We start from the raw sequence: 72,089 nt of genomic DNA on the forward strand, positions 1-72,089 counted from the left end.
AAAGAAGAAATGGGCTCAGAATTATCCCAAGCCCAACTTATCTCCCAAACCAAAACCCAAATCCATAACCCACTTCTCATGTAGCCGTCAGATTGGATCCATATCATCATCCAACGGTCGCCTCCTCTTCGTGCATCAAAGTCTGAATTTCCTGACCAACACTACAACACCTAACTCCATCTCACGCCGTTAGTTTCGTTGTATCTCTTCATCCGACGGTCGCTGAAGGCTATGTTCCATCTTATCGTTGGATGCATTTCAGATGTATCGATCAAACGCCTATCACTCGCCTAACATCGAAATCTGATGAGCCCGCCTCACACCCGAGCAACCTAACCCTATACCCATCGCCAAACACTCCCCTCCTTCTTTCCATCGACTTCTTTCTCCCTCACCCTTTGCAACCACCATACTCTGCAACCACCATCACCACCACCTTCTCCCCTGTCATCTCCACCAAACGCCGCCAACAACTCTCTCCACCAAACCGTATCTACCCACATCACCCCCATACCCTACATACATCTCTAGCCACCTATTTTACCCATTTCCCCTCTAATTTTCCCCTGAAACCCTAGGTGGGAAATTAGTAAAATAGGTGAGGCTATAAGACTGAATTGGAGCAGGAGAAGGACTGAGAGAAGGCAAAGAAGGATGGGTCGACGTCAATTTGAAGATTAGGTGAGTTAATTTCACTGTTTGAATTTGGGTATTTTTCTATAAACGCTAATTGTATAATTTAGGGATTTGGGTATAAATAGACTGTGGTGTTGTTGTAAAAGTTATGCCTGGATTAGCCAGTGTGTCCAGAACCAAGTTCTGTTAATGATCATTTTTGTGTTGTTAATGTTGTGTTCATGTTTAGTGTAATATCCTGTTGTGTTCTGTGTGTGATGTTTGTTCCTGTGATGTTTTGTATCCATCTGTCATGTTATGTTTGTGTTAATTAGCATGTTTGTAATGTCTCTTCACATGATCATGTATTTTCCCTGTTTAAACCTCAGAGAAGACCTTTGAACCATGATGGTTAGCTATTAGGATGGTTTTTGTTGAACTCAAAATAGCTTAGGCTAGTTAGATTCCTAAAAGCCCAACTGACTTGTGATTAGTGGTGCTGTAAGAAGACCACTAATGCTAGGGGTCAGTGGTGGCTCTAAGGGGTTAATCAGCTACATTAGTTAGTAAGCCACTGCCTAGTTAGTCTGTGATTGGTTGTGCCTTAAACAGACAGCCAATACTAGGGGTTAGCTAAGGCTGTAAGGTTAGTTAACTAACCATATGATAAAAACTTGACCTAGGCAAACTAGCTAGGTGAAGGGAATTCTCATCCATCTCCTTACACTTCCCATCCACAATTTATTTCCCATGTTCTGTTTTGGTTAAGTTTTTCTTTTTCTTTGCCACTGCCTTTGGCTCACTGCCACTGAATTTTTCTTTGTTTCTTTGGTTCTTTAGTTCACCGCCTGTCACTAGCTCAGACTATCTAGGAAACTTCAATACACCCCAAGTCTCTGTGGAATGATCCCTTGCTTACTTTCTATACTAAAACTTGGCCTTGTATACTTGCAAGAGTTTTTGTGTGTTTTCTAACCACACCAAGTTTTTGGCGCCGCTGCCGGGGACTTGGATGCCGTGTTTTTGAAGTTTTTCTTGTTGTTCTTTGCATGCTCATACCTGCTGTGTAGTTCTGATAAGCATCTTAGTGTACTCATCTTGCATATTGCATCTGTAGCTGTAACTTAGTACCACCTCTAGTGCATCTGCATCATTTGCATAATCTCTTCTCCTTTGCTTCAACTGCATCATTCTGGGAACTGAACCTCTTCTCTGAGTTGCCAGGTGCTTGTGGTGCTGCTGTTGCAGCCTGTTGCTGCTGAATTGCTCCTGTTGCTGAAGCTGTTGCCCCTGCTGTTGTTGCTGTGACCTTGCTGTGAGGCTGAGAACAAACCTCTGGTGCTGATGTGCTGCTGTGAAGCCCAAATAGAGCTGAGCTGCTTCTCCTGCTGCTGCTCCTGATCCTGCTGCTGTGCCTCAGCTGTTGCTGCTGTGCAAAGGCAAGCTGCTGCTACCCCCTGCTGGTCCTGCTGTTGCTATGATCCAAAGCCCAACTGGGCTGATTCCAAGCAGCTGAAAAAGAACAAAGCCCAACTGGGCTTGGCAACTGAAATACCCAACTGGGCCTCAGAAAAGCCAAAGCTTAGGATGATCTAAAGCCCAACTGGGCTTTTGCAACCAAACTGAGCAGCTGGGCTGTGCTTCAAAGGTAAGCCTAAACCCATTAAGAGAACCCAACCTGTGGGCTTCCATTTTTAATTTGTGGGCTTGTAATAATTTTTTCCATTTTTTTTGTTGGGCTTGTAATTTAAGTTAACTTTTGGGTTTGTATTTGAGCTTAACTGTGGGATTGTCCCTATCAAAATTTTGGGTTTCAAAAACTCAACAAACAACCTAAACAAGGTTAACTGAACCTACCAACTCAGCTGGGCTTCATTAGTTTCTGGGCTTACTAAAGTCGTCAGTGGGCCGTGTACCCAAACTCTAGGCCGAAAGTTGGGCTCTGTTTCACAACAGTTCTCCAAACCCATTGCCTCACCAAAGCACAACCAAAACAGTAGGCTTATCCCCATAAAAACCAAATGTTTCCCAAATGTTTTTCATTCCCATAAAAACCAAATTTTGGGCTTTGTAACATAGTTACTTAGCTTTTGAGCCCAATCATGTCTAGATCTTGGTCTACAGTTGGGGAATACAACAAATCCCTTAGAGAACTTGCGTGTGGACATACTTCACGTTATGAACCTCCCATAGACCATGATGTCAATAGTCATAGGAATTATTATGGACATTTTCAAAGTCCCGAGCCTCAATACATGAACCCTAATGACTATTCACACATGCATCATTCGCCACAACGTGAAAATGAACATTTTGCTAATACCTCACTCACACAATCATCTCTTGTGGATCAATTAGAAGCTCGAATCGCAGCTTTAGAAATGCAATCACATGAGGAATCTGTCACATCTAATTTTCTTAGGCAACCTGAAATCTATGCATGTCCCGCATGTGGTAGTTTAGACCACCCTGTTGAGAATTGTCATATTTTGCATAATTTTAGGCAATCTAGAGAAAATCCAAGGTATGAAATGCCCATAAATTGTGAGAATGGTAGTCATTGGGAACATAATCAATCCTTTGAGGGTTGCGATCAATCTTTTATAAACCCTAATGACCATGCACACATGTACCAATCACCACAATTTGAACATGAAGAATTTTGTACTCCCATGAATTTAGACTCCACCACAGAAGCTTTCAGACTCAGTGAGCAAAACTTCGATAGATCTACATCACGAATTCAGGCATATTTAGATCAGATTTTGCTTCACCTACAAAAGGAGGAAATTCATGAGGAAATGTATGTTGTCCCTAATGAAGTGTCTAGTCCCATTCATGTAAATGATGTTGAATATGAACCTAATTTAGAGGAACATGAATCGACTAACGACACCACCACTTTTAATGAGGACCAATATGCATGCTACCATGATGATTATGATTATGATGATGTGTTAGAAGAACATGAAAATATTGTGGAACCTGTTGGTTCAATAACATATGGCTTCTCGCCCTCGACCTTCATGAATGTTGTTTTTTCTAATACTCATTGTAATTCATATGATTTTGATATTGACATGGGATTCGTACAATTATTCTGTGAAGATGAGCATGACATAGGAATAGTTGAATCTTCTGTAGACACTAATGTTATTATGCATGAAAATATAAGTGATGTGTCTGATTCTCTACCTAGGTCACATTGTGATATTTCCATTGAATTGCCGATGCATGAGGACAAATCTGTTGATGATGTTGATGATTCTGAGTGTGAACTTGCTAATTTGATTGATGATTGTGAGCATGATGTGACATGTGTAGATGATTTAGGAGATTTTGATTTGATTGATAATGACGCACCTATTCTCCTACATGAGTCACAATCTGATGGCCTTCCACCCAACCTAGATTTGGTTTGTACCAATATTGTAAAACCAATTTTTCTGAGAATGCCTAATCTAGGTTTGGAAATGTGTGCTTCCCAAGTCCTCTTGGACTATTTTGCTTCTAAGTATAATACATTTGAGGAACCACAGTTGGAAATTGCATGTTTGCCCGTCCCTAGCAAAGTTCATTTCGAGCTAGACCTTTTGCATGATGAACCCCCGAAACTGCGATTTTGTTTTCAAAATTATATCTTCTGTAAAATCCAGGTTTGGGGGTAGCTCATTTTGTTTCACAGCTTCACTTGCATGCCTACCATATTATTATTGTGTGAAGCTGTTGAAACCTCTACACTTTGTCTTTTGGGTTGATCCTCAACTCTTTAGATTGTTAGTGTATGGTGAATTTTTGTATATAATCCAGTAGATAAAATTTCTTAAAACCTTTTTGTTCCTTTTGTATATATTTTGCTAATCCAATATGATCTCGGCTGAAATATGTTGGATTTTTTTTCCTTGAATAACGGAGTTCTAATATTGCTTTCGCCGAAATCGGGTATTTTCTTTCCTTTTTCTCTACTCAACATGATCCTCTTCATATATTGTTTTATATTCTTTCCATATTTTGAAACATTGAGGACAATGTTTAGTTTAGGTTTGGGGGTGAAAAGTAGATACTTCGATAATATGCCATAATTGAAAACAAAACTCCTTCTTCTTTTGAAAAAATTGAAAAATTCCAAAAAAATTGACAAATCAAAATTCAAAAAAATTAAAAAATTGAAAAAAAAAAATCATAAAAAATGGAGCTCATTTACCTTGAAATGTTGACTCTTGTGCAAAATGTATTTTTATTAGGAGTCTTAGTCTAGATATTTAGGCACCCTGATTCTAGCACAATTCACATAGTGATAAGAAATTTGCACGCGCACGATCTACCAATACATGTATGGCCTCGATCTTCAAGGTGTTGGATAGGAAGTTACGATTGCCAATCACTTTAGAATACTGAACGAAACTTGACTAGCTTGTTCTTTGGTTGGTTGGGATAGAAGGTGGAGGTTACATTAAGAAAGACAACCATCGAATTTAACTGGGTGCATCAAAAAGGGCTACCTCTTGCAAAGTGTCATGTAATTTTTGTTTCCTTTTGTATATGTATCAAAAGTGTTTCCTGTTCTCAAAAAAAAAAAAAAAAAAAAAAAGAAGAAAAAAAAATATCAGAAAAATACAAAAAAATCAAGTACTTATCAATTCCATCATCTCTTGTTCCAAAAATAAAAAGAGAATAGTCAATGTAAATAAGAGTCATGTAAAGAGTCATCTTTTGTTGTTTCATTGTAATAAGCAAGGAGGGTGTATGCCATTGATGTACAACGCGAGTAATTGTGAAATACCTCCAACTCATTCACAATTCTCGTAAAGTCCGGACAGCTAGCTAGATTTCGACCTCAGTTCTTAGCCTGAGAAACTATCTCTTGGTGATTAGTAGTCATAACTTCAGATCTTTCTTTACACATGTGTAGATACACTTTACACTCTTATCACATGTCTTTTTTTTGTTATCAGTGCTAGGATTGTGCCTTCGATAGCTAGATTGACATCTCCATTTTGCTGTGAGCTTAAACTGTTTTGCACATGTCACATTTGATGGAATCTGAGCTTATATTTTGACCTAGAACTTTGTAGGTACGTTCTAAGCAAACCTTCACGAGACTTCAACTCGTCCACTAGGGACACTTAGTGGTTTAAAAGGCTTAGTGCATATGCTAAATGCATTCGAGAGACCAGCGACAGTGGTATAGGTAGGATTTCCTTAGTTTTGTTTTACTTGAGGACAAGTAAAATTCAGGTTTGGGGGTATTTGATGAGTCCTAAAAAGTGCATATTTCTATATATTTTTCTTGGCATTTAACTCATCTTTTGTGCATTAATTCTACATTTTATCCCATATTCTGTATTTTCATTGTTTTCAAGAATAAATATTTTTCTTACTTAATTTTGCATTTTTAGGTAATAAATAAAGTCTGGATAACTTGCGGAGCGGAAAAGAGCTGAAGAGTGGTGAAAAGCCGGGAGGAATTACACAAGGAAGCCGCGAAGAATGTTGTGCACAAGACCAAAAGGCTAGAAGTGGGCTTGAAGAGGAAGAAATTGTTCTTAAAGAAGAAATGGGCTCAGAATTATCCCAAGCCCAACTTATCTCCCAAACCAAAACCCAAATCCATAACCCACTTCTCATGTAGCCGTCAGATTGGATCCATATCATCATCCAACGGTCGCCTCCTCTTCGTGCATCAAAGTCTGAATTTCCTGACCAACACTACAACACCTAACTCCATCTCACGCCGTTAGTTTCGTTGTATCTCTTCATCCGACGGTCGCTGAAGGCTATGTTCCATCTTATCGTTGGATGCATTTCAGATGTATCGATCAAACGCCTATCACTCGCCTAACATCGAAATCTGATGAGCCCGCCTCACACCCGAGCAACCTAACCCTATACCCATCGCCAAACACTCCCCTCCTTCTTTCCATCGACTTCTTTCTCCCTCACCCTTGCAACCACCATACTCTGCAACCACCATCACCACCACCTTCTCCCCTGTCATCTCCACCAAACGCCGCCAACAACTCTCTCCACCAAACCGTATCTACCCACATCACCCCCATACCCTACATACATCTCTAGCCACCTATTTTACCCATTTCCCCTCTAATTTTCCCCTGAAACCCTAGGTGGGAAATTAGTAAAATAGGTGAGGCTATAAGACTGAATTGGAGCAGGAGAAGGACTGAGAGAAGGCAAAGAAGGATGGGTCGACGTCAATTTGAAGATTAGGTGAGTTAATTTCACTGTTTGAATTTGGGTATTTTTCTATAAACCCTAATTGTATAATTTAGGGATTTGGGTATAAATAGACTGTGGTGTTGTTGTAAAAGTTATGCCTGGATTAGCCAGTGTGTCCAGAACCAAGTTCTGTTAATGATCATTTTTGTGTTTAATGTTGTGTTCATGTTTAGTGTAATATCCTGTTGTGTTCTGTGTGTGATGTTTGTTCCTGTGATGTTTTGTATCCATCTGTCATGTTATGTTTGTGTTAATTAGCATGTTTGTAATGTCTCTTCATGATCATGTATTTTCCCTGTTTAAACCTCAGAGAAGACCTTTGAACCATGATGGTTAGCTATTAGGATGGTTTTTGTTGAACTCAAAATAGCTTAGGCTAGTTAGATTCCTAAAAGCCCAACTGATTGTGATTAGTGGTGCTGTAAGAAGACCACTAATGCTAGGGGTCAGTGGTGGCTCTAAGGGTTAATCAGCTACATTAGTTAGTAAGCCACTGCCTAGTTAGTCTGTGATTGGTTGTGCCTTAAACAGACAGCCAATACTAGGGGTTAGCTAAGGCTGTAAGGTTAGTTAACTAACCATATGATAAAAACTTGACCTAGGCAAACTAGCTAGGTGAAGGGAATTCTCATCCATCTCCTTACACTTCCCATCCACAATTTCTTTCCCATGTTCTGTTTTGGTTAAGTTTTTCTTTTTCTTTGCCACTGCCTTTGGCTCACTGCCACTGAATTTTTCTTTGTTTCTTTGGTTCTTTAGTTCACCGCCTGTCACTAGCTCAGACTATCTAGGAAACTTCAATACACCCCAAGTCTCTGTGGAATGATCCCTTGCTTACTTTCTATACTAAAACTTGGCCTTGTATACTTGCAAGAGTTTTTGTGTGTTTTCTAACCACACCAAGTTTTTGGCGCCGCTGCCGGGGACTTGGCTGCCGTGTTTTTGAAGTTTTTCTTGCTGTTCTTTGCATGCTCATACCTGCTGTGTAGTTCTGATAAGCATCTTAGTGTACTCATCTTGCATATTGCATCTGTAGCTGTAACTTAGTACCACCTCTAGTGCATCTGCATCATTTGCATAATCTCTTCTCCTTTGCTTCAACTGCATCATTCTGGGAACTGAACCTCTTCTCTGAGTTGCCAGGTGCTTGTGGTGCTGCTGTTGCAGCCTGTTGCTGCTGAATTGCTCCTGTTGCTGAAGCTGTTGCCCCTGCTGTTGTTGCTGTGACCTTGCTGTGAGGCTGAGAACAAACCTCTGGTGCTGATGTGCTGCTGTGAAGCCCAAATAGAGCTGAGCTGCTTCTCCTGCTGCTGCTCCTGATCCTGCTGCTGTGCCTCAGCTGTTGCTGCTGTGCAAAGGCAAGCTGCTGCTACCCCCTGCTGGTCCTGCTGTTGCTATGATCCAAAGCCCAACTGGGCTGATTCCAAGCAGCTGAAAAAGAACAAAGCCCAACTGGGCTTTGCAACTGAAATACCCAACTGGGCCTCAGAAAAGCCAAAGCTTAGGATGATCTAAAGCCCAACTGGGCTTTTGCAACCAAACTGAGCAGCTGGGCTGTGCTTCAAAGGTAAGCCTAAACCCATTAAGAGAACCCAACCTGTGGGCTTCCATTTTTAATTTGTGGGCTTGTAATAATTTTTTCCATTTTTTTTGTTGGGCTTGTAATTTAAGTTAACTTTTGGGTTTGTATTTGAGCTTAACTGTGGGATTGTCCCTATCAAAATTTTGGGTTTCAAAAACCCAACAAACAACCTAAACAAGGTTAACTGAACCTACCAACTCAGCTGGGCTTCATTAGTTTCTGGGCTTACTAAAGTCGTTAGTGGGCCGTGTACCCAAACTCTAGGCCGAAAGTTGGGCTCTGTTTCACAACAGTTCTCCAAACCCATTGCCTCACCAAAGCACAACCAAAACAGTAGGCTTATCCCCATAAAAACCAAATGTTTCCCAAATGTTTTTCATATCCCATAAAAACCAAATTTTGGGCTTTGTAACATAGTTACTTAGCTTTTGAGCCCAATCATGTCTAGATCTTGGTCTACAGTTGGGGAATACAACAAATCCCTTAGAGAACTTGCGTGTGGACATACTTCACGTTATGAACCTCCCATAGACCATGATGTCAATAGTCATAGGAATTATTATGGACATTTTCAAAGTCCCGAGCCTCAATACATGAACCCTAATGACTATTCACACATGCATCATTCGCCACAACGTGAAAATGAACATTTGCTAATACCCACTCACACAATCATCTCTTGTGGGTGGATCAATTAGAAGCTCGAATCGCAGCTTTAGAAATGCAATCACATGAGGAATCTGTCACATCTAATTTTCTTAGGCAACCTGAAATCTATGCATGTCCCGCATGTGGTAGTTTAGACCACCCTGTTGAGAATTGTCATATTTTGCATAATTTTAGGCAATCTAGAGAAAATCCAAGGTATGAAATGCCCATAAATTGTGAGAATGGTAGTCATTGGGACCATAATCAATCCTTTGAGGGTTGCGATCAATCTTTTATAAACCCTAATGACCATGCACACATGTACCAATCACCACAATTTGAACATGAAGAATTTTGTACTCCCATGAATTTAGACTCCACCACAGAAGCTTTCAGACTCAGTGAGCAAAACTTCGATAGATCTACATCACGAATTCAGGCATATTTAGATCAGATTTTGCTTCACCTACAAAAGGAGGAAATTCATGAGGAAATGTATGTTGTCCCTAATGAAGTGTCTAGTCCCATTCATGTAAATGATGTTGAATATGAACCTAATTTAGAGGAACATGAATCGACTAACGACACCACCACTTTTAATGAGGACCAATATGCATGCTACCATGATGATGATTATGATGATTATGATGATGTGTTAGAAGAACATGAAAATATTGTGGAACCTGTTGGTTCAATAACATATGGCTTCTCGCCCTCGACCTTCATGAATGTTGTTTTTTCTAATACTCATTGTAATTCATATGATTTTGATATTGACATGGGATTCGTACAATTATTCTGTGAAGATGAGCATGACATAGGAATAGTTGAATCTTCTGTAGACACTAATGTTATTATGCATGAAAATATAAGTGATGTGTCTGATTCTCTACCTAGGTCACATTGTGATATTTCCATTGAATTGCCGATGCATGAGGACAAATCTGTTGATGATGTTGATGATTCTGAGTGTGAACTTGCTAATTTGATTGATGATTGTGAGCATGATGTGACATGTGTAGATGATTTAGGAGATTTTGATTTGATTGATAATGACGCACCTATTCTCCTACATGAGTCACAATCTGATGGCCTTCCACCCAACCTAGATTTGGTTTGTACCAATATTGTAAAACCAATTTTTCTGAGAATGCCTAATCTAGGTTTGGAACTGTGTGCTTCCCAAGTCCTCTTGGACCATTTTGCATTCTAAATATAATACTTTGAGGAACCACAGTTGGAAATTGCATGTTTGCCCGTCCCTAGCAAAGTTCATTTCGAGCTAGACCTTTTGCATGATGAACCCCCAAACTGCGATTTTGTTTTCAAAATTATATCTTCTGTAAAATCCAGGTTTGGGGGTAGCTCATTTTGTTTCACAGCTTCACTTGCATGCCTACCATATTATTATTGTGTGAAGCTGTTGAAACCTCTACACTTTGTCTTTTGGGTTGATCCTCAACTCTTTAGATTGTTAGTGTATGGTGAATTTTTGTATATAATCCAGTAGATAAAATTTCTTAAAAACCTTTTTGTTCCTTTTGTATATATTTTGCTAATCCAATATGATCTCGGCTGAAATATGTTGGATTTTTTTTCCTTGAATAACGGAGTTCTAATATTGCTTTCGCCGAAATCGGGTATTTTCTTTCCTTTTTCTCTACTCAACATGATCCTCTTCATATATTGTTTTATAATTCTTTCCATATTTTGAAACATTGAGGACAATGTTTAGTTTAGGTTTGGGGGTGAAAAGTAGATACTTCGATAATATGCCATAATTGAAAACAAAACTCCTTCTTCTTTTTGAAAAAATTGAAAAATTCCAAAAAAATTGACAAATCAAAATTCAAAAAAATTAAAAAATTGAAAAAAAAAATCATAAAAAATGGAGCTCATTTACCTTGAAATGTTGACTCTTGTGCAAAAATGTATTTTTATTAGGAGTCTTAGTCTAGATATTTAGGCACCCTGATTCTAGCACAATTCACATAGTGATAAGAAATTTGCACGCGCACGATCTACCAATACATGTATGGCCTCGATCTTCAAGGTGTTGGATAGGAAGTTACGATTGCCAATCACTTTAGAATACTGAACGAAACTTGACTAGCTTGTTCTTTGGTTGGTTGGGATAGAAGGTGGAGGTTACATTAAGAAAGACAACCATCGAATTTAACTGGGTGCATCAAAAAGGGCTACCTCTTGCAAAGTGTCATGTAATTTTTGTTTCCTTTTGTATATGTATCAAAAGTGTTTCCTTGTTCTCAAAAAAAAAAAAAAAAAAAAAAAAGAGAGAAAAAAAAATATCAGAAAAATACAAAAAATCAAGTACTTATCAATTCCATCATCTCTTGTTCCAAAAATAAAAAGAGAATAGTCAATGTAAATAAGAGTCATGTAAAGAGTCATCTTTTGTTGTTTCATTGTAATAAGCAAGGAGGGTGTATGCCATTGATGTACAACGCGAGTAATTGTGAAATACCTCCAACTCATTCACAATTCTCGTAAAGTCCGGACAGCTAGCTAGATTTCGACCTCAGTTCTTAGCCTGAGAAACTATCTCTTGGTGATTAGTAGTCATAACTTCAGATCTTTCTTTACACATGTGTAGATACACTTTACACTCTTATCACATGTCTTTTTTTGTTATCAGTGCTAGGATTGTGCCTTCGATAGCTAGATTGACATCTCCATTTTGCTGTGAGCTTAAACTGTTTTGCACATGTCACATTTGATGGAATCTGAGCTTATATTTTGACCTAGAACTTTGTAGGTACGTTCTAAGCAAACCTTCACGAGACTTCAACTCGTCCACTAGGGACACTTAGTGGTTTAAAAGGCTTAGTGCATATGCTAAATGCATTCGAGAGACCAGCGACAGTGGTATAGGTAGGATTTCCTTAGTTTTGTTTTACTTGAGGACAAGTAAAATTCAGGTTTGGGGGTATTTGATGAGTCCTAAAAAGTGCATATTTCTATATATTTTTCTTGGCATTTAACTCATCTTTTGTGCATTAATTCTACATTTTATCCCATATTCTGTATTTTCATTGTTTTCAAGAATAAATATTTTTCTTACTTAATTTTGCATTTTTAGGTAATAAATAAAGTCTGGATAACTTGCGGAGCGGAAAAGAGCTGAAGAGTGGTGAAAAGCCGGGAGGAATTACACAAGGAAGCCGCGAAGAATGTTGTGCACAAGACCAAAAGGCTAGAAGTGGGCTTGAAGAGGAAGAAATTGTTCTTAAAGAAGAAATGGGCTCAGAATTATCCCAAGCCCAACTTATCTCCCAAACCAAAACCCAAATCCATAACCCACTTCTCATGTAGCCGTCAGATTGGATCCATATCATCATCCAACGGTCGCCTCCTCTTCGTGCATCAAAGTCTGAATTTCCTGACCAACACTACAACACCTAACTCCATCTCACGCCGTTAGTTTCGTTGTATCTCTTCATCCGACGGTCGCTGAAGGCTATGTTCCATCTTATCGTTGGATGCATTTCAGATGTATCGATCAAACGCCTATCACTCGCCTAACATCGAAATCTGATGAGCCCGCCTCACACCCGAGCAACCTAACCCTATACCCATCGCCAAACACTCCCCTCCTTCTTTCCATCGACTTCTTTCTCCCTCACCCTTTGCAACCACCATACTCTGCAACCACCATCACCACCACCTTCTCCCCTGTCATCTCCACCAAACGCCGCCAACAACTCTCTCCACCAAACCGTATCTACCACATCACCCCCATACCCTACATACATCTCTAGCCACCTATTTTACCCATTTCCCCTCTAATTTTCCCCTGAAACCCTAGGTGGGAAATTAGTAAAATAGGTGAGGCTATAAGACTGAATTGGAGCAGGAGAAGGACTGAGAGAAGGCAAAGAAGGATGGGTCGACGTCAATTTGAAGATTAGGTGAGTTAATTTCACTGTTTGAATTTGGGTATTTTTCTATAAACCCTAATTGTATAATTTAGGGATTTGGGTATAAATAGACTGTGGTGTTGTTGTAAAAGTTATGCCTGGATTAGCCAGTGTGTCCAGAACCAAGTTCTGTTAATGATCATTTTTGTGCTGTTAATGTTGTGTTCATGTTTAGTGTAATATCCTGTTGTGTTCTGTGTGATGTTTGTTCCTGTGATGTTTTGTATCCATCTGTCATGTTATGTTTGTGTTAATTAGCATGTTTGTAATGTCTCTTCACATGATCATGTATTTTCCCTGTTTAAACCTCAGAGAAGACCTTTGAACCATGATGGTTAGCTATTAGGATGGTTTTTGTTGAACTCAAAATAGCTTAGGCTAGTTAGATTCCTAAAAGCCCAACTGACTTGTGATTAGTGGTGCTGTAAGAAGACCACTAATGCTAGGGGTCAGTGGTGGCTCTAAGGGGTTAATCAGCTACATTAGTTAGTAAGCCACTGCCTAGTTAGTCTGTGATTGGTTGTGCCTTAAACAGACAGCCAATACTAGGGGTTAGCTAAGGCTGTAAGGTTAGTTAACTAACCATATGATAAAAACTTGACCTAGGCAAACTAGCTAGGTGAAGGGAATTCTCATCCATCTCCTTACACTTCCCATCCACAATTTCTTTCCCATGTTCTGTTTTGGTTAAGTTTTTCTTTTTCTTTGCCACTGCCTTTGGCTCACTGCCACTGAATTTTTCTTTGTTTCTTTGGTTCTTTAGTTCACCGCCTGTCACTAGCTCAGACTATCTAGGAAACTTCAATACACCCCAAGTCTCTGTGGAATGATCCCTTGCTTACTTTCTATACTAAAACTTGGCCTTGTATACTTGCAAGAGTTTTTGTGTGTTTTCTAACCACACCAAAATGGTTAGTGATTTCTGCTAACTAGTAGTTATATGGATGTTTAACTAGTAGTTACACAAGCTATATGGATCTGTAACCACTAGTTACACAAGATATATGGATGTGTAACTGCTAGTTACACATCCTGGGATATAAATTTTATGTTCCATATATTGCAGGTTCTTATCAAAAGGTATATCATGCATATTGAAATGACTAGATAACATTGGTTGGCAGTTTCTTTATGGACAGCTTGTTCTCAGTAAAGGACCATCATTCGGTTTGAATGATGATCTAGCTAAAGAAGCGAGTAAATCAGGTCAATTCTTTATCCTAAAACTCTCTCCCTCGACTCTTCCATGAAAAGGAAAAAAAACTATTCAATGCACTCAAATTATTTTCGAAGTTTTTCTTTGTGAGTATCTTAGGCACAGAAGAAAAAGATAGCAGAAGAGGTTGCTTCGGTGCTTAGTATTGGTGTTGATCTTAATACAAGTTTGTTTGTTTTTTGTTTCAGATCGTAACAAAATAAATATGAGAGAGTTTGGAATATAATACTTTTGAGTTTCCGTTCAGCTCTGAAAAGATGGTAACTATATTGCGCGTTGGGGCAGAGTATGCTGGAGTTCCTATACAGAACTGCGTGCTTATTGCTGGAGGCCAATCTGGTGTATCTGAATCTTAATGCATAGTCATGCCATGTATCGTTCTGTAGAGCAGGTCTGTGATTTATTATATACGTCAACGTACATTATACGTTTATTGTACAATTCATGATTTGATCATATTTGCAGAGTGTTATAACTTGGCAAGATAAATGGACTTGTAGCTACTAGTTATATGTGCTAATTAGATATGTAACTTATATATACACATGCTAATTAGATGTGTAGCTACTAGTTACACATGCTAATTAGATGTGTAACATATAGATACACATGCTAATTGGATAGGATATAAAGTCTATGTTATATGCATAATGATCGTTTGCTAGAAAGTGGTGGTGACAGTCGTCATAGGTAATTATTTGATTTCAGTTTATGCTACAGTTAAGATTCGGTTTCATTAAAAGCCATATTTGATTTAAACGAAGAAGATTTAGTTGCTATTATACCTATAAATGCTTGTTTAACTATGAAATATCATTAACTAAAGACATAATTGAAGAATCTGGATTAGCTGAATCATTAGGACTTTCAGTTGTCTTAATGTATGAGAAACGTATTGGTGAAGCTTTTAATTGGGCTGTTTATTTTCCCGTTTACATATGTGTTTGAAGTCTTTATTGTTTAACCACCTTGTCAAGGATGTGATAGTTCATGAATTGACCTCATCTTTCGACGTTAACTTCGTATTGCAGATAGGAAAATTTGAGCTTCATATCATGGAGGAAGAGTTTGATGATCCTCAGATTGTAGTTATGCTTGGTGAAAACGGGACAGGTAAGACGACATTTCTTTGCTTGCTGGTACACCTTTTTAGATCCCTCTCTTGTTGTTTTTAGTTTCAAATTCTATGTCTAGACTGCGCATTTATTACGCAAGTAGGATGCATGTGTAACTTCTAGTTACACATGTTATATGCTTGTGTAACTCCTAATTACACAAGTAGGATGCATGTGTAACTCTGAATTATACTAGATAGATGCATTAGTATCTTCTAATTACACATGCTAAAATGAACAAACCTTGTAAAAAAATTATGCATGCCAGTTACACATGCTAATTGGATGTGTAACTATAAATTACACATGCTAATTGGATGTGTAACTATAAATTACACATGCTAATTGAATGTGTAACTGTTAGTTACACATGCTATGTGGATGTGTATCTGTTGCATATGCTTATACTTTGGTGTGTTTGACGAGCACTTGTTTTGAGTTTGCAAAAAAATTGAATTCTTGCAGCAAAGTTGTTTCTTAAGCTCTGGTTTTTAATTACTTGATTTCACATCTCCTTATGATAGAATGTGATTTCGTGTAGGTGAAACTGAATATACATTGTTGTATGTACTGTTCATTTTAATCTTATAAATATTGATTGCTTGTTGTTATATTTCAGGTTTCAGATAACTTCATAAAAGCTAATTGCTTAAATGTGATAATGGTCTTGCTGGAATTGGAGTTGACGCTGAATACACAAATCAGATGCATGTGTAACTCTCAATTACACTAGATAGATGCATATGTAACTCTCAATTACAATAGACAGAAGCGTGTGTAACTTCTAATTATACATGCTAAGAAATTATTGTAAATGAATATTAAAGTAATACATGTATTTTTTGTATGCGTTCTTTTTGATTTCCATTTTTTTTTTGATGTGTAACTTTGCATTACACATGGCATAAGGAACTGTAACTTCTGGATACACATGCCATATGCATGTGTAACTTCTGTTTACACATTCACACTGTACTTTAATAATTTTGGGCCTAGATTTAATAATTTTGGGCTTAAATTTAAATTTTATTTAATTTGGGGCTTGACAATATATAAAAGGGCATGGATGACTTTTAATAACTTGGGCCTAGATTTAAACTTCTTTTAATTAAGGGCCTCATATTTTGGGTTACCCATGGATCGGACCTTAGCATAATTTTCCCCCGAACTATTAAAAGACCTTGATACCCTTATGCATATTGTCAAGCCCATAATTAAATAAAATTTAAATCTAGTCCCAAAATTATTAAAATATCATGTGATGATATTCCCACCACCTCCAACCACCGCCAACCACCACCGCATCCGACCACCACCGTCAACCACCTCCAACCACCATCTCCTTCGAACACCACCTCCAACCACCTCCAACCACCACCGCCTCCGACCACCACCTCCTCCGACAACCACCGCCAACCACCACTGCCTCTGACGACCACCACCACCACCTCCGACCACATGCATATTGCAAGTGTATCTGGAAGTTACACATGCATAAATATTACACATTCATGTTGTGTATCTGGAAGTGTGTAACTAAAAGTTACACATGCATACCGCATGTGTATCCAAAAATTACACATGCATAAAAGTTACACATGCATATGACTTGTGTATCCACAAGTTACATGTGCATATAAAAAAATACAGAAAAATACATGTATTGCGTTGACATTCATTTACAATAATTTCCCTGTTTATCTATTAATTAGCTGTTATTTAATACAATAAACGAGTTGGAACACTAGATATGTAAAACAAAATCCTAGAAATGAGCCACGAAATCCTCTAATCGATATTGTTCCTTCCCTTCTTGTCTTCCTCGTTACAAAATGCTTCCATATCTGCAACAAAATAAGCATCCATGAGATTAAATTGGATGAACAAGAAGAATGAAATAATATTATAGAACAATTACAAGGAGAATAACAAGTATCACAAATCACAAATCACAAAAAGGAACTTGATAACTCACTACAAAAATGTTAACTTTTAGCCACGATCTTCTTGCCACGGGTTCATCTAACTCGTGGCTATTGATGGAATATTGCCACGACTTAAATTCAGCCGTAGCAGTATGTCACTAATTTGCCACGGCAGGAGGAAAATTTGCTATGGTTGACAGTAGATCCATCTTTTTTATGCTATGAACGTGGTAGTGACTTTCTAGTCACGTGTTAGTTGGTCGTAGCAATTGGTAGGCTTTTTCCACGTCAATCCTAAAGTAGCAATGGGTAATTTATGAGGGAACTGCCAAATTCTTGAGCGCCAAAAATTCCCGCGCCGAATGAAAATTTGGCCCATGATGGAAACCTACCCACTATCCCTTCTACTCGGAGTTAGCCTCCACTATGATCGACCCCTCAAAACTTGAAAAAAAAAACTGAACCTACAACTTCCTTTCCTTTCCCCTGAAAGAAAAAACCCTAAGTCCAATACTTCATCTTTTACTCCATTGTTCTAGAAAATCCTTCCCACCTTGTTTTCCTCCGTTCTAATCTTCTCTTTAAACCGCAAACACTATTAATTCTTGAATACAATTTCATCAATTAGTTGTCAACCAAAAAAGGGTCGATCATAGTTGATTTAAGAGAATGTATTTGAGGGTTTGAAAACCTTATTGAGGAGAGAAAATGGTTTTTAGTGGAGTTTGAATCTAATTGGAGTTGAATCGAGCAATTGATTTTGAAGTCTTTCTTAGGGTGAGAAAATCGCATTTGCTAGTGGTTTGATTGAATCAAGTCATATTAGTTTCCAGAGGTATTTGTTTCTAAGGATTTCAATTTTATACTGATTTTGTTAGAAATTACAATACAATTGATCTGCTCAGGTAATAGTCATGTAAACTTATCTTTAATTAATTTTTTTTGGTACCAGTACAACATCTAGTAGAAATTGAGATTTTAGGAATCTAATCCGAGACTGGTAGGTCATTTTTCAAGATTTCGAGGATTGTACTGTGAGGTTGCAGAGTATTAATGATTCAATATTTTTTGGTTGTTGTTTTAAGGAATGAAATTAAAATCAATCTTCATTGGCAGGTGTATTTGAAAATGCTAGCCCATACAAATACTAGAACGGGTGGTGGTGGTGCATACGGCTCTTCGTTCCTCTTGGTTGCTACGGACGAAGACTTCATTATATGATATCCACAGTTACCTCGGAGAAGATCAATTCTTAAAGAAATACCTTCATGTACATTCTTTGACTAATTATCTCTTCAAAGTTGTAATTCTTTGACTAATGATCTCTTCAAAGTTGTCAAGGATGGAGTTATTTTATGGTAATTTTTCTATCTAGCCATTTTCATAGGTTAACTTTAGAGTTTTAGAGATATATGTTTTTTTTCGCAATGGACCAATGGTCAATTGTGAATGCACTGGTCGCACTGATCAAGTAAGTTCAGTTGTAGTTGTGGGATTTAAGTACATTGATTTTTAGCTCGGCTGGAATTAAATCCGTTGTTCCTTTAATTTCCTGGTACAAATGTCTTACATCTAAAGTTTGATTTTTATCCAAACTTTGAAGTTTGAAAACTCTAATTAAAGTACTTGCATTGATATTAGATTGTTTCGATTATGGTAATGGTGGACATTGTGATTTTGTTATTGTGCATATAACAAAGTGTATATAATCTTTGAAGTTGATTGGTATAACTGTAGATCTTTAAGTCTTCGAGCTCTTACTCTTGAAATCATATATGGTTTATGAGTGCTTGTAATGGAATATGTTTCTTTTATGTTTTTCTTAAGGTCTATGCTTAATTTCCAGATTGATTTATTTGTCATCCCCTTTGGATGTTTAAACTGAGTTTTTTTTTGTTTTTTTTTTTTTGATCAATCAACTGGGGAGTTGGTTTCTTATTGTAGGATGAGATAAGGATTGTGCTGGGCGTACAATATGTCTCTTTCCAGAATTAACTATGCGGAGCAAATGTTTTAAGGTACTATAGTATAGTGTCTATCATTTTTTGTTTTTGGATGCTACCTTATTAACGTATTATGTGAAAGTTATATGCAAGTTTTGGCGCTTGCACATCCTTTTTGGTTGGGTTGACAGTTTTGTTACATTATTGTTGCTAGTGCCTTTTCATGCCTTGTGAATTGTGATTGAACTTGCATTCCAATTTTTCCATGAAATTGAAATCTTATTAGAGTAACCACCACTAGCACTAAAACAGATGACAGCTATGAAAAGAGTGGTGCTGACATTCACTTTATTACAGACAGGTAAGTCTTCCTTAAGAGTTGCAGGATGGAAATTGATGAAACAGAATATGCTCACACAAAAAGGTTTTTGTTTTAATCTGTTACAACAAGGTGGTGGACCAATAGCTTTCAGTTGAACTTAGCATGTTGATCACTGGTATGTTAATGCTTGTAGTTAAGAGATTGATTTATTATCTTGTTGTCGTATTAACTTTCCATTGATGTGCAGCTGTATCTATTTTATGCTCCAGGTTTCACTAATTGATATGAATACTAAGAGATCGATTTATTTATCTTGTTGTCGTATTAAGTTTCCGTTGATGTGGAACCGTATTTATGCTCCAGGTTTCACTAAGTGGTATAAATTGAAGGCTGTAGTGACGTATATATTGAAGGTTGTGGTGAAGATACATGTTGATTTACATTGGAAGTGAAGGAATGTCATGTCATCCCATTGTTATTCATTTTAATTTTAATTTTTTAATTTTAAATTAAATTGATAGTTGGAAATCTCAACATTAGAACTTGAAATCATAATTCATTTAGCTCTTCTTTGCGTTGTTTGAATGTAATCAATTATGACCTTGTAATAATCGTTTGAATGAATGGATAATGGTGTTGCTTTGTTGGAAATACTTGTGTTAAATAAATTCATTTTTCAGGTCTATTTGAAACAGTCAAGTAAGAACCCACTAGAATGGACATTTGTCAAACATATCTATAGCAAATTTCCGACCGACCTATAGCCACGGCTGATTTATTTCTATGGATAATTAACAAAAACGTGTGAATCTCCTCCCTTAATTAGCCACGACTAAATGCGTAGCAAAAAGACTTGTACCAATTGACACGGCATCAAACCCGTGGCTGACATCGTGGCAAAAACTATTAGCCCACTGGACTATTAGTCACGAAGGGTCAGCCGTGGCAATGTATTTTTTGCCATAGATTTTTGATTTATACCCACGGATTCTTATCGTGGCTAAAGATGAATATTTTTGTAGTGACTTATCTTATCATGTGAGTTACACATGCACATAACTAGTGTAACTTGGAGTTACACATGCGTCTCATTGGTGTAACTAGGAGTTACACATGCGTTTGACTGGTACAAATGAGAGTGACATATTCCTAACCTTTATATCCCATCAATTATCATGTGTAACTAGAAACTAAACATCTCATTAGTATGTGTAACTAATTAATATGTGTAATTACTAGTTACACATGCATCTAACTTATCTAATTAAGAGTTACACATGTGCCAATGGGGGAATACCAATAGAGGAAATATGAAATAATGCTAATGGCAATTGTTACCTATTCAGAGCATAATCAACACCTACAATATCTGCTCCATTGAAGTTGAATCCGTTGGGTCCATAACCTGCAGCTTCGGCTCTCTCTTTGTCATGGTCGACATCGAGCATTGTGTCATAAAGTCCTGGGGTAAAACAAAAAAATATTAAGAAGAAACTGTAAGCAAAAAACACATAGTGAACTTGTACCCCCTTTCTCAAGGGACGAAAAGGAAAAGACGTAACACACAAAACTAAATCTGTAAAAACATAATCTACCCGCCTCCTGTTTTTACGAACAATGGGTACTGAATCATACCTCATTGTAGTAAGTTGAGTTAACCCACAAATTGATTGATGGCACCAAAAATCTGACTCGCGCACATTAACACTCCAATCTGCGAGGTCTACTTAATGAATGAGATCAAATGACACGAACAGTTCATGGAAATCAAACTCAAGCTTAAAATGTGTAATTTGGAGTTACACATGCATAGTGCAGTTACACATGTCATATCAGGGTATTTTGCGTTTATTCTCATACTAATTATCGAAGTTGCAGTTAGATGAACATCTAAAACGAATATTTGGTCTGATTTGTTCCCTTCAGTATACCCATTGAACACTTTGTAGCAAAACAAATCATGGTCTACACCATGACCTAAATGACTCCAAAACATAGGCTTGTCCTCACTAAAATCCTGTTAAGAAAAGCATAGTTCACATTTGAATTAGCAATTTATATAGAAAGAACGGTTCAAACTAGCAATTTATAGAAAACTGACGCACTTCAATGTGGCAAGTTCAAAGAAGAAAGCAACTCAACAAAATAAAAAGATGAAACAACCATTAGATTTTAACATTTCAGATCAATATAAAGCTAAAGTTTTTAGCACTTCTAAGGTATTTAGTGAACCTGGAGTGATCCATTAGGTGTATTAACCTTCCTCTACTTCCTTTTTAAGTTCATATGATTCAGTATTGAGATTCTTTGGTGCTGCATCTAGCTAATAGTTCCACATCTAAAAAAGGTCAGATATAGACACTTCATAATGAATATTAGCATGTGTAACTAGGAGTTACACACGCATTTTTCTAGTGTAACCGGGAGTTACACATGCATCTGTGTAGTGTAACCGGGAGTTACACATGCATTTATATGTGTAGTGTATTTGGCATGTAGATACTAACTATATAATATTTCAGCTACTGATGAAAAATTTACACATATGTCTACCTTTTAGAATTGAGAATTACACATGCATATAGCATGTGTAATTAAGAGTTGCATTTTCAAATCTCTTGCAGTAAGTAAGAGATTGTCTGCATCATAAGCATTTGTTATTCTTTCATACAGGAAGGCATGGCAAAATAAAAAGTTTCTCTTGCATGTTCTGAAAGCTGGCACCATAAATCAACTAGATAACTATTATGTACCTTAACAAGGTTGGAATATTTAAATCTAGACATCACAAACTAAACTTCCTTCAACTCAGGTGCATCTCGTTCTTCTTTATTATTCCCAAAACTAAGAAGTTTGACTGCAATAATTTGATTACAACCTACAACAACAACAACAGTTGATAAATAACAAATTAGAACACACACATAACAAACAATACTCGTATTTACATTTAATAACTTTCAATTTAACCATCCTGCACATGGAGTTACTTATAATTATTCAACATACAATGCGCATCATAACTCCAACACCACCACTAGCTCCAAAACATGTTCCTATACCACCACCGCCACTTATTAACCACATGAGATCCTTCATAAAAATAATTTCACGAACACAAAGATTAAAAAAATGTTACTCAAGATGAACACGTTGGGTTTCATGGTGCTTAGCAGGTACACATGTAATGGCTTGTGAAAGGGCAATTACACCTGCATATGGCTTGTGTAATCTCCAGTTACACATCCATATGCTTGTGTACTCAGAGCATATAAATTATCTTCATCAGCGCTAGAAACAGAGACATCACATAGAGCTACTCAATAAATGAGATAAAATGACACTTACAAACATATGATGTATCTCAGCTGCAGCTTTCTCCTCCTCACCTGCAACATTACATCCAATCCACAAATAGCACAACCACATCTCCATCTATAACTCACAGTAACATATCCATTCAAATCCAATGCTAGCCTGCATTTTTGTCTCAGTTACCATCATATCTTCACTCCCTTCTTCTGCAAAATTCATTTACAACCAACCATATCACCACCACTAATTTCCAATAAATAATACTAGTGTAACAAATTCGATTTCGTTGACAGAGATACATCAAACTACATAGAATCAGAAGTAAAGTACACAAGATTAAGCAATTCAATCAAAGTTTATAAAATTCATAACAAATACATGGGTGATAGAGATGATGATTCGCTGATTTCGAATCTGAACACCGATTTTCAGTCAAGTTTTGAGATAAACAGATCGATTGATATTCAGTAAGGAAACCTAGAAAAAAAATTTATAATATCTTTCAATATTTTCATCTTAAAAAGCTAAAAAAAGATTAAACTGTAATAGATCTGAACTTTGATCATGAGTTCATAGATAAAATTCAGTTGAAATCATAACTTCGAAGATTTCGAGAGAAAAAAATTCAAAATCAATAACATATAACTTCAATTGAATTAAGAGATAATGAAAAGTGAAGCTTATCTGCACGTCGATTTGATTCCGTAGATGAATCTTCAGATGCAGGATTAATCTTCTTTGGCTAATTATCGCATTAAACAAATCATCTTTATCTTCCATAAGATCTATCTTTTGATCAGATGCAATCGATCTTTGACATAACTGAATTTAAAGAGGCATAGAAGGAGAAGATGCAACCGATCGTTGTTGCAATCGAAGATTTGGATGAAGACGGAGAAAAATGAATCTCAGAAACCCTAGAAACTATGTTTCTACAGTAGAGAGAGATAAAGATGAGAGAGAAAGAAAATAGAGAAATGAAAAGAATCTTCTAATATTCCTCTTGTTTTTATAGAAAAGGGTAATGTTGCCATAATTAAAATTCATAATAATTAATTATGGTCTAGATCTGAAGAAAATTTGATATTTTGGGTCTGCAATATCAATTTCTAAAAGTATGGAGTTGACAATGTATGATCCATTTAGTGGGCTTCTATATATTGAACCCATATAGTAGGGGTTCTAGTATTTTTCACTTTTCCCTATAAATAATGTACCCTATAATTTATCCGGATCAGTGTCGGGACATCAAAATCAAATCGAGATACAAGTACCTTCTGTAGCGTGTAAGAGATAGGGATGGCCATTTGCCCCACCCAAACCCATCCCCGTGGGTACCCGCCCCGTTTAGGTAGGGTTTTACCTGCACAAATGGGGATGGGGTCGGGTATGGGTAACACCCAAAACCTAAGCTACGGGGATGGGACGGGGATGGGATTCAAGGTCCCCGCCGCATGCCCATCCCGTTGCTTCCATATTGTTAGAGTTTCGACTTTTATGCAAGAATTTGTATCGAATTTTATACTTCTATCATTTAGTCGAGCTTTCTTACATTTATTATATTCTTGATCGTTCTTGTATATTCATCACTTTCGTTTCTTTGTTGTGATCAGACACATTCTTTGATCGTTCTTGTATCGAAAGGACAAAGTAGAAAAACTAAGAAGTAATTTAAAGATTTTTTTGTTCATCTTAAGATGAATTTCGGAATTTAAAAGTTTAGAAGCATTATTCTTATGTTATTATTTTTGCTTGCTTCATATTTAAGTTTTGATTATAAATAAATTTATGTATTAACTCCGTGTTACGGGTAATTCATGTAAAACCCGCCCCAAATGGATATTCCTCATACCCGCCTCGTCCCAATTCATGTGGATAACGGGACGGATATGGGTATTTTTTTACGAACGGGGCAGTGACTGGGATTGGCAATACCCCATACCCGTTGTATGACCATCCCTGGTAAGAGAAGATGTACCTCTGCAAATAGCTACACGTGTCAGTTATCTTTTTTCGAATTCAAACCCAAACCGCCATTTCCTTTAATAAGTCAGCTCATAAATTCCCGTTTCACTCTCTTCACTGATCTCCAGATCTTCAATGGCGATTTTCAACGACTCTTTACCTCCACCTCATGAATTAGTCGGTCTATTGCCAGTTAAACTCACCAATTCCAATTACAAAACCTGGAGATCTTTGTTTCTTCCAATCTTAAGACGATATCACGTCCTTGATTTAATAGATGGTTCTTCCATTTGTCCTCCTCAGTTTCTCTTTGATAACGATTCTTCAGAAAAACAGATTTCTAATCCAGATTTTCAAAAATGGATCGATCGTGACGGATCTCTTTTAATTTGGTTAAATTCGACTATTTCAGATTCAATTCTTCCTCATGTTTGTGAAAGTAAATCATCCAGAGATCTCTGGATTAATCTAGAAAATCGATTTCGCACACTGAGTGTTTGTGAGAATCACCAAGTCACAGTTGTTAGTGAAGAAGAAGAACCTACTACTCCTGCGTATTCTCATGTTTCTAGTAATACTACAAATTACACTACCAGCAAAAACAACAAGAACAAGAGAAGGTTATCAGACTGTGTTAAAGTTGCTGTGATGGTTAGACCGTTGATTGATAAAGAGGTTTTATTAAGTTGTGTGGATTGTGTTAGTGTTATTCCTGGAGGAGAAAATGGACCTCCACAGGTGGAGATTGGATCCAAGAGTTTCGTGTTCGATCATGTATATGAAATTACTGCGCCAGCTACTTCTTGTTCCATATATGATGATTGTGTTGCTCCCTTGGTTGATGACCTCTTCCACGGTTGCAATTCAACAGTTCTTGCATATGGTCAGGTACGTCTTTGTTGACGACCTCATTTTTATTTATGTAATGGTTCTGTTCCAATACTTGTAGTGGGTGTAGGTGCATCTGTTGCCACTCTAGTCATGGTACTCCACTAGTATGCCTCTTGACATTCAGGATTGCAAATGGTGCGCTACATTTTTACTTTTATCTTTTATGAGGCGAAAGGTTGAAAGCTTGTTGAAAAACGAAAAAAAGAAAAAGTATTCTTTAAATACACCCAGAACATGTAAAGGGATTCCTTTAAATGCTTCCTCTCTTGATGCCCACAACACTACTGTTTGATGTCAAGCAGAACCTCATCCAGTAGTTTAGCACGGCCCCCCAAATGTTCTTCTATTCCTCCTGATCATCACCTTCCAAATAGACCAAGTTATTACCTATGCGAGAAAACTCCATATATAACCACTTAAATATTTCTGTCATTTAATGGGCTCATGGACCAAGTTATTGCCGTTCACTACTCCATAGGGAGAGACATGCAAACGACATTTGGTGGAACATCTCTGCGCCGAATGAGCTCCTGTTTTGAGAAATGTTGGAGGTTGATCTTCTACTTTTAGCATCTCTGAGTTGCAGAGCTTGCCTGAGAATGTATCAGCTTCCTGCATTTGAACTTCATCTGTGTTTACGTTTAGAGAAGGAGCGTCTCCAACTTCCTCCAGCAACTCTAGCTTTTATTGACCATTCACATTTAGATTAGCTCTAAGTTTTAGCTCCCAAGAGTTGTCATGATTCACCGTCTTTGCTATACTGAAGTTCTTTGAGGTAGACTTCTGATACAATACCTTGCATATCTGCCGAGACTACCTCCTTTAACCACCTGTCATGCCAAAATAAAACCTGATCACCACTATTTAGGGGGAATTTTACTCTTACATGTTATTCCATGAACAAGTGATTATTCATAATCCCCTTCCACAATCCTCTCCCTTGAGATAAGTTGTCAGTTAGCATGAGTATAACAGGTCTTGATTTCGTCTCATTTTCCTTGGTAACTTCAATATCGGCTCACGTATAAAAGTTAGTTGATATATACCGGCTTATGCGTTGAAGGCAGCCATGAGAATTCCTGATCTCCTTATCTTTTCTTGACGGAGACATATTGATGACAGATTTAGCCTTCGATGGATCACGTTCAATTCCTCTATCGCTGATGAGCAACCTAGCAGCTTTCCAAATTCTGTTCACTTTCTGCTGTTGTTATCTCTAACTCTACTAATGTACAATTTGATTGGTTTCTGTATTGGTGTAGAGTGGATCAGGCAAGACGTATACCATGGGAACTAATTACAGTGGAGACACAAATGATGGTGGGATTATCCCGAAAGTGATGGATGCCATCTTTGCTAAGGTTAAAGAGACAAAAGAAACTCATAAATTTTTAATCAGGATTTCTTTTGTTGAGGTAAGGTATTCTTCACCTTCTATTTACACTACAATATAAAGTATTTGGATGAATGGGTAACTTTGAGTTATGGCAGTATGTGCAAATGTTTTAAATCAGCTGTCTTGACTTGTTCACAGATTCTTAAAGAAGAAGTTTTTGATTTGCTACGCTCAAACTCATCAGTTTCTAGATCTCCTTTAAAAATTCGAGAAACGGCGAACGGGGGCATTACACTTGAAGGTGTTACAGAGAAGAAAGTTGGAACAAAAGGGAAGATGGCAACATGTTTACACATGGGTTCAAAGGCACGGGCAACTGGAAGTACAAATATGAATAGTCAATCAATGTGTGTATGCTTATTCATTGACTTCTGATAAATGCGCAACCTTAATGTTTTTTGTTAGTGTAGGTAATTATTGTATATCATGGCGCTCGTCTTTGAAACAGTTTAATAAGCTTTTGCTGCATTTCATCTGTAAATCTGTTGAATAGTCGCTCTCATGCCATCTTTACAATCTCACTGGAGCAAAGTAGAATCACATGAGTCACCAAAGATGATGCTGGAGATAATATGTTATCTGCAAAACTTCATTTGGTGGACCTTGCTGGTTCAGAGCGTGTGAAAAGAACGGGAACAGATGGGTTGCGTTTGAAAGAAGGTGATTAAAATATATAAATCTGTACATTAAATATCTACGGTTTCTTGAGCTGTTTACTCACGAAGTATGATTTCTGTAGGCATTCACCTAAATAGAGGATTATTGTCTCTTGGAAAGGTGATAAGATCTTTGGGAGAGAAAACGAGGAAAGAAGGAGGGCATGTTCCTTACAGCGACAGCAAATTAACACGTATGCTTCAGGCAAGGGGATATTCATACATGCTTTTTGGTTTCTAAGCTATAACTTATTTTAAGAACTCAATAATTTTTTAATGAGTATGCTACGGTGAAAATTACGGGTCCTCCCTTTTACTTGGTGTTGATTTTGCAGGACTCTCTTGGCGTTAATGGCAAGACAGTGATGATTGGTAAGTATTGATTTTTGTAGTTCTCGAGTTTGGTTGTTGTTAGAGAGACTCAATGTTTATTATTTTAATTATTTTTTATTTTCTGATTACAGCTTGTGTGAGTCCCGCAAACATAAATGCCGACATAACATTGAACACTTTGGAGTATGCCAATCGTGCTCGAATCATCCAGAACAAGGCATTTGTAAGGATGTCTACAGGGTTGCAAACTCCACTCCAAGCCTGTAGAGGTACATACGTTACTAATTGGGTAATAGTTTGTTGGAATTATTGTATTCCTAATAATCTAAGAGCTTAAAGTCGTGTTTAGTGCAGCTCAATCTTCTGCAGCAAGGAAGAGAGTTATATCAGTCAATTCATCTAATCCAATAATGCTTGAAAGCGTTGATGTACCTGAGCCAAGTACTCCCAAACCGCTTTCGGATGTGACCAACTATACTGATGAAACTGAAGCAATTCTCTCTCCACTAAGCAAATTTTTTGCTCGTAGTTCCAACTTGAAGGTTTATTGAATAACTTGCAACCTACACAGCGTTTCGGTTAATCTCTTCAAACTAATGATTTTATTTACTCCATTTTGCTATCACTGATATGCAGACCACCTTTATTCAAGAATATCTTGCTTGCTTGAACACTGCTAGCAAGTAAGTTTAGCTGCTATGCGCGAACTTGATCTCTTTCTATCTTGTACTTAATGTTTAATTTACTTACGTGTAGTTGAGCGTTTTATTTATTTGTTTACTTGTTTCGTTGCAGCGAGCAGCTGATGGAGCTAAAGGTACTATTTAGGAATCTAAAACGCAGAAGTTGAATATGAATTTGTTTGCTGCATATTATTTATTTTTCGTTTTCCTTTACTTGTGTTTCAGGGCATTGGAAAGAGAAGAGCAGTCCACATAGTCGCACTAAGAGAAGCGAGCCCCATACAATCGGTTAGAAACACTTTGATATTTTGATATAGTTTCAGATGGGACATCTTAATATCAAATTCGGAAAACTGAAATGAATTTCCCTGGGTTTCCTTATGCAGCTTTCCGATTTGGAAGACATAGGCCTTTCCTCAAAGCAGGTATAGAATATAGTTCACTAAAGTTCCTATTTCAAGTCTTTTTTCTTATTCATTAGTCTTGAGTTGAAAAGAAGAAGAAAGTAATAACTGGAAAAGAAATCGCTTCAGGTGAATGACATAATCGGAAGTACTGCAAGAGGATTATTTGACTAAAAAGTAGTATGAGAAGCAACCTTTAGTTATTGGGTAATACAACATGGCTTGGTGCTTGGTTTTTATGATACTTGAAGATTTATACGCAAAACAAAGTAGCTTGCGAGTCTGAATGTAACTGCGTTCACCAGCATTGAACAGAACGGAGAGAAAAGTATGATATATATTACAAGAAGTGTGGCTGCTCAGCTAAGTAAAGAGAAACAGTTGTATCTACAAATCAATACAAGTAATTAAGAACAACTTAACATCACAGTTCCCTTCTCCTGCTTTACCTTGCTATTGGAATATGTAGTGAAGCATTTCCTCTGTCTTTCTCTGGTGTGTTCCAAGATAATGTAATGCATTTTGGAAAGTAGAAACTGGCAATTAATATAGTGCATCATAGTGCAAGAAAAAATAAATTTTGCCCCTGTGAATTTTCCATTCCCGCTCAGCTGCATCTATCTTTGATGTCACTTTAGGCCTGCAATTTCTCATAGGGTTTCTGTCTTGTACCGTGTTTAATACTCCTCGATTCTGAAAAAAAATGATAGCATCTTTTTTTCCCAAAAAATGATAATAATATGCAAAGAGTATTGTGGTATTCACTCTTCTAGGATGAAAGGCAACCATCGGTGGGTGAAAGCATGGCACATTTGTATTTTTATTTCTTTCTTTCTCCACAATTAGAAAAGATGGCATGGTGTTATAAAGAGAACTGTGCCTACATTTAAAAAAACTTGAACCTACAAAGGCTACGAGAATAATCAGCAACAGTGATCATGAGCATTTTAAGTTCCAACATTAAAAGTACATCGTCCTCTGTAGGTAGTCATTTTGGGCTCTCTCACGTAAAAGAGAACAGAACAGTGAAGTAGAAACATCTACAGTATTTCATTGACAGGAGCTGCTGCTTATGCTGTTTATCAACATGTGTTCTTTCGAGAAATATAACCTTGGCTAGAAGCGCACCCACACATTTCAATCCATACTGGAAGAGGCTGCATATAACAAATCAATAAAGAATATTAATGGATTATAACACAAACACTAAGGATATTAACATGTTATCCAAGTCATCCAGAACTAGATCTAAAGATCCAGGAATCTGCAAGCTCATTAACCTGTATGTTTTCTTCGGTTTGGCAGTGTTGTTTCTTTGCTTTGTTTGTAGCATCATACATACAAGTGAGGAGCCAATCCACATTCTTAAGGTCGGGCTTAAGGATTTAACCTACATTTTCACTATAATGATAAGGACTTTTTTTTAATACCAGTGGCAACTCACTGTTTAGTCTTAGGTATTTGGTATCTGTTCTCAAATTCTGCAAGTCCTACTCAGGAGACAACTTATACTGCTAACTTGGCATATCTTAGGTACTATTTAGTCTTAGGCATCAATAAGCAGCAGAGTTCACTGTCATCAAAATCCAATGATTTCTCCAGTTGTTTACACTCGCAATTGCTGCTACTGCTGCTTCTTCAACACAGCCATTTGCTTCAGCAACAACTGCATTGCTGTAATCCCAATTTCAAGTTTTGAGACATCAGAAATTAACACTCTGATCAGCTGATTGATTACCCCATTCTGGTTTATAGTTCAATGCAAGAATTCTAAGCTAAAACCAGAATAAGTATTACCTTCAACATCCTTTGGTTCAGACTGCAGCAGTTCCATCATCAAAAACATCCAACTTTACGCCAATTCACCATCCACTGCTATCGGTTCCATCCTCATTTTGATTCAGCATCCTGCAAAACTCACAAATTAACTTATCAAAACCCAAACCCTAAAACAGCATGTAGCATAAATTCTTCTCTGCATTAACATGTCTTAGTCTTCTTCCTCTCAATATCTCTACACTACAATCATCAAATTTATTATAGTTAACAGAGACCCGCATCCTTTTCCACCAAGAAGGTGTACAAGTGTATATGGTTTGTGAAAACCCACCAGTATCTTAAGGGGAAAAAACCCATGAAACAAAAACCGTAAAAAAACAACAACATGAGACTGGAGTGAGATCCACATTCCATTACTTTACCCTTAGTTTCTTCTCATTAATTATTGTTATAAAAACACAGATTGTTTGTTAATTGGACGAGCTGTCCTTTTCAACATTTGTACAAGTATGTCACTCAAGTCGGATCCTGCAACCGCTTCAACACTTTGTAAACTCTGTGGTTTGAAAAACACCACACCACCAAGCAAGCTGTCGAAAGAGCTGTCATAAACAAAACAAAATAATGTAGACAAGTTTAACAAAAGCACAATATTTAATGACGCATGAACAAACTACACTTCCAACCTAAGTCGAAAGCAGACAAACAATTAGAAACAAATTCCAAGATGATTTATCATGTTTAGAATTTACCTCTTCTAGAAGTTGAACCACTCAGGCCTGATTTGTCTTTGTGCGTAGTTGGCAAAAAGAACTAGCAAAGCAACAAAGAGCCGAGTCAAGCCATGCAGTTGGCAAAATGAAGCAGCGAATCAGTCCAGGGTGGAACCAGCCGAAGTAATCATTTAAGATACCTCAATCAGTGAACGCTTCGTCTATGCTGTTTCACTAACACATTTTTTTGAACCCTCGTCGTTTGCATTATTTTGGTGTCCGCCTACGAAATCGTTTACACTGGTTATGTCTTGAACCCACCCAAATTTAACCATGGCAGCCAAGATAGTGGTAGCTTCGTTCAGATTGCCAGCTCCATGACATTTACAGATTAGATTCCTACACTTATCAAGTGTGGGCTTAAGTCCTTGTTCTCCCATTTCATTAAGCAAACTGAGTGCTTTAGAGAATTCTTCCTTCTCAGAGACTGCATCTATTAGTGCATCATAAGTTGTGCTGGTAACTGGCATTCCCTTTTGAAGGATCTCATCTCGCAACTCAAAGGCGTCTAATAAGTTTCCTTCCTTGCAATGAGCATCAACCATTAAACCGTAGGTAAGTTCATCTGGCTTGATTCCATTCTTTTTCATCTCATCAAATAGTGCAAATACCTCTTGTGTATTCCCAGTTTTAATGTAGCCGTGCATAAGTGAAGTATAAGTTACGGTGTTTGGCATCAGCTTATTTTCCTGCATTATCAAGAAGATCTCTCTAGCCTTTTTCATTTTTCCAGCCTTGCAGAAGCAATCCATCACCGTCGTGTAAGTAACATTGTTAGCCATGATCTTCTGAAATGCCATATCTGCTAGCAACCGCTGGGCTTCTTCGAGGTCTCCAAGTTTACAAAACCCATCAATTAAAATATTGAAAGCGAGTGTAGTAGCAAAGCCCTTACCCACCATTTCCTGAAACAAATTCAGAGCTTTTTCCATGTTTCCTTCCTTGCAGCAACCATCCAAAAGAGCACTGTAAACAAATCTATCAGGCAAGACTCCTCTTGACGGCATCTCACTGAACAATCTGAACCCCTCCATTATATTACCTGATTTGCAGTATCCATCTATTATTGCAGCATATGTGAAGCCGTTTAGTATCAGACCCTTACCAGGAATGCTGTCAAACAATTCTCTAGCTCTTTCAATATATCCTGACTTACACAAACCATCGATCATGGAACTATATGTAACAATATTGGGATCGACTCCTTTCCTGCACATCTCGTCATGAAGCTCAAACGCTTTACCAATCTCAGCTTGCTTACAGAACCCAGATATGAGAACACTGTAGGTATAGACATCAGGAACCAAACCCTTCTCCTGGAATTCAGAGAATACACGCATAGCCTCCTGCATCTCTCCATTCCTCGCGAGACCATGGATGAGGACACTATAAGCTTTCACATCAGGAAGAATACCTCTATCTATCATAGTACGAAATACCAAGATGGCCTCTTGAACTTGTCCCACTTTGAAGTACCCATCAACCAGGGCAGTGTAAATAACATCATTTGGAAACAAACCATGATTAAGCATCTCCGTAAAATAGCTGCCTGCCTTTTCCATTTCCCCTGCCTTGCTATGCCCATGTATGAAAGCTCCATACGTATATGCATTCGGCTTTAACCCTTTCGCTACCATCTCCACTAAGTAAGGCTTCGCTTCTTCCATCCTCCCATCTTTACAGAAGCCAATGATAAGAGAATTGTAGCAGAAAACATCGGGTGCAACTCTTTTCTCACTCATTCCCTCTAATACCTTAATAGCATCTTGAAACCTATGTTCCCTGCAATGACCTGCAATCAGATTTGTATAGATGACAGCATTCGGCTTCAAACCCCTTCTAACCATGTCATCCAAAACTCTACTTGCTTGAGAGAAATCCCCAGAGTGGCATAAACCATTGATTAATACACTGTAAGTAACTACTGTAGGTAGTAAGTTCTTCCGAGTCATCTCATCAAGCACTTCAAAAGCCATACTTGAATTACGCTCTCGACAATAACCCTCAATCAACATATTGTAGGTGTGAGACTCAGATTCCCATCCCAAGTGATCCATCTCGCTCAAGATTTCGCGTGCCTTTTCCACTCTACCTCTCTTACACAAACCACCAACCAGCATATTATAAGTTATACGATTCAGTTGAATTCCACTAGCAACCATCTCCTTCTTCACCCTGAAAGCTTCATCTACATTACCTTCTTTCATGAACCCATCAATCAAAGTCGAGTACGCAACATGATTAGGCTTCAAACCCATCTCCACCATTTCTCCCAGAATCAATTTAGCATCACTAGACCTTCTCTCTCTACACAACCCATTGATAAGTGCAGTAAAGGTATACCCGTCGGGAACCAAACCCTTTTGAGCCATTAAACGTTTCAACTCAAAAGCTTCATCTAGTGCTCCAATCTTACAAAAACCTCCAATAACAACATTATACGTTACTGAATTAGGATTACAACCTTTCCCTTCCATTTCAACAAGTACTTTCTTGGCTTCATTTACTTTACCCACTTTACAAAGCGCTCCAATAACATTAGAATAAGTATAAACATCAAACAACATTTTCATTTCCAACATTTTATCATATACCTTCCAAAACAAACTTAACTTGTTTACTTTCACCAAATCCTTCATTAATGAATTACAACACCTTAAACTAGGAAAATAAAATGCATTCTCAATACCTAAAATTACTTCCACAGATTCTTCCAACTTACCCATTTTGTTGTATGTATCTATCAATATATCAATAACCATATTTTTACCATCACCAGCGGAAGTGGCGCCACCACTGACTTCTTGGAAAGAGCTAACAATAGAATGCAAATTCTCCAAAGGGGATAAATGGGTTTGTATCATTCGTTCTAATAAACCATTAGCTGGTCCAAATAACTTGGAATTACACAAATAAATCACCAAAATGGAAAAGGAATTCAATTTCTGAGGAATACCTAATCTTTGCTCAGACCAATAAAAGAAATGTAAGAGACGTCCAGCAGAATTATTACTAATACTAACCTGATGATGAAGTATTGACTGAATGATATCTGGGTTCAACTTGTTGGATATATCTGATGATTCCATTAGGTACTGCCAGTTATCATGTTTAAGAAGATTGGATACTTCTTCAACGGAAGAAGATTCTTCCAAGGGTCTTTGCACTAAGCTACAGAATCCCATGGATCTTCTAAAGATCCCATTTTGTTGTACGAAGATGAGAAGCTTCTTCTGAGACAACAATTTTAACATCTCTATACAGAAAATCAGACTCACCTCTATCTTTTCAGTGTTGGAAAGCTCGAGATGAAATGGAGTAAGAGACTTATTTTATTTTTGTAATGTCAATGTGGAATTCGAACTGGTGAGTGGTGACTTCAACGTAGCTTTATCAGTCTGAAACCGAGCCCAATATCTGAGCTCGAGTCTAACTAGTGACAATTATTTTGGCATATTGAATGAAGACAAAAAAGATTGTTGAATAGCAAAATCAGATAACCCCTTAACCCAAAAAATTTTAATGGCAAATATGCCCTTTACGTATTAGTGTTAATAATCTTGATTAGTGATTAAATATTTTGTTTAGTGATTAAGATAATTTTCAGAATTATAAGAGTTGTTTAGATGAAAAATTTGAGGAAAAAAAAATCAAAGTTTTGGTTTGGTTAAGAAGGACAGAAAGAGAAGGAGAAAGTGAGAAAATTCTAATTCTTGATTCAATGGAGGATGAGGAGGGTCATCATTCATCTAAAAAACCTAGGAAAATACACATCAACTACAACAATGATCCAGAAATGGCTGATTTCTTAGATTATGAGAATGATTTTACACCCACTCAAACTCAAGCTCAAACTCAAACACAAACTCAAGATGATGATTTTTATGAGCCAAATCCTGATGATGAATACATTGATGAGGAACCCAATTCTTCTAATACAAAGGTACACTTATATCCTATACTTAATCTCACTTCTATAGCTCTCAATTATCAAAAGTTAGGTTTTATGAATCATGGTTCGGCGAAACAGGTTGAGGTTCGGCTCACATCTATGAGCCGAATCTACCATTGATGAACGGTTCGGCTTACTGAATCTGTTTACTGCATGCGCCGAACCTATAATTTCCAATTCCAACCCTTTTGCTAGACACTAGTTCGGCTTATATGAAAGTTTCATAGTAAGCCGAACAACATCCTGAATAGCTCGGAATAGAATCACTACTAATTCGGCTTACATATCCAAAATCGTATGTGCCGAACATAATTTTTTAATTTCTGGGTTGAAATATTGTTACTGGTTCGGCACATATGGAGAATATCGTATCAGCCGAAACCTCTTATGTTCAAGGTTCGGCACATAATTTGATTATAGTATGAGCCGAACATAAATTTGTAAATTTTTGGGTTAAAATATTGTTCGAGGTTCGGCACATATTGAGGATATCGTATAAGCTGAAACCTCTTATGTCCAAGGTTCGGCACATAATATGATTATCTTCTGAGCCGAACATAAATTTGTAAGTTTTTGGGTTAAAATATTGTTCGAGGTTCGGCACATATTGAGGATATCGTACAAGCCGAAACCTCTTATGTCCAAGGTTCGGCACATAATATGATTATCTTCTGAGCCGAACATGCATTTGTTAATTTTTGGGTTAAAATATTGTTTGTGGTTCTTCCACGGTCATTGGTGTTTTGGAATCAATTTTGTCCTTCATTTTTTTCAACATCTCCCTACTGGCGGCATTGGTCCTGACACAAGTATGAAAGTTATAAGACTAATTCGGCGCAAGTATGAATCATGTCTTGAAATTTTTATTAGCTTACACAGAGAGTGGATCGGCTCATACCACAAAATAATTATACGCCGATCCTAAATATTCGGCTCAAAACCTATATTGTCGAGTAAGCCGAACCCTGTATTCGGCTCACAACCGATATTGTCGAATAAGTCGAACCTATGATTATGAACTCAAACATGTATTCGGCGCAACATGATATCATATAAATAAGCCGATCCTACACACTTGTAAAATTTATGAAATTTTAACAATGATATTCGGCGCAGCCTTAATACTATCGAATAAGCCGAATCTAGACTTATGAATTGAAACATTTATTCGGCGCAAAACTAATACTACAATACAAGCCGATCCTAAGCACATGCAAAAATTCTGAAATTCAAACAACATTTATTCGGCACAAAACTAATACTACCATACAAGCCGATCCTAAGCACATGCAAAATTTCTGAATTTCAAACAACATTTATTCGGCACAAAACTAATACTACCATACAAGCCGATCCTAAGCACATGCAAAATTTCTGAATTTCAAACAACATTTATTCGGCACAAAACTAATACTACCATACAAGCCGATCCTACGCACATGCAAAATTTCTGAAATTCACAAAACATATTCGGCACAAAACTAACACCATCGAATAAGCCGATCCTAAATATAAGTCTCTGTTTTACTAAGTTCGGCTCAAAACAGATTTCAGATATACGCCGAGCCGTTCATATGCACTTTCAGAGTTCAGTTTCAAGAACAGCTCGGCGCACATCAAACACTTGTTTTACGCCGAACCATACCCTGTAACCGCCGCAGAACACATGATTTTGACGAATTAAATCGACCAAAACAATCAAAAACATCAAATATGAGATGGGTTTGTAGAACTAACCTTCTTATTTTCATTTCCGGCGTTGGTTCTTTTTCAATCTCTTCTTCCGATTGATTTTGTGGTTGATTTTGAGTTTGTTCTTCACTCTCTAAATCTTCTTCTTCATGAATAGGTTGTTCAATCGATCGATTTGAACGAGATACTGCCTTACGACGATCCATTATATAGTTTCACAAATCGACAATTAAATTTCCGGGATGAAAAAAAAAAGAAAGGGAAGGGTGGAGTTCGGCTGTGGAGAGGAAAAAGAAGAAGGTGAATGAAACTGATTTTAGGTGTAGTTGATTATAGGTTTTGTATTAGGGTTAGGGATAGATTAGTAGTAATTTAATGGATTTAAGGGCATATAGGTAATTGAACCACCACATAGAGTACCCCTTATAAGGTCACCCAAGTTAGGACTAGTCCTTTGTATGCCTTGAAAGTTTTAGGCATGCCCAAAATTGGTGTTCATTATTTTTGAACCGTGTCTCTGCTATGCTGGGTTCAGTGCTGGGCTCAGGGCATATAGAATTACAGATTCATCTTCCCATCCAGGGGGTTGTGGTTCCTATTTGAAACCTGTTTTGAGGCATACTGATTATTTTTTAGGCATACCAAATGGTGACAAAATAGGATCACTAGATAAAAAAGACTATCACCCCTTATCCACCCATTTTTAATAATGGCAAGTATACTCTTATTTAATTAGTTATAAAAATAATAATTAAATGTTAATGATTATAATTTATTAGTAATGTTAATTCATTGATTAAGTTAAGTTGCTAATGTTATATTAGTAGAGAAATCAAATTTTTTGAGAGGAGGAAGAAGAAAAAAAGAAAACTAAGTTTTTGCGATTATTGTGATTCAAAATGGGTGATTCCAAATGATGAAGGAGTATCTTTTTTTTTTCTTTTCTTTTGCTTTTATTCTTCAAAAAAACTGAATGTTTACAAAAATTTTCGGAATCCAACATTAGGTTCGACTGCTATTTTGGAAGCAGAACTTGACACGAAGAACAATTAGGCTCCTAGTCTACAGTCGAACCTTAGAGTTTTGTAAATATATGTGTGGTTCGGCTGAATCGTATTACTATACATTTCAGCCGAACCTCATGGATTAATGAAAATGACGAGTTATGAGACATCAAAAGTAGGGACAAATATTCAATTACCACTACGAATTATGGGCCACACCATCTTGCCATCTGAAGGCCTGGGGGAAGTCATACAACCAAGCATGTGGGCGACACAAGGGAGTAGAGACGGTGAATCGTGGCATCATTACAACCATATTTTATGGTTTCTCTTCCCATTTCAAGATGCAAGGTCAGTTCTTACGGAGAAATGTTGGCAATTGAAGACCTGAAATAACAGCACCAATGGCAATTGATGGATCTGAAACTCTTCTTAGAAACATCAACAAATTTGTGGGGGTTTGGCGCCGGATTGAGACTCAAGTTCAGTTCAGTGGACGAGAGAAGCGAAGAGATGAGGACTGAATAAGATGAAGTATATTGTTGAGGGTACTGTTATATATAAGATGGAGTTCGATCTCTCTTCTCGTAGTCAGATGCATCAAGGGGTGTTAATGGAGATGGGAATGAAGGCGAGACCGATTACTTTGATTTGGTATGAGCTGAATTTGAAGATTACGGTAGCAGCATCAATTGAATTTTGGGGTTTTTGAAATTAAATGTATGAGCAACAGTCTGTTGGGTTTTGGACTCAAACTGTGGGTGTTCGATAGCAGTCAGGAGGGATTGTTGCTGTGGGTGGTCTTGTGTTCAGGGTGGGTTTATGCTCAGAGGGATGCAAGTCTGATGCTTGAGAAAATGCCGCTATGAAATCAAACAGGTAAAGCTGGTGTTGGGGTCAGGTTTAACAAGGAAGTGGAGGTACTACGGCTGGAGTTGGATTTAGAAATAGATGGAAGTTTTTGACTTGGTAGCAAACAATCATTTGAGGTGCTGATGTTGGTCGGATTTAGGCAAGATTTTGGTAATGTTTAGAGAATGGAAAATATTCACGGACTCACAATAGAACCTGAATTTTGGAGCTGAAATCATATGGTTAGGGAGTTAGGAAATGGATTGACTCTAGTCATAGCCTGAATTTGGAAGTCATGATATGTGCTTTGGTTGGGTTTCAACTGGGATTTGTTTGGTCCAGTGTGGAGTCACCGCAACACCTTTAGATATCAGTTGACACAGACTCAAGAGAGGAGTCGAGTACAAGCAGTCAACAACTGATTTCAGCTATCTTGGGCAGAAATACAAGGAAGAGATTGCAACTAATCAGGATGAAATCCCAAAAAATCAGTTGGAGATGAAATTGGCCGAAATCAAGGAATGGGTCTTCTGGAAAGATGGATAGTGATTGAATCAGGTCTTTTACGCATTGAAAGAGGGATGATTTGGCGCATCAGTTGTGTATAAAGAAGGAAGAACGAGCAACCAAGGGGGTAAGCTGGAATATCACAATCTGTTCTTTAGTTTTCTAATTAGTTCAGTATTTAGTTCTCTTGTATGTTGGAGTTTTCTACTGAATATTTTTCTATGGCTATCTACACAACAATGAGAAGCTAAACCCCTCTCTGCCAAGACTAGAGGGGAAGCTTAATGGGTTCAAGTATTCTTTACAGTGATCATAAATAAATTTCAAGTTTTAATCCATTTTTTTGTCTCTGTTTGATTGCAATTTTGTGTTGGTAGTGTCTATAAACTTCTTAGATTCATTGTGATTTCCGGATACATTGAATGCTAGGGAATCCTTGTGACATTTCTCAATCGAGCTTTATGTTAGAAATATAATCCATCGTCATGAAATGGTATTTGTTTTAGTTACATTAGGATTCTAATTTGCTGTATCTGCCGGATAGAATGAATCGTTATTCATTTCTATTTGAGTTATAATTTGATCACACACATACTTGAATACATTAGGTGAAACCTCAAGTCTTGGTAGGTATTAAATTCATTTATTTCTTTCATTTACAATTATCGTTTGCTACGTTTCACAACTCAATTACAAATCAACTTTATATTATTTCTTTGCTTAATAATTCTTCTGAGCACCAACAATCTCTGTGGTTCGAACGACTATACTACAATTCTTTATCTTTGATACTCTGAATAGAGTGACCAAATTTTGGCGCCGCGGGCCGGGGATTGTTTAGTGTTCCTTAGAATTAAGTTCTGCATCGGTTTATTTTTAGTTTTGTTTTAGAGTTTGCTAATTTTTGTTGCTTCATTATAGGGAGTAAGATAGCTCTAAAGACTTGGCGATGTTAGGAGCTGCTACGGGTGCAGGGAACAAGTGTTGTTGCTTCAGTTGTAATTAGGCTGAAATATTGCCGAAATCACAGCCATTTGGGTAACATTGTATCTGTTTCTTGTTTCTTTTGTGTATGCAATATTCTAGGTCAGATCATTTTAATCGACTGCGTAACTATCACCGTTTAGCTAATAGGGTATTAGAGAATCACCCTAGTCATCCAATGGCGGATGAAGCTGAGAGATTAGCGGCTGAGGCTGAAGCTGCTATATTAGCTGCTGAGGCCGCAGCCAATGCTGATGAACCTAGAACCCTTAGGGATTATTTGCAGCCGGAAAGGACTTCTACACCTTCTTGTATAGTTCTTCCGGCTAATGCTGGCAATGTGTCGATTAAGTATGGGCAGATACAAGCACTGCCTAAGTTTCATGGATTGGACTCCGAGAGTGCATACATACATTTGAAAGAATTTGATGAGGTCTGTACTACTATGCCTTTTGTTGCTGCGACTCAAGATGTCGTAAAACTGAAATTGTTTCCATTTTCTCTAAAGGAGAAAGCTAAGACTTGTCTGCATTCTTTGGGACCAAATAGCATTAGGACATGGAATGAAATGACTAGAAAGTTTCTGAAAAAGTTTTTTCCAATTCACAAAACAGTCACTCTTAGAAAATGTATAATGAATTTTTCTCAAAAGGAAAATGAATCGTTTTTCGAGTGTTGGGAGAGATTTAAAGATTTGCTTTCTAGCTGCCCTCATCATGGTTATGAAATTTGGAGAGTAATTAACTTCTTTTATGATGGTTTGAATTCATGTATGCGTCAGTTTGTTGAAATGATGTGTAATGGGCAATTTTTGAATAAATCACCTGATGATGCTTGGACTTACTTCGATTCGCTAGCAGAAAACTCCCAAAATTGGGATACTTCAGGCACGGCGGATAGAAATAAGTCCAAAGCTTTAGCTAGTTCCAGGACTGGAATGTATGTGTTGAATGAAGAACATGACTTGAATGCTAAGATTGCTAGTTTGCATAGGAAAGTTGATGCGATTCAGAAACCAAATGTGGTTAAGGTAGTTGATCCGGTCGAACATGCTTGTGGTATTTGCGAAAGTCTTGAACACTACACTAAGGATTGTCCTACAGTTCCAGCATTTCAGGAAGTGTTACATGACCAAGCAAATTCCATGGGTACTTATAAAAGACCATTTAGCTCCCCATATTCAGAAACGTACAATCCAAATTGGCGAAACCATCCTAATTTCAGTTGGAGGAATGGTCCTACAATGAATGGTGCTAATGTTCCCCAAGGGTCTTCATCTAGTAACCCTTATGTGCCACTTCATAAGAATTCTCTTGAGGATACTTTACATACTTTTATGCAGGGACAGACACAGATAAATCAGAATGTTATGAAGACTTTAGATGAGCTGAAAACTAGCATAGTTAGAATTGAATCACGTCTCAATGTTAGGGAGAAGGGGACATTGCCTGCCCAAACTCAACCCAACCCAAAAGGCCAATTTGAGGTTAAAAATTCTAACTTGGAGCAAGCTAATGTTGTCACCACTCTTAGAAGTGGTAAGGTGATTGAGACTCCGATGAAGGTGGACGAACCTGAGAAGTCTCCGAAGCTTAAGAGTAGTCACAGTGATATTCAAAATGAACAATCTGAAATTGATAAGTAAGTGCATACTCCATTTCCTCATCGTTTATCATCGTATACTAAACAGTTGGCTGATAATAAGGATATCCTTGATGTTTTTCAGCAGGTGAAGATCAACATACCTCTCTTGAGTGTGATCAAGCAATTTCCAGCCTACGGCAAGTTCTTGACGGATCTCTGCACGGTCAAGAGGAAGCACAATGTGCAGAAAAAGGCATTCCTCACGGAACAGGTAAGTTCTATTCTTCAACATAACACTCCTCCCAAATATAAAGATCCGGGATGCCCTACTATTTCTTGTATAATAGGGGATTTCATGATCAAACAAGCACTTCTGGATTTGGGAGCTAGTGTAAATCTCCTACCTTTCTCGGTTTATGAGCAGTTGGGCTTAGGTGAATTTAAACCCACCTCAGTCACTCTACAACTTGCGGACAGATCCGTTAAAGTACCGAGAGGGGTAGTTGAGAATGTGTTAATTCAAATCGATAAATTTTACTATTCGGTGGATTTTATCGTTTTGGATACTCAACCTGTAGCTAATGCTAGTAAAGAAATACCTGTCATCTTAGGTCGTCCTTTTCTTGAAACTGCAAATGCCTTGATTAATTGTCGAACTGGAATAATGAACCTTTCATTTGGAAATATGACTGTTGAGTTGAACATATTTGATGCATGTAAAGATCCAGGTGTAGAGATGATATTCATGAAGTTAATATGATTGAAACATGTGTGCAGGAAAAAGCATCTCATCTAGAAGCAAAAGTTCCTTTAGAAGCTTGTCTTCCTAATCTGTTGGATTTCGATGAGGATGGATACATTGAAGAAGTTAATTCTTCACTGAATTCATCCCTGTTGCTGGATATGGAAAGTGGCAGTCTAGATTTGAGTCATTTCAAATCAGTGAGTCCGAGCCATTGTCTCCATCCGTGGAATTCCCAAAGCCCGACCTTAATCCCTTTACTAGTGAACTGAATTTTGATGTTTTAGGCCAAAATGAAGATGTTCAAGTTTTCATACCATCTGAACTTAGTGAGAGACATAAGACAATGCATTCACATGTTGTTAGGAAGCATATAAGTGCCCCAGAATGGAGTATTGCAGACATGAAAGGACTTGATCCTAGTATTTGTGCACATATGAAGTCACAGCTCAATGAGTTTCATGAAATCAGGAATGAGGGTGATATGAACTGCAAATGTAAAATGAAAAAGTTTCTTGATAAGCATGTTATTAGGGAAATATTGGAACCAGTTCTTTGTTATGATTCTCAACTGCACCAATTCTCAGGTAAGCTTAAGACACGATGGAAAGACCCATTTGTTGTCAAAAATAAATTCCATGATGGTACCGTTGATATTGAGAATCCTAACATCTGCAACATCTTCAAGGTTAAGGTGAATCCAGAAGTCGATACCACGACTCTGGAGGATCATTCTTATGTTTGATTGGCAGTGTTTTGCAGATGTCTGGATGGAGACATAAAATTCAGCGCTTTAGGGAGACAACCCTTGTGTTTGTGGGTATCACAGCTGGAAGCTCTCACGAGACAAAACTCGTCCTCCTGTGCGAGCTTGAGGTTTAAAGGCTTGTTGCATGGGCTAATTGCAACCGAACTGTCCTGCAACAGTGGTAAAATAATTTTATTTTTCTTTCTTTTCTTTATCATGAATAATATGTTTATGTTTGGCTGATTACCCCGTTCCACCTTTGAACTGTTTTTTTTTAACCACTGCCACATTGGGGACAATGTAGAAATTAGGTTGGGGGTGCGGTAAATTATATCCATGCTTTTCTGATTCTCTGCCTGCATATTCAGGTTTCATTGGTTGCTTGTAAATTTTAATGCTTAAAAAAAATGAATTGAAAATTTTACATGATAAGATCAGCTGTTTAGCTGTCTTTCTACACCACTGTTTAGTGGTTTTAATCCAGCTGTTTAGCGGATTCGTCTAGCTGTTTAGCAGACGCCTTTAATCCCGCTGTTTAGCGGATTTGTCTTGCTGTTTAGCAGACATTGCTCAATCACTGTTTAGTGGTTCCGTCTAGCTGTTTAGCAGACGTCTCTCCATATCCAGTTGTGTAGCGGATATAATCTTTTCTTGTTTTGCTCGGGACTAGCAAAATGTAAGTGTGGGGGAGTTTGATAAGCGCGTAAGTGCGACATATTTATACTCACATTTACACTAGCTAGGTCTCGATATTTTAGCTAATAATATTGTTTTAAGCCTTTTACAGGATTATTTATACCCGCCATTTACAGGATTACAATTGATATCCATTCATCCGGAGAATAAACCGGTAAAATAGGAACTAAATGGCGTTTGTGGCGAAAGATATCAAAACGGCTCAAGGCACCAGGGAAAGACTGCTCAATTAACTGTGGCTGGAAAGCATACGAATTATGGGCCACACCATCTTGCCATCTGAAGGCCTGGGGGTAGTCATACAACCAAGCATGTGGGCGACACAAGGGAGTAGAGACGGTGAATCGTGGCATCATTACAACCATATTTTATGGTTTCTCTTCCCATTTCAAGATGCAAGGTCAGTTCTTACGGAGAAATGTTGGCAATTGAAGACCTGAAATAACAGCACCAATGGCAATTGATGGATCTGAAACTCTTCTTAGAAACATCAACAAATTTGTGGGGGTTTGGCGCCGGATTGAGACTCAAGTTCAGTTCAGTGGACGAGAGAAGCGAAGAGATGAGGACTGAATAAGATGAAGTATATTGTTGAGGGTACTGTTATATATAAGATGGAGTTCGATCTCTCTTCTCGTAGTCAGATGCATCAAGGGGTGTTAATGGAGATGGGAATGAAGACGAGACCGATTACTTTGTTTTGGTATGAGCTGAATTTGAAGATTACGGTAGCAGCATCAATTGAATTTTGGGGTTTTTGAAATTAAATGTATGAGCAACAGTCTGTTGGGTTTTGGACTCAAACTGTGGGTGTTCGATAGCAGTCAGGAGGGATTGTTGCTGTGGGTGGTCTTGTGTTCAGGGTGGGTTTATGCTCAGAGGGATGCAAGTCTGATGCTTGAGAAAATGCCGCTATGAAATCAAACAGGTAAAGCTGGTGTTGGGGTCAGGTTTAACAAGGAAGTGGAGGTACTACGGCTGGAGTTGGATTTAGAAATAGATGGCAGTTTTTGACTTGGCAGCAAACAATCATTTGAGGTGCTGATGTTGGTCGGATTTAGGCAAGATTTTGGTAATGTTTAGAGAATGGAAAATATTCACGGACTCACAATAGAACCTGAATTTGGAGCTGAAATCATATGGTTAGGGAGTTAGGAAATGGATCGACTCTAGTCATAGCCTGAATTTGGAAGTCATGGTCTGTGCTTTGATTGGGTTTCAACTGAGATTTGTTTGGTCCAGTGTGGAGTCACCGCAACACCTTTAGATATCAGTTGACGCAGACTCAAGAGAGGAGTCGAGTACAAGCAGTCAACAACTGATTTCAGCTGTCTTGGGCAGAAATACAAGGAAGAGATTGCAACTAATCAGGATGAAATCCCAAAAAATCAGTTGGAGATGAAATTGGCCGAAATCAAGGAATGGGTCTTCTGGAAAGATGGATAGTGATTGAATCAGGTCTTTTAGGCATTGAAAGAGGGATGATTTGGCGCATCAGTTGTGTATAAAGAAGGAAGAACGAGCAACCAAGGGGGTAAGCTGGAATATCACAATCTGTTCTTTAGTTTTCTAATTAGTTCAGTGTTTAGTTCTCTTGTATGTTGGAGTTTTCTACTGAATATTTTTCTATGGCTATCTACACAACAATGAGAAGCTAAACCCCTCTCTGCCAAGACTAGAGGGGAAGCTTAATGTGTTCAAGTATTCTTTACAGTGATCATAAATAAATTCCAAGTTTTAATCCATTTTTTTGTCTCTGTTTGATTGCAATTTTGTGTTGGTAGTGTCTTCTTAGATTCATTATGATTTCTGGATACATTGAATGCTAGGGAATCCCTGTGACATTTCTCAATCGAGCTTTATGTTAATATAATCAATCGTCATGAAATGCCGGGTAGAATGAATCGTTATTCATTTATATTTGAGTTATAATTTGATCACACACATACTTGAATACATTAGGTGAAACCTCAAGTCTTGATAGGTACTAAATTCATTTATTTCTTTCATTTACAATTATCGTTTGCTACGTTTCACAACTCAATTACAAATCAACTTTATATTATTTCTTTGCTTAATAATTCTTCTGAGCACCAACAATCTCTGTGGTTCGAACGACTATACTACAATTCTTTATCTTTGATACGCTGAAAATAGTGACCACTTGTTGCAATTCCAAGTTGTTCACGTACGACCTCAAAATCTCGAAGAAGATTTCCGACCAGTTGTGATGACATCTGAACTGGTAGTTTGTTTTCATGATCAACAACATGATAGCAGGTTATGAAAACAGGATTCTCGTGAAACTCGATAGGCTCGCCCTTCTCAACATTGTCTTCCTTGTTTCATCCATCCATTGTGTACACAGAAATTAGGTGAACCTTTCGACGTTACAGAACGTGTATGTACCAAAAATGAGCATGATACACAGAGTGTTTCTTAGGAAACCCTAGGGATACTCGTATACGTTCTGTGTGGGTCAGGTGTACATGCACTTATGGTTACAACCTTGGTACGAGACAAAAGAATAATTGAGCTAAATTTAGAAGAGGTTTTGAAAAAACTCAAGAATCATTCTAAACAAGGGATGACCTTCTTAGTTCAAGGGAACATAAGAGAATCGTTGAAAATCAAGGCAATCAACAAGAAATTATTCTCAAGAGTGAATGATCAGAAGACATTACATCATGTAAAGTACTGGAGCAAGGCTCAACAGTTTAATAATCATCGTTTCGTAAACAAAAGGAAATATAATAACAACTACTTTGTCAAGACACACAGGTTTCTTGAGAATTATAAGCATCATTCCATATTACAAGAAGGATGCTACATTGAGTAGTCATGTTGTATTTTGATGAGCTTTTTGCTCATCCAGAATATTGACTTCTTCTTTCTTTCCTTCTTGAAGATTTTCAGAAAAATTACTAGGAATAGTTGTAAGAGATTTAACCAAAGGGGAACAAGGAATACCTGAACCTACTGCTTTCCTTGCCTTTTAGATGCTCCGTTTGAGTCTGTTTATGCTGATCTTGAGCTCCGAGACTCGATTATTGATATGAATGAAATCTGGATCAGACACCTCGAGTTCACTGTCTTCTTTAGAAGGAGATAAGGAATTTTACTTTTCTTTCTTTTTCTTATGCCTTTTTCTCTTCTCAGAGTAATTTAAAGAGTCAGTTGTCCGTCTGACATTCTTCCTTCTACAATTGTAGGCATTTTTTGTCTCAAAATCATAATCTAGAAATGACTCATACAACATTTCTCTTGATTGCAGACAATGCCTTTTACTCCAGCAATATGAGAGACGGGTTTAATTACTTCTTTAGACATCCATGCAGAATGTTGTGAAGTTTCTCATTCCTCAGTCGAAAACGACATCTTCGTTCAAGATGTTCTTTATTTCCGCAATAATAGTAGTTAAAGGATTTGTTCTTGACTGTTCTCATGCGAGTTAAATTTGAAGGAGTACAATCCTTGTTTTCAAAACCGTCGGCTGCTAGTAAGGTTTTTTTACATGAAGAGTTGTCATTAGCTTGAACAAAATTGATCTTATCAGTACTTGGAGCGTCTATTCCCTTATAGCCCAGACCACGTGTATCACGATATTCTTTACATGCTACAAGCATAGAAGATAATTTTGTAGAGCTAGAATTGAATCTTTTCAGATTCTCCTCCAGTGATTTTACCTTATTAAGGGCAGCGGAGAGATCGGTCTCCAAAGATTTTTCTCTGGCGAGGAGACTGAGTTCTCTGTCATTAGAAATTTTTTGTTGAGAGTCATATCTTGATTCAGATTCCGCAAGTCTTTCTTTCAACACAAAGAGATTCGAAGAAGATTATCAAATTCGGATCTTTTTGAGCGTAAGTCTTCTTCTCGATCTTTAACGGTAGATTGTAAAAGTTTATATCCACAATCATAACCTTTAAGAGTTTTCTCATCTTTCTGTTTTCCTTACAGATAGGTGCCAAATATTTTCTCAAGCAATCTGTTGACTTTTTTTCTTTTAAGGCACGGTCAAAGAGCTTGATATATTGAGAGACTTCCTCATCAATAGTTTGTCCTTCTTCTGAATCACTCACATCTGAAAGATCATCCAACTGGTCATCAAGACATTTTTCCCAGTTGAAGGTAGATTCAGATACAGAGGCATGTACAGAAGGCTTCTTAGATGTCTCAGGATTTTGAAACATCTCATAGGAACTCTGATCTGGTGTTGCGTTATCAGAGAGATTACTGCCATTCATAGATCCAGATCGCTACAAACACAGACTTATAAGGTCTTAAACGTGTTTGCCTGCTCTGATATCAATTGAAAAAGCGGGGGTCTAACAACCACAACCAATATTTCGCTTAACAATCTGTATGGACAAACTCCAATATACTTTTAAAGAATCAACTATACAGTCAGACTCAATCTTATAAAAAGTATATCAAGAGTAATTTCTTGATTCAATACTTTACTCAAGCAGATAGAAATCTGAGAGTCTAATTGAATATAAGAGAAATTAACTTGAACGGTACGAAAGACTAATGTTCAAGTATCAATCAATTGAAATCAACAACCAAAGGTTGGATTTACCAATTGATCGATTCGACGCATAACCTGTGATATTTCAATCATATAACAAAATATAAACGGAAAAGAAATAACACAGACACCAGAAGTTTTGTTAACGAGGAAATCGCAAATGCAGAAAAACCCCGGGACCTAGTCCAGATTGAACACACACTGTATTAAGCCGCTACAGACACTAGCCTACTACAAACTAACTTTGGTATGGACTGTAGTTGAACCCCAATCAATCTCACACTGATTCAAGGTACAGTTGCCCTCCTTACGTCTCAGCAGGATACTACGCACTTGATTCCCTTAGCTGATCTCACCCACAACTAAGAGTTGCTACGACCCAAAGTCAAAGACTTTAATAAACAAATTTGTATCATACAGAAAAGTCTACAGTAATAGATAAGTTTGTCTCCCTCAGAAATACCTACGAGTTTTGTTCCGTCTCTTGATAAATCAAGGTGAACAGGAACCAATCGATAACCCGGACTTATATTCCCGAAGGACAGCCTAGAATTATCAATCACCTCACAATAATATAAATCGTATGATGGCGAAACTAGACATTGTGGAATCACAAACGATGAGACGAAGATGTTTGTGACTACTTTTCTATATTTCCTATCGGAGAAATTAATCTCGAGCGAATCTTACAATTGTGTTCAATACAATAGAAACATCAAGATCAGATCACGCAACTCCAAAGAAAATAGTTTTTTCTGGCTTCACAACCTCAATGAAGTCTTCAAGTCATTAAGCTACAGGGTCTCGCGAAGAAACCTAAGGTAAAAGAAGAATCGACTCTAGCTTATACAACTAGTATCACACAGGAGGTGTGGCCATTAGGTTTCCCAGTTGCTAGAATTCTCCTTTATATAGTCTTCAAATCAGGGTTTGTAACCAATGATACCTTAGTAACAAAGCATTCAATATTCATCGTTAGATGAAAACATGATTAGATTCAAGCTAATATCTTTCAACCGTTAGATTCAACTTAACTTGTTATACACAAATGAAATGCACGTTCTTTTAGGTTTGTGTAACCGTACCTAAACGTGTACACCTAGTTGTTTCAACAGTAGTTAACCAAATGGTTAGCCATATGAGCACTTTCATATCAACCATATTCATCTTCACCATAAATAGTTCAAATGACTCAAAAGAACTAGTTAGAGAGTTCTTCAATTGCTTATATCTTATAGAAGTATACAAGACACAATTGAAGCAAAATTGGTTTTGATTCACTCGAATCGATTCATGAACATTATAGCCACGGTTTGCAAATTGCATTTTTAATATATAAATGTTTTAGTTCATCAACAAACTAATTTTAGAAAGTAACACACTTAAGTATGCGTACTTAAGTAACCGGATTTGAGTTTGTTTTGGTTTTCAAACTCAGCAGAAATTCGCGGACATGAACTTTCCACTAGTATGCGTACGGGTATGCATACTTTGGTAACCGGATTGAGTTGGTTTTGATTTGCATACCCAGTAGAAATTCACGCTCGTGAATTTCCGCCAGTATGCGTCGGGTACACATACTTACCCAGTCTCCATCAACCATTTAGTACACACACAAGTATGCATACATTTGGTTTTCAAGAGATTGAAACAATCAACATGACTTTCGTCACTTGTAAAGATGAACTTGGCCAAAGCGAAAGCTTACCAACACATATTTCGATAAATACATAAGCGAGATAAACTCGGCTCGAAATAGCAAATGTGTATAATCGAAGTCTATATAGCAATACGACTTTTTTCTCAAGATAGGAGACAAAGTAAATATACTTTTGAGTGATAAATAAGTTCAAGTCTCCACATACCTTTTAGTCGATGAAGTTCCACCAGTTCCTTGAGTAGTTCTTCTTCTTTGCATGATGAACACCGTGTAGTCTAGAGCTCAACTACACTTTCTATCCTATTCCGAGACTTAGCTATAAGTAGACTAGAAATCAAGACTTATAGTTTTGTCAACTAAACTTGACAAACAAGCTTGAGATAGCAACTTGCGAGTTCGACCGAGCAGTGCTCTAACAATCTCCCCCTTTGTCAATTTTAGTGACAAAACTATCAATACATATGAAATACAAAATAAATAAACTTTGCAGCTTCTCTTCCACATGCATGATCTCCTTGGTTCTTCAACATTACTCGAAATATTCGTCACTTCCAAGTACTCCAATGATTCCAGAGATATTCAATATAACATCATCGTTGTTGAAGATCCGTAGCCATAACAATGAGAAAACAAAAGCTCCCAATCATTGTCACACAGTGTCGTAGTATTATTACACAGCATCAAAGTTCAGTTGTATCACAACTTTGACAACAATACTATGGTGGTATGTATCACTCCCCTTTAGTCAATACTTCATCTCACATGAAAACCACTCCCCCTTACATAATGATCCGAAAGCCATATGTATTTATAGTGTGAACTACACATTAATTCTCCCCCTTTTTTGTCAATAAAATTGGCAAAGGTACGAAAACTAGTGGTATCCTTATGAAATTTCCAAAGAGACACTTCATGACCAAAAGAAAGCACATATCAACTTTTTAGATGCAATCATATAGCCGAAACTAAATGCATTTATCAAGGAGTTTATAAAGATACAAGATAACCCCTATAATATTCCACAGCCGCACTCCCCACAAAGATTTGGAAATTAAGCATTCAATTAAGAACTCTCCCCCATAAATTGTCATTCCTGAGAGAATAACAAGAGCGACCTTACTTTCACAAGAAAAGAAGTATTTCTTTGGACATAACAAATCACATGAAACATGAATTTGTATCCAAAATACTCAATTAAATTAACCACAAGAGAACCCATGATTAATTTAATCGGAAATGCTCAATCATAAGAGAACCTACGGAGCCATACAGTATATACATAAAATATGGATCATGTAAGATCAATACTGCGGAATAAACAAGATTCATTTTATCTTTCATCACTATTTGCACAATGACATACAATAGACTTAAGCTTTGTAAACAAAAGCTCATCCATTCTTTCATCAATATTTGCATAATGACACAAAGGGCTTAACTTTTGTTTGTCAAAAGTTCATTCAATCTTTTATCAATGCTTGCATATCGACATACGACAGACTTAACTTTTGACCAAGTATATCTGTATTTCTTATGGATCTAAGATATGTAGCAGTTTAATTGAAAGATATCATCATTCAAGGCTAAACATAAGCGTTATTACAACCATTAAAGCAACAATTTAAACGTAGATCAACATAAGAAGTTTAGCAAATAAAAATATTTCAAATACAGAGATTAATCACTCATCTCATAATAATCCCTAGCAATTTCATAAAACTTCTCAGCCAGTTCAGGATAAGCTGTCTGAGCATAGTGCAATTGCTCTTTCAAAACTTCATTTTCTTGCTGGAGATGAGAGAGTTCAGAATTGGCTGATGTGGGAGCTCTGGACATTTTTGCAATACTGTCCATGGTTAAGACTTTTGGTCCTCCAAGAATGGTCCCAACAACAACAATGCCAAATTGACTGCAGATCCTTGAGATAAGACAAGGAAACCCAAAAGACTTCTTTGAAATCTTTCTGACACTTATCATCTGACGAATAATGAGGCCAAAAAATCAATGTTTCTCCCTTCAACAAAATAATAAACCAGTTCTGCAAGAGGCTTGGTCCATAGTTGTCTGTCAAGTTGTTAGGCATCAAATTAGCTACCAGTAATTTTCCAGCAACTCTGAGGAATAGTGCATCTTCATGATCATCAATCTTTCCTTCACTCCAGGAAACATCCCTTGCAAGAAGGAAGTTTGAGAGCACATTTGGAGAGGGTATCAAGTGCTCAATAGGAGGTAAAAGAAAGTCACCAACATGCGACAAGTCCAAGAGATGAGCAATTACTTGACGATCCATAACAAACACTTTTCCTTCAAAAATGGTCTTAAAGGTGCAATTTACACTATCAGGCTCATGTAATAAAATTGGGATATCAGTTCCATATAGGCAGTACCCATGGGACGATGAGTAATTCCCCATTCATGATTCTCGAAGAACCTAGGGAGACCTTCTACTCTAAGTTCAACGAGATTATAAATTTTTTCAATAATAGGCTTCTTAGTACTATGCTCCACATAGTAATCACGAGCCTTAGTGTTCACGAACCTAATTCTCAAGCTTGGATCAAAAAAAAACGTTCCATCATAAGTTTGAGCATTCGAACATTCACCACGACTATGTCTCTTCCTAGAATTCATTATGGGTAAAGACTGTAAATAAGAAAATTGAAGAACTTACTTGGTTCATGAACTGATAAAAATGGTGCAGTACCGGAATTGCAAGGAAAAGGAAAAAGGACACAAACCCCTGGAGTAGTTTTCCGATGCGATCCCAAAGAGCCCAAGAACACTCAAAGAGGTTGAGAAACAAGGTTGATGGGAATCGAAGAAGAATGAACTGTTGGGTTTTTCTCTTTCGTACACGAACTGAAGAGGAAGAAGAGGACGTGGTGAACGAAGAAAACACTTTCTCTTTTTAAGTGACAGCGGTGGAACCTGAACCGGTTTAAACACGTTCTGGAACACGGTTCCAAAACGCACATGATAGGATTAGGGTATGTGAACCGAACGTGTGATGACAAGGGCATGTTTATTTTATCTCATATTCGGATAAGAACTCAACGAATGTACTTATAAACAACCATCATAGTCAAGCAACAATGGAGCATACAACACCATGGCACCAAGAGAGAGTTTCTTTCCAACATCTCTCACACTTTACAAGGGTGAGAGACTCCCAAGAAAATGATTTCATAAAAAATCCAAAGAAATTCAGAAGAGCACAAAGAAACTTGTGTTTTTGATTTCTTAATTTTCTTCTTATGTGTAAGAGTCTCTGCAGATAATTTTTAGTATTGTGTAGGGAAACTCTTTCGATAAAAGAAGACGTCCTACCTTCTTAAAAAAAGAAAACAATACTAATATTTTGAGAGGAAGTGTCAGGGTTTGAATGATGACTTGATTCATGCTTTGAGGTGATGCAATCAGATGACTGAAATTTAAAATCCTCTTGTAATTCGTTTAGTTTGTTACAACTAATTGAATTAGGAAGAGGAGGAGCATTGCTCTCACTGATTAACAAATCAATATCAACCTCAACATAGATGTTTTCTATCATTACTTGATTTATCTTGTCAAGAGACTCTTGTTCTTTCTGGAGAAATAAATCAACATCAGAAGATAAGCTTTCAAGTTTCTTTTCAATCCCTGAAAACACTTCAAGGGATTTTAAACCTGGTGGGGGTTTAGATAGAATTTCTTCCACAGATTTTATTAAATCAGTTATGGAAGAGAATTCTGGAATCCCTGGATTTGGTGGTGCATTTATTGAGATAACACTACTGCCCATAGAGTCAGATCGCTACAAACACAGACTTATAAGGTCTTAAAATGTGTTTTCCTGCTCTGATACCAATTGAAAAAGTGGGGGTCTAACAACCTCACCCAATATTTCTTTTAGCAATATGTATCGACTAACTCCAATATACTTTCAAGAGAATCAACTAGACAGTCAGACTCAATCTTAAGAAAAGTATATCAAAGAGTTATATCTCAATTTCTCGATTCAATACTTACTCAAGCAAATAACAATTTGCGAGTCTAATTGAATACAAGAAAATTAACTTGAACGGTACCAAAGACCAATGTTCAAGGATCAATCAATTTCAATCAACAACCAAAGGTTGGATTTACCAATTGATCGATTCAACACACAACATGTGATATTTCAATTATATAACAAAATATAATGCGGAAAAGAAATAACACAGACACCAGAAGTTTTGTTAACGAGGAAACCGCATATGCAGAAAAACCGCGGGACCTAGTCCAGATTGAACACACACCGCATTAAGCCGCTACAGACACTAGCCTACTACAAAATAACTTCGGTATGGACTGTAGTTGAACCCCAATCAATCTCACACTGATCCAAGGTATAGTTGCGCTCCTTACGTCTCTGATCCTAGCAGGGTACTACGCACTTGATTCCCTTGGCTGATCTCACCCACAACTAAGAGTTGCTAGGACCCAAAGTCGAAGACTTTAATAAACAATTTTGTATCACACAGAAAAGTCTACAGTAATAGATAAATTTGTCTCCCTCATAAATACCTTCGAGTTTTGTTCCGTCTTTTGATAACTCAAGGTGAACATGAACCAATCGATTACCCAGACTTATATTCCCGAAGAACAGTCTAGAATTATCAATCACCTCACAATAATCTAAATGATATGATGGAAAAACTAGATATTAATTGTGGAATCACAGACGAAGAGACGAAGATGTTTATGACTACTTTTCTATCTTTCCTATCGGATAAATTAATCTCGAGCCAATCTTGCAATTATACTCAATACGATAGTGTTTGAGGGTGAAAACGGGTTTCTGCTGATTTCGGTAATTTCGTGTGTGTGGGTAAGAAACGAGTCTAAACCCTAAAAAATGTACTGCACGAGAGTACTTTAGATTCGAGAGATCAATCTGTATAAATCCGGCCTAAACCAAGAAATGGCAGTTCCAGACTTGCTTCGGTCACAAAGTGAAGGAGAAGGGTTGGTCTTAGGGAGGGAAGCGAAGAGAGTGTTGAAGCCATAATAGTTGATTCTGAAAGGTGTGGTTGTTTTACGACTTGAATCAGAAGGTAAAGCTGGATAGCCAAGATGGAAAGTTACCAGGTGATTTCTGAGTGTTGAGTGTTCTCCTGACCAAAACTTGTTGTTTGGTGGAAATAGGTGAAACCTATTTATACAAGTCGTAATAAAACGTACCCTGGCTTCGTAAGAAGTGGAAGCGGTTGAGTCGTGAAAGAGAGTGGTAACAGGTAACGCCTGGAATTGATGTTTCCATAATGAGGATACGTTTCACCACTTATTTCTTGTCATTACTAACCGCCTCACCTTTATGACACTTTCTTGTAACGGGCGTACTGCACGCCACACGATGTAAACCGCCAGACCAATACCCTGATGAGCATCCCCCAGTTTATGACATGTTTTGATGTCTCGAGTGTTTTCATGGAAAACGTGTAGCATGTTGCTAGCGTATGGAAAGTTAAGATTGATAGGTTTCCCGATTCGGTGGCGACCTTTGACTGCCGAGATTTGCATCTCAAGAGGAAGGGTAGCCGTTGATCATGGATACCCTCTGTTTGCAGCCGGCGGAGTGGCCGCAGCGTGGCTTGTGCATGCTCTTAGCGTGCCCAATTAGGGTTTGGTGTCGTGACCAAAGAATTGGCATTGTAGCCAAGAGTGTGTCGTGGCCAAAAATTGGCAGCGTAACCAAATTAGGGTTTGGTGCAGTGACCAAAAAATTGGCATCGTAGCCAAGAGGTTTCCACAAGTCGTTTGGTTTGGTGGCAAGCTTGTACGGATGAGATCTGCATCTCGGGAAGAAGAGTAGCCGTCGATCGTGGCTACTTTCCATTTGGCAGCCAGCGGCATGGTGGCATGGCCGATATGCTCGTGCATACTTTAGGCGCGGCCAATTTAGGGTTTTGGCGTGGAATATGGCATTGCGACCCGAAGTTTCCAAAAGTTTGGTGGCGAACTAGTATGGCTGAGATATGCATCTCAGAAGGAAGGGTAGCCGTTGACTGTAGCTACCTTTCGTTTGCGCCTGATGTGGCTGGCATGGCTCGCGCATTCCTTTGGCACAATGGCGTGACCAAATTAGGGTTTGGCGACACAAACTAAGGAATTTGGCGTTGTGGCCAAAAGTTTTCCAGAGGTCGGTTTGGGGGCGAACTTGGACGGCCGAGATCTGCATCTCAGGAGGAAGGGTAGACGTCGATCGTGGCTACCTTTCGTTGGCGCCTGGTGTGGCTGGCATGGCTCGCGCATGCCTTTGGCACAGTGGCGTGACCAAATTAGGGTCTGGCGGCACAAACCAAGGAATTTGGCGTTGTGGCCAAAAGTTTGCCAGAGGTCATTTCGGTGGCGAACTTGGACGACCGAGATATGCATCTCAGGAGGAAGTGTAGCCGTCGATTATGGCTACCTTCCGTTGGCGCCTGGTGTGGCTGGAATGGCTCGCGCATGCCTTTGGTACAGTGGCGTGACCAAATTAGGGTTTGGCGGCACAAACCAAGGAATTTGGCGTTGTGGCCAAAAGTTTTCCAGAGGTCGGTTTGGTGGCGAACTTGGACGGCCGAGATCTGCATCTCAGGAGGAAGGGTAGCCGTCGATTATGGCTACCTTCCGTTGGCGCCTGGTGTGGCTGGCATGGCTCGCGCATTCCTTTGGCACAGTGGCATGACTAAATTAGGGTTTGGCGGCATAAACCAAGGAATTTGGAGTTGTGGACAAAAGTTTGCCAGAGGTCGGTTTGGTGGCGAACTTGGACGGCCGAGAGGCATCTTAGGAGGAAGGGTAGCCGTCGATCGTGGCTACCTTTCGTTGGCGCCTGGTGTGGCTGGCATGGCTCGCGCATGCCTTTGGCACAGTGGCGTGACCAAATTAGGGTTTGGCGGCACAAACCAAGGAATTTGGCGTTGTGGCCAAAAGTTTACCAGAGGTCGGTTTGGTAGCGAACTTGGACGCCCGAGATCTGCATCTCAGGAGGAAGTGTAGCCATCGATTATGGCTACCTTCCGTTAGCGACTGGCGTGGATATTAGGGTTTGGCATGTTGAAACCCTAATTATCACGCACATTGGCATGAGCGGCTCGCATGCGCGGCTGGCATGTGTGGATGGCATGCGCAGTTGGCATGTGCGGATGGCGTGCGCAGTTGGCATGAGGGGAGATGATGCCAACCGATACTAAGTGTTCTGTCGTGGAACGTAGTAAAAAAAAGGTACCCAGTGAGACTTTCACGTACACATATTGAATGGCTCAATAAATATGCTAGTGAGGATATTAGTGTTTCCAGATCCGCTTCCTTACAGAGTGACGTCACGTCAGACCAGGGTTTTGCGATTTTAACCCTAAGCTAAAAACCACCATCAATATTAAGTCCCCTGCTTAGATCGGAACAGGGGCCTTGTTGCGAGGTAAGCATGAGATGGTGACAAACAAGGACAAAATCGAAATGGGGAGTCATGAAAAAATGATCAGGAAGATCCGGCTAACCTTTTTCGGGAGGTAAGGAGAATCTATAACTCTTGCGTTGGCGGCTTTGCGCAAATTCGGCTCGTGGTGCTGCTGGCTAGGCCGCGGAGCGGTAGAGGTGGTTGCTGGATGAGATGCATACTGTTGGCATCAGCTTGGAATAGAGCCGCTAGCATAGACTTGGCGTGAAGCGGAGCTGTTGGCGTTGGTCGGCTTGGCACGGCGTGAGCGTTGGCAGGGCTTGGCATGGCGTGGACGCTGGCTTGGCGTGGACGCGGACTGTTGGCATTGTGAAGCGCTTTCTATTGCGGGCTCGGTTGCCTCCTTCCGTGCGTGGCCTCCATTTTTTTTTGTTTACTCCTCTGCGTGAGTTACGGGTAGGGACTGATGTTGACTTGGATGTCAACCCCTAATTATCATGTAGAGGCAAATCTAATCCAGGTGGCATTGCGCATTCGGAGCCTCAATTCACGGCCGAAAAAATGGTTTCCTTCCTCAGGCTTCATCGATCTGCTGAATATAAGAGGTGATCGTGAATCCTTCGTTCTCACAGATCATCATAAAATCGCCCCCATCCTCTTCTCAGGTACTGTCTCGCGTTTCTCATCCTGGTTCCTCATCTTGTCTTCTTCTTTATGTAGATCGCCGGTGTAGACACGGTGAAGATTTAATCCTTTTTTCTTTTTAGCATATAATGGATATTCCAGTGGCAATCGTACCTCTGACTCTTCAGAGAGAAGTTTTGAGGTCGAAAAAAACCAGTTTCCTTCTCATGGGAAGGTTTTAGACAGAATTAATTCTCTGTTTCGTGAGGCTGGCGAGATTATACGGGGAATGCCTTTCGCCTATTTATGCAAAGTACGGATGCGTGTTCAGACTTTCATGACTTTGGTGGACGTGGAGGAAAGACGGAGCAGTGATGAAGCATCCCAGCATGTTGGGAGATATCAGGGGAAGGAAACTTCTACGCCACCCAATGTTAAGGCTGAACGATTCGCCTCCCGGTTGAAACGGCGGAAGACCGAGTCCATGAAACTCCTAGGCGAGAGCCGGTTTGATTTCCCAGTCCAGGATGGTGTCATAATCCTGGATTCTGATGCGGACGAACCGGGACATTCCTAGAAGCTAGCTGGAAAAGCTCATGAGGAAGATGTCGACACGGTTTACGAAACTGAAGCAGCTTCTGGAGTGGACGCCGAAACTGTTGTCAGGGTCGTTGAAGCGATCGCCGAGGATGCCGTTGAGGCGGAAGAAGAGACGGAGGCAACATGTGTTAGAGTTATTGGAGAAGCCACGGAAACATACGCTGGGATTTCTGTTGAAACAAACGCCGGACAAGATGTGGAAGTTGTTGCTGAGGCGGCCTCTGGATGGAATGTCGGAGTTGATGCTGCTGACGCGTCCGGATGGAACGCTTGCTGCCCGAGAGGGTTGTAGATGGTGGATTTTCGACAAATGCTAAAATCGTAAACTCATAATTATACGAATCTCTGATTCAGCAATCAGACGTGAGTATCGAGACACGACTCTCTCATTGAATTCTCAATGGAGAGTACTTTCTCTCAGAGTACATGTAGATATGTAGTCTCACGACTGGACAACGGCATATCTCATGAATACTGAACACTTTCAGTGATTATTTCTATATAGTATCACGAGATGGACGGCTCCTAGACAGCTTGCTCTGCTAGTATAGAGCGATAACGTCTTCAGGAACAAACAACGAGTTTACCCTTACTATATAAAGGATATGACTTACTGATAAGCTCATATCGGGATAATTAATGCTCCTAGACATCTTTCTCTGCTAGTATAGAGCCACAAAGTTAATTATTCCTAATTACAATTGCTCATATTCCATGGTCGAATCCACGACTGGTCCCATGGAATGGCAATAAACAATTGTTCTGATTCTATGATTGAATCCACAGCTTGATCTCATAGAATAACAATAACTATATTATCTCATTACTCCGATTTCATGATCGAATCCACAACTGGTCTCATAAATGGTAATAGATAAATCTTAATTACTTCGATTCTATGGTCGAATCTACGATCCCATGGAATGGTAATGTTCACTTTATTATTCTGAATTCGTAGTCGAATCCTCAGCTGATCCTATGAATTAATCATAAACATCTTATTGCTCAGTTTTGTGAATTATTCTCCACCGAATTCCACAATTAGTAATAAATAATCAACAACCGGGGGTCTGAGCTACCTCTAAGTAAGCCCCGATTCAAATGGTGAAGGTGTATTCAACGACGATACACTAATAGTCACCACACGAACGAGTATTTCAAAAATACAACGAAACGATGAGCCTATGCAAAATAGAGAAGAAAATAATAAATAATTAAAAATATTGACTAAGGTGCTGGGAGCACGGACACGCGACCGACCGTGTCATGGTCAATCCCACACCAGTTTTTTTTTTAGTGCATTTTTCTTATTTTCCATGATTTGATGAAAATTCTCTCATTTTATCAAATCTCCTTCGTCTCGAGGAAACTCCTCGGTTTCATGGTACTTCCATAAATCCATAAAAAATAATATAAAGTTAAGAAAAGGAGTGTGGGGCGTGACCATTGGCCAATCGGCCCCACACCTCACGGTTTCTTATTATTTTATTATTATTATTATTATTTCTCTAATTTCATGAAAAAACTCCTTGATTTCATGGTATTTTGCACAAATCATCAAATAATAATAAAATAAAATAAATTATGAAAACTTGTGGGACCGGGCCTTGGCCGGCCGGCCATGCCCTAGCCGGTCCCACACGCCCCTTTGTTTTATTATTTTATTATTAGTTTTCCTTGAATTCATCAAATTCCTTGATTTCATGGTATTTCTCTCAAATTAGGAAAAATTCCCTCAAATCATCAAAAATACCTAAAAAATATTAAAAAATTATGAAAACTCGTGGGACCAGGCCCAAGCCGGCCGTCCATGCTTTCCACGGTCCCACACGCCCTTGTTTTTATTATTTTAATATTTTTTGCTTCCTTGAACTCATGAAAACTCCTTCAATTCATGGAAACTCCCTAAATTCATCAAATTTCTCAAAATTCATGAATTTTTCATAAAATCATCAAAAATATTATAAAATTAAGGAAAAGGCACCACGGGACCGTGGTCACGACCGGCCGACCATGCCTTGACCACGGCGGTCCCACGCCTCCTCATTCCTTATTTTATAATTATTTTTCATCATCTCATGGTGTTTTCCTCAGTTTCGTCGAAACCCTAATTTTGGCATATTTTTTCGAATGGATGCTCAATTGCACGTCAGAAAATATCAAAATTCTCAAGACTGAGACGCGGACGCCTTGGGGACACGAGCATGCTATCTTGACTGACCAAGATTGGCTCTTTGGCTCACGGAAGCCGGTCCCATCAATTTTCACAGTTTTGACCTAATTTGCACAATTGCTCGTATTAGGTCAAAAACTCTTCCAAACACTTTGGATTTTCATGAAGTGATCGTCAGGCGGTCACGTGACAACCCAGGACCGGTTTCATGACTCCATGGTCGGTCCCTCGCCTCGTCATAATTAATTAGGTTTTCTCACCTAAGGCTCAGACGAGCATTTTCGAATAAATGATTAAACTAGCATTTAATCATTCTTTCATCAACAAATCGTCAACTCTTCGAGAGTTATTCGTATTTTCTCATGTGAGCATATGGACACTACATGGTTGATCAACGGTCCCATGTAGTCGCTCCCTCCTTCGTCCCATGGTTGAAATTCTGACGAACCATGAATTGATCATCAATTGATCAAATTAGGTTTTCTGAATCCAAGGATCATCATTACAGATTCCAACCTTAATAATTTTACGACCACCTCATGGTCATTAATTTTATTAATTATGCTCGGTTCAACGACCAGTATTCTTTAATATTTTTGGTACGCTGCCAATAATCCATCAGATGAGCAACACATGCTCAGACGATCAAATATTCAACAATTCATCACATGAGCAACACTTGCTCAGATGATAAATATTTGCTCAAACCAAGGAATATTGGTTCAACAATCAATATTCAACGATCCATCGAATGAGCAATACTTGCTCACTTCATCGTAAGAACTATACCTCTGTCTCATGACATGTTCAATTCATGAGTTTCAGAACATCATGTTCAACTCAGCAACTACATGGACTCATCGTCCCATCAAACCACGAAGTCATCAATTGACTAACAACAAACCACGAGACGTCAATCGTGTCACTTGGGGGGATATCACTTAGGGTTTTGGTCTGGCGGTCTACGGCACGTGTGTTCAAACACACGATGGAATGTGAGCAAGTCGTGCAATCAGTTGAAGGAATTCACGAGGTAGTGGGTGGAAAATCGACCAAGTCTCCACACGTTGAGCAACTGGTTTCAAACACGATCTCCACTTCCCCACTCCTTGATTCCATCAACTGTCACACTTCATGGAATCATGGTGTCTAAATTCCAGCAATATAAATAAGTCTCTGAATCATGATTGAATCAGCATCACAGTATCATCAATCTCACGTCTCATCGACAACACGAGATCATCAACTCATCAATTGAGCAACTACTCTCAATTGAGCAATTTCAATCATTCAGAGCTTATCATTCAGAATTCACACACCCACAATCTTTGATTACCATTGATTCCACACATTTCTCAGCTTCCCTCCTACAGATCAACCCATCCTCTCTTGTGACCGAATTTACTCTGGAACGGTCATTGTCTTGATTTAGGCCGGAGTACTACAGATTGATCTCTCGAATCTAAAGCACCCCCTTTGCAGCGGTGCATCTGTGTGAGGTTTAACATTTCGCTCGGTTCGAGGAGTCTCCTCCGTACGGTCGTCTCCTCAATTCCTTAAAAACCAGCAAATCGTTTTTCCCCATCTACAGATTGGCGACCACAGTGGGAGATCATCTCTCGGTTGCAATCTAACAATCTCACAAGATGGTTGGTCTTAGGACTAATTCAACTAATTCAGATCAGAATATTTCAAACGGAAACATTCCTCATGTTACACCTGGCGGCATGGAAGGCAGAGGGATCCCGACTTTGGCAGAGTTGGCTCAAATCCTAGAGGTCCATACCAGGAACATGGACCTGATGAAGGAGACGATAAACCACATCCTCGACTTTCTCATCAGATTAACATCCGAGTTAGGCGGTATCTCCGCTCCAGAAGCCTCAACACCGGGGACTGAAGCGTCATCTGACCCTCAAATCAACAGCTTCACCACATACGAGAAGCCGGTGGAACAAGAGGTCACACATTTGATTGAAAATCTATGTGAACTCCTGCACTTCTCCAGGGATCAGCGCACAGACACATTTTCAGCACTCAACCAGATATCATCCAGCGTGCAAATAACGCCACCAACACCATCAGTTGAAGAAGTCTCCCTAGTGCCTGGGCATTCGATCGACAACATCTTTTGGAGAAGAAGATCGCATGACGGATGAAGGACACAACCGAGCATTGTATGTCACTGGTTTCATCAAAGGCACCGAATTTAGAAGAGCTCTTGTTGACACCGGTGCTTCCACCAACATTGTCACTATGAAGACTCTCAGGATGGCCAGATTCCCACAAGGTAAAATCGTTCGCTATCCCATCCTAATGACAGGATTTGAAGGAAGTCAAAGCCATACATATGGTATGCATACATAGATTTGAGGGTGGGGCCGATTCGATCGAAAGCAAAGTTTCATGTGATCGAGCAAGAACCTGACTACCAATAATACTGGGACGCCCATGGCTCCATGATAACAAGGTGGTTCCTTCAACATACCATCAATGCATGAAGGCCCTGCTCGACAACAAGATCGTTCGCATTCCGGCTTCATCATCTCCTTATGCTCCCGTCTATGATACTGAGTTCCTTGAATCTCAAAAAGGCGTCCCGGAACCTCCAAGCAGGATTCACAGTACTCCACTTCCAAGCTGGAAGACTATCGAGAAGGCTGATAACGATCCGTCATCCTCAGCTGCTAAAATGATCAAGTCACCTACTACACCGACTAAACGCCATAATGATCAAGTCTCAACTCCAGGGACAAACTTCACGACCGATCGAGACGTAGAAGGGAGAGTCATTTATCGCCGACGGAAAGATTAGCAATTAATCGGGGAGAACGATGAAAAGTCTCCCCACCATGAAGAATCGTGTCAGAGTGAGCTATCACTTGAAGAAGTCCAAGATGCCCCACGACAACTACAGGACGACACTGACTCTACCACTGACGATCTTGAAACAATCAACATTGGGACTGAAGACGATCCAAGGCCAATCCTGATCAGTTCAGCGCTATCACCAGAGGAGCGGACCGAGCTGGTAAAATTATTGAAAGAATATCAAGATGTCTTCGCCTGGACGTACGAAGAAATGCCGGGTCTGGATGACAAACTCGTCACCCATCACCTGCACATCGTCCCTGGTTCCAAAGCTGTCAAACAACCGCCCAGACAATTTAGACACGAAGTCGAGGAGCAAATCAAGGTCGAAATCCAGAAACTGTTGGCAGCAGGGTTCATCAAGCCTATTCTTCATCCAACGTGGCTAGCAAATGTGGTACCTGTTAAGAAGAAAAATGGTCAAATCAGATGTTGTGTCGACTTCAGGAACTTGAATAAATGTTGTCCAAAGGATGATTTTCCTCTACCCAACATTGACATGCTCGTCGATGCAACCAGTGGTCACGGTATGTTCTCATTCATGGACGGCTATAGTGGGTACAACCAGATCAAGATGTATGAACATGACGCCAACAAGACTGCGTTCCGTACTCCCATTGGGAATTTTCACTACACTGTGATGCCCTTTGGATTAAAGAATGCTGGTGCCACCTATCAACGAGCCATGACTGCCATATTCCACGACATGATGCACAAGCAAGTAGAAGACTATGTTGATGATGTGGTGGTAAAATCGAAGACTCGAGCATCTCATCTCGAAGTTCTAAGGCAGGTGTTTGAAAGGTGCAGAGAATACAAATTAAAAATGAATCCTTTAAAGTGCGCATTCGGAGTTTCTTCCGGAAAATTCTTAGGATTCCTGGTCACGGCTGAAGGGATCAAAGTCGACCCGACAAGGCAAAAGCTATTACCACCATGCCTCCTCCACGTACCGTGAAGGAACTACAGAGCTTTATGGGCAAGGTAAATTATATTCGACGCTTCATTCCTGGATTAGCTCAACTCATTGCTTCGTTCACACCTCTGCTGAAGAAAGGAGCAAGCTTCACCTGGACAGCTGTTCAACAAGAAGCTTTCCATAAAATACAACAGATATTATTGTCACCGGCCGTCATGAGGTCTCCAGTGCAGGGACGACCTCTGATTCTTTACACAGCCTCCAGTGACGTCGCCATCGGCGCACTCCTCGCTCAGGAAGACGACGAAGGCGTCGAACGACCGATTTACTACTTCAGCCGCACAATGAGAGATGCTCAACTCCGATATCCAAAGGCCGAAAGGGCATGCCTGGCATTGGTACATGCAATCCAGAAGTTCAGACATTACTTACTATCTAACAGGGTCGTACTCATCTCCAAAGCTGATCCCATAAAGTTCTTGCTATCAAAGCCAGCCTTGATAGGAGACCAGCGAAGTGGCTACTCCAGATGTCAGAATTTGACATAGCTTGCACGCCACCTAAAGCCATCAAAGGTCAAGCGGTCGCAGACTTGCTCGCTGCTTTTCCAGGGGAAGACACAACACTACATGAAGAAGTGCCCGGCGAATTCCCAGACATCTTGGTCATCAAGGAAGAAACATGGCTTCTATACTTTGATGGATCTGCCACCCCTAGTAGTGACACCGGAGGAGCGGGCATAGTGCTGGTGTCTCCATCTGGTGAAGTTTTCTCACATTCGTTCAAGTTGGATTTCCACTGCACCAACAACTCAGCGGAATATGAAGCCTTCCTATTAGGATTATCCTTGGCCAAGCAAGCAGGAGCAACACACCTCGAGATAAGGGGAGATTCAAAATTATTGGTCAACCAGATGAATGGAACATATTCTCTCAAAGAAATCACACTTGCTCCATTCAGAACCGAAGCTCAGCGACTGTTGACCTATTTTGCTGACGCAACGATCGTCCATACTGGACGGACTAACAATAGGCATGCTGATTGCCTAGCAACTCTCGCCTCCAAGCTGCAATTCGAAGGAGCACAGAAAACGATCACTGTACGAGGCGTACGTATCTTCACTTGGCTCACTCAGATCGAAGACATTCCAGCGAACGATTGGCGAGCACCCATCATTCATGAATTGAGCAGCTCTATTTCAGAAGGCCAAGTCAGCCTCAAGGAATTGAAGAACTACTTCTTGCTTCATGGAGGGCTATACTATCGAAACCCTGATGGATCTCTATCACGATGTCTTGGGAGCGACGAAGCGGAAGAACAGCTCAAGCGCATACATGAGGAAGTCTGTGGGCAAACGTTAGTGGTAACACTTTACAGAAAGCTTCAAAGAATGGGGTACTACTGGCCATCCATGGAGACTCAGTCAAGAGCTTTACAAGGATCTTGTCCTGATTGCCAAACACCTCCTCATCACTTGGAGGTTTTGACGGTCCACCACACTGGGGACTGGAGGGAGCCTTACATCAAATACCTCCGGGACAACGAACTACCACTGGAAAAGAAGCAAGCAGTCAAACTCATTCAGAAAGCTAAGAGATTCGTCTATCTCGATGGGATCTTATACCGCAAAAGCTTTGGTGGAAATTTACTGAGGTGCTTAGCCGAACATGAAATCCCTACAATCCTGAAGGAAGTACATGATGGAGAACATCAAGGAAAGAGGAAACTATTTCTTCAAATTCATGAGAAATATTATTGGCCAACCATGGAAGATGATGCAGCCGCACACGTTCAGAGTGTCACCAATGCCAACCCATGGTAATCTCATCCACACTCCTTGTCTCCCGTGAATTCTGTGAATAGTCCGGGCCTTTCTACAGCTGGGGACTAGATATCATTGGGAAGATCAATCCAGCATCTTCAAAACACATGAATACATCATCACTGCGACAGAGTACTTCACCAAGTGGGTCGAAGCTATTCCTCTTCGAACACCACTGGAGTTACGATTGCCGCCTTCATCAAAGAGCATATAATATGCAGATGGAGTTCCTAAGCATATCATCACAGATAACGGAACTCCTTTTGCCAATCAAGATGTTGAGAAGCTGCTCAATAAATATGGGATCAAACAAATCTTCTCCACGCCTTACTATCCACAAGGAAATGGTCAAGCAGAAAGTACCAACAAGACTTTGGTCAGGATTATCAGTCGGACGATTCATGACAATCCTCGATCATGGCATGAGCAATTACCCATGGCTCTATGGGCTTACAGAACTGCACCAAGGAGCTCGATCGGTACTTCGCCATATTCCCTTGTCTATGGAGCCGACGCCATACTTCCAGCAGAAATCAAAGTTCCCTCAGCCAGGATTGCAGCATCCAGTGGTGTACAATGGGATGAGGCCGAAATCTCCAGATCAAGAATCGCTGAGCTAGATATGCTGGAATCAAGGAGAACCAAGGTGGAAAAATATGTGGAAGCTTACAAACAGAGGATCTCCAGAGCCTACAACAAAATGGTAAGACCTCGAACATTTCAAGTAGAGATTTGGTATTAAAGACGGCAAAGCACATTCAACAAGACATGTCCGCTCCTAAGTTCTCTCCTAAATGGGAAGGGCCATATGTTATTATCAAAGCAGTGTCTAGCGGATACTACAAAATTTTAGCAATCAATGGAGGAAAGGAAGGAAACATCATCAATGGCAAATGGCTCAAAGCTTATTATGCCTGATCCATGAAACAAACTACCTCTTCATCATTTCAAGCATTTTCAAAAATGTAATTTCATTCCTCCAAAGAGCATGCGAATGCTCCTTTGTTCATTAAATATTTCATAAATGAGCAAAATTCGTTCATACCATGATCAACTGTTTCACCTAACTAGAAACTCAGATTTACTCAAAAAAAAAACAACCAATGCTCACTCAGAGCAAACCATCCAGCAACGGATAATCCCTGTAAGAAGCCTCGTCAAGCTTCTTCTGAAAAATCTTGGTCTTTTCCTTCAAGTCTTCGACCGCTTTCTCAACCCTTGATGACTCCAAAGCCAGTATCCTCTCCTCATCCAGTAAAGCTGCATTCATGGAAATTGCATCAGCAGCCTCTGCCGCCTTATGAACCTTGATTATCTCAAGACGACGACGGAGCCAGCTTACATTGAATCGCAATATCTCACAATTCGAGATCATTTCATCCCATTGTTGCAGTTCATGGTTTTTGACGTCTCGCAAGTGCATCTGATTCATTTCCTCGATGATCGGCAATAGCCTCGCTATCGTGGTTAAAGGGTTGGAAGAAAACCTTTCCACACTTATGTGGTAGAAATGTGACCATACTTCTTCCAGATCTTGGTGTACAGAGACGCATGACATTTGGGAATCACGAATCCGCCGACCATTTCATTGTCTGGGAAGGTATTAATCAATGGGGCTTCTAATAAAAGTCCAGCGGTTGGGTATTCACGAGCATGGACACCGTCTTTGGTCTCCACGGATCCTACAGAATCTTCACATGCCTGGTTACTGCTTTCCTCAACCTCAACCACGGTCACGGACTTTCCACTCTTTCTTCGTCTAGCATCGACGACGACACGGACATCCGCCTACGATGAAATGAAGGAGTGTTAATCCTGGGACTCAGTACAATCTCAAGAGTCATAGGTTTACTTACATACGATCCAGCTTCAGCACGAGCCGATCCATACCGGGCATGAGCTCTAACGGTCCGCTTAGGCCTTGCATTATGAGGAGTAGCATTCTTCTTACAGTCCTACGACAAATCGTTCTCTTGTGATCAACAATCTCGATTGAACAGAGACAAGAAAGGAGAAGAAGAAGAAGAAGAAGAAGTGTACAACTTACTGAGATAGACGTTTCTATTTCACGCTTCGACTGAAGATCATCTTGAGAAGAAATGCTATTGCTCGACATGACGGCAAGAGGGTAGGATCAAAACTTCTCTTCACGATGAAACTGACTCAGGAATGGAAGAAATATTTGCGTGGATCATAGATTCGGAGTCTTGAAGATATATAAATCAGGCGATAGTCATCTAGTCAACTCAGTCACTGAAACCCTTGGCTTCAAAGATCGATACCGAAGACGCGGAGGAAAATAACACACTGGGGACTGAACATCACGGGTCAAAGGATAGGCCACGCAGCCTTGTACACGGCATGAATTCTCGGCCGTGTGTTATGTTACTTCTCATGAAAATCGACAAGTCATGATGAATTTGGATATATGAACATTGGTCCATGTCATGGATTAAAAGAAATCGACGTTAACAAAATGTTCATCATTCAGAAGAAAAGTCTAATTGAAGTAAAGTCGTTTAAACAGTGAAAATAAAGATATCCACTATGAATACTAAAAAGGGAATGCTCTAACGTCTAAAGAAGATGGAAGTAAAACTACTCGTCGGACTCATCCGAATTGTCAGCTTCATCGTCACTGTCCTTCTCGGAATCATCTTCTTCAGAGTCACTGTCAGGATCATTGGTGAAGTCCGGTGGACGGAAGATAATATCATCATCTGAATCCGAGTTATGTTCTGCTGCAGCTTCAGCTTCAATTTTCTTCATCGTCCTCTGATGCTCTCTTTCATATCTATCAGGCTTAATGTAACACTCGGACGGTTCCCATGTGATCTCTCCTTCAGAAGCATCAGCATCAGAATCAGAAGGCACCCCATCCAAGAATTGACGCTTCTCCTCAACCCTCTGTCTCTTACGTCGGATGCGATCTTTTTCACGTGGACGGGCATCCTCTTTTTTGTCTTCAGCTCTTTTCTTTTCGAGTTCAGCAAAAGAGACTCTTCGCTCACCCAAGGGAACATTAGGCTTCGCCCCTTACCGGGTAACCCTAGCCTTTGACTTCGCTACAGGAGCGTCGGAATCCTTATCAGAAGAGCCATAGGAAGAAGAGGAATACCAGTAATCGTAATTGTTGTTATTGTTGGTCGACATTTTCTGGAACCGGAAGATCAAAGATTACTACTATGTAAACAAACCAACATCAGAAAAAAATGGTAACTCTTAACTCTTACCTTTTATACTTCCACTAACAATAGTGATAGTAATGCTAGAGTTAACACCTCAAAATCGTTCGTCTCTTCGAAAACTGCAAAAAACGAACGAAACTTTATTTAATTTCGAAACTGATTTTTCATGAAATCAGGGACACAATTTTCATAATGTGAACATTCACACAACTGACCTATGAAGTTTACAACAATAAGATATTTCATCATAAATATATTGTCTATCTTCGAAGGTTCCTCAAAACACACGCTTTGATTTTTCGAAAAAAGCAGCAATTAATGCAACTTGCATACATAAACTCTCAAGAATTTTATTTAATGAAAACAAACACATGAAAATAAAATATATCATCATATTTTGCACAATATATGTCACGGCTGCATATATATATATATAAACTATTTTTCCTTCGTATCGTCATTATTTGTCTTTAAAACGAAGGTTTATTTCAAAAAATATTGTGAAAGCTCACATATCATACATATGATAAAGTTTTGTAATTACATGAAATCTCATAAGCAAAATTTTATCACTGGACACAAGTTCATCATACATATTTTCCTTCGTGTTATCGTTATTTGTCTTTAAAACGAAGGATTATTCCGATTTCATGAAAATTCACTTCTCTTATGATAGAACCTTGGTACACATGAAATCTCATAAACTAAGTTTTATCACTGAACCTAGGTTCATATACTAAAAAAAATCTCTCCTAAATCAGGGATTATAGTTAGTTTACAAAACTAACTATCGAACGAACATACGTTTTCAAAAAACGAGGGTTTTCATAAAACTCACACTAATATACACACATGTATATAACTTCATCATGATCAAAACATGAACAACTCAAGAAGGTCACAACATCAGCAAACATCAAAAAAAAAAAAAAAACGCACCTGGTCGGTTTGGCCAGAAATCGGCCGGCGGCAACGGCGGCGGCAGGTGGTGGTTCGGCGGCGGCGGGAATCCTCTCCTGCTGGAGTGAAGGTGCAGAGATGATGGAGATCTGGTCGTGGGAAAAAAAAGGATTAATCCCTTTTATATCAATTTTATTTCCAAAACCTAATTTTCTAAGGATTTCCTTATTGGGCCCGACCCGCGAATCCTAACCGACCACGGACTCGTCGTCCAAACCAGCGGTTCAACACCAATTTATGCTCATCAAACGACGCTCCAATCATGACATTGAAGCCTTCATCAAGTCGTGGTTTGCTCATGCTCTCTAAATTCGGTAACGTCTCAACTTATGACTAAGTTCAATTACTGGTATTATTATTTATGGCCGGAAAATCACCATTTAATGCTGACTGAGGAACACAACTTTCCTCAGTAAGCAAGGGACTTAATGTAGATGCTGGATTTTCGACAAAGGCTAAAATCGTAAACTCATAATTATATGAATCTCTGATTCAGCAATCAGACGTGAGTATCGAGACACGACTCTCTCATCGAATTCTCAACGGAGAGTACTTTCTCTCAGAGTACATGTAGGTATGTAGTCTCACGACTGGACAACGACATATCTCATGAATACTGAACACTTTCAATGATTATTTCTATATAGTATCACGAGATGGTCGGCTCCTAGACAGCTTGCTCTGCTAGTATAGAGCGATAACGTCTTCAGGAACAAACAACGAGTTTACCCTGACTATATAAAGGATATGACTTACTGATAAGCTCATATCGGGATAATTAATGCTCCTAGACAGCTTGCTCTGCTAGTATAGAGTCACAAAGTTAATTATTCCTAATTACAAT

The 72,089-nt window shown here is 38.9% G+C and overlaps 2 protein-coding genes, 1 non-coding gene and 1 pseudogene across 9 annotated transcripts; 2 read left to right on the forward strand and 2 right to left on the reverse strand.

Moving 5' to 3' along the window:
* Positions 1-24,956: 24,956 nt before the first annotated feature.
* On the forward strand, positions 24,957-29,913 carry LOC113278934 (annotated as a pseudogene).
* Positions 29,914-30,046: 133 nt separating this feature from the next.
* On the reverse strand, positions 30,047-35,079 carry LOC113281350 (pentatricopeptide repeat-containing protein At5g61990, mitochondrial-like). Of its 2 annotated transcripts, XM_026530063.1 has the most exons (5): positions 31,877-35,079; positions 31,716-31,776; positions 31,386-31,565; positions 30,982-31,092; positions 30,047-30,341 (listed from the first exon to the last, which is right to left on the reverse strand). In XM_026530063.1, exon 1 carries the CDS (start codon positions 34,988-34,990, stop codon positions 31,898-31,900), a length of 3,093 nt encoding a protein of 1,030 aa, XP_026385848.1. In that variant the 5' UTR covers positions 34,991-35,079; the 3' UTR covers positions 30,047-30,341; positions 30,982-31,092; positions 31,386-31,565; positions 31,716-31,776; positions 31,877-31,897. The 2 variants fall into 2 exon arrangements, with proteins under 2 accessions (XP_026385848.1, XP_026385847.1); XM_026530062.1 differs by having other exon boundaries at positions 31,716-35,079.
* Positions 35,080-38,636: 3,557 nt separating this feature from the next.
* On the forward strand, positions 38,637-46,242 carry LOC113281351. Of its 6 annotated transcripts, none has more exons than XM_026530067.1 (5): positions 38,637-39,870; positions 40,665-42,368; positions 42,454-43,640; positions 43,816-43,982; positions 44,614-46,242. In XM_026530067.1, exons 2-3 carry the CDS (start codon positions 40,816-40,818, stop codon positions 42,458-42,460), a joined length of 1,560 nt encoding a protein of 519 aa, XP_026385852.1. In that variant the 5' UTR covers positions 38,637-39,870; positions 40,665-40,815; the 3' UTR covers positions 42,461-43,640; positions 43,816-43,982; positions 44,614-46,242. The 6 variants fall into 6 exon arrangements, with proteins under 6 accessions (XP_026385852.1, XP_026385851.1, XP_026385853.1 ...); XM_026530066.1 differs by having other exon boundaries at positions 42,454-42,582; positions 43,089-43,982; XM_026530068.1 differs by having other exon boundaries at positions 42,454-42,582.
* On the reverse strand, positions 41,344-41,450 carry LOC113284782. Its single transcript, XR_003328395.1, has one exon. It is a non-coding gene; the product is annotated as a small nucleolar RNA R71 (small nucleolar RNA).
* Positions 46,243-72,089: the final 25,847 nt, after the last annotated feature.

Source organism: Papaver somniferum, chromosome 5 (genome assembly GCF_003573695.1).
Source record: "Papaver somniferum cultivar HN1 chromosome 5, ASM357369v1, whole genome shotgun sequence".
NCBI lineage: Eukaryota > Viridiplantae > Streptophyta > Magnoliopsida > Ranunculales > Papaveraceae > Papaver > Papaver somniferum.

Coding starts and splice junctions, on each gene's coding strand:
- LOC113281350 (XM_026530063.1), bottom strand. CDS start 34,990: ATGTTAAAATTGTTGTCTCAGAAGAAGCTTCTCATCTTCGTACAACAA.
- LOC113281351 (XM_026530065.1), top strand. CDS start 40,816: ATGCAATATTCTAGGTCAGATCATTTTAATCGACTGCGTAACTATCAC.